This window comes from Rutidosis leptorrhynchoides, chromosome 6, assembly GCF_046630445.1.
Source record: "Rutidosis leptorrhynchoides isolate AG116_Rl617_1_P2 chromosome 6, CSIRO_AGI_Rlap_v1, whole genome shotgun sequence".
Lineage (NCBI taxonomy): Eukaryota > Viridiplantae > Streptophyta > Magnoliopsida > Asterales > Asteraceae > Rutidosis > Rutidosis leptorrhynchoides.
This window is the reverse complement of record NC_092338.1, coordinates 3,896,234-3,968,322: the sequence shown is the minus strand read 5'-3', so window position 1 is coordinate 3,968,322 and position 72,089 is coordinate 3,896,234. Positions and strand designations below refer to the sequence as shown.

Here is a 72,089-nt window from a genome sequence, read left to right as displayed (position 1 = left end):
GGAGTAGAGAAACGATGAGTTACGCCATACTTCTTCAACACCTTTTCAAGAAGGTTGTTGGCAAAATGTGTTCCTCGATCGGATATGAGCGCCTTTGGGATTCCAAAGCGTGAGAAGAGATTTTTCAAGAAGTTCACCACCACCCTAACATCATTCGTAGGTAAAGCTTTCGCTTCAGCCCACTTAGATACATAGTCAATGGCTACTAGGATGTACTTGCACTTATGGGAACTTGGAAATGGTCCCATGAAATCGATTCCCCAAATATCAAAGATTTCACAAACTTGGATGCCGGTTTGAGGCATCTCATCCTTTTTCGTGATGTTACCCATTCGTTGGCATGCATTACAAGTCCGAACGAAATTATGGGCATCTTTAAAGATCGTGGGCCAATAAAAGCCCGAGTCAGGGATTTTTCTTGCGGTGTGGTTTGGTCCGAAATGACCGCTGGTGGGCCCTTGATGGCAATGCTCAAGAATTTGTTGAGCCTTTTTTTCGTACACACAACGGCGAATCATTTGATCTGCACCAACACGAATTAGGTCGGGGTGTTCCCAGAAATAGGACTTCAAATCCGCAAAGAATTTCTTCTTTTGTTGATAAGAAAGTCCTTTTTGAAGAATGCCTGAAGCAAGATAGTTTGCAAAATGGGTAAACCATGGGATTTCAGATTCCTTGTCAACCCTCATTAGAGATTCGTCAGGAAATGTGTCCTTGATAATTGTATCATCGAGTTTTTCTAATTCGGGATTTTCAAGTCGGGATAAATGGTCGGCGGCTAGATTCTCGGCTCTTTTCTTGTCACGTATCTCAATGTTAAACTTTTGAAGTAAAAGAACCCAACGTATGAGACGATGCTTTGCATCTAGTTTCGAGAATAAGTACCTAAGGGCCGAATGGTCCGTGTAAAAAATGGTTTTGGACAACACCAAATATGACCGAAATTTATCAAACGCATAAACAACCGCCAGGAGCTCCTTTTCCGTGGTGGTATAATTAATTTGAACTCCCGTTAGCGTTTTGCTCGCGTAATAAATTGGACAAAAATGATTATCGGGTCGTTGTCCTAAGACAGCACCTAAGGCATAGTCGCTCGCGTCACACATTAACTCAAAAGGCATACTCCAATCCGGATATACGATAATGGGAGCTTGTGTGAGTTTTGACTTTAGAATGGAGAATGCATTCTCGCAATTGGAATCGAAGTCAAATGGAGCATCTTTTTCAAGAAATTTGGTCATTGGGAGGGCGATTTTAGAAAAATCTTTGATAAATCATCTGTAGAATCCCGCGTGAATAAGAAAGCTTCTAATGGCCTTGACATTCGTCAGTATAGGTAGCTTAGAGATAACTTCAATTTTAGCTTTATCTACCTCTATTCCCGCACGAGATATCTTGTGACCAAGTACAATGCCCTCCTTCACCATGAAGTGGCATTTTTCCCAATTTAGGACCAAGTTTGCTTTCTCACATCGGATAAGCATACGTTCAAGGTTAAAAAGACACGATTCAGAGGAGTCTCCAAACATGGAAAAGTCGTCCATGAAGACTTCCATACAATCCTCTACCATATCATCAAAAATTGCCATCATGCACCTTTGAAAGGTTCCGGGTGCATTGCATAAACCAAATGGCATGCGGCGATAGGTAAAGGTCCCGAAAGGACAAGTGAATGTGGTCTTTTCTTGGTCGTTGGGATCATTTGGAATTTGGAAGTAACCGGAGAAACCATCTAGAAATCAATAATATCCTTTCCCCCGCTAATCATTCAATCATTTGATCAATAAAAGGCAACGGGAAATGATCCTTTCTAGTGGCATCATTGAGACGTCTGTAATCAATACAGACTCTCCAGCCGGTAACCGTTCTAGTTGGAACGAATTCGTCCTTTTCATTTACAATAACGGTTGTACCCCCTTTTTGGGTACTACTTGTACCGGACTAACCCAAGGACTGTCGGAGATGGGGCAGATTAACCCGGCGTCAAGAAGCTTGACTACCTCCTTTTAACAACCTCTTTCATGTTGGGATTTAGTCTACGTTGTCTTTGTACTACTGGTTTGAAGTCATTCTCAAGGAGAATTTTATGTGTACAATAAGACGGGTTTATCCCTGGAATGTCGGTCGTTTTCCAGGCTATAGCCTTTTTATGGGTTTTCAAAACAGAGATTAACCTTTCCTTCTCATTACCGGAAAGATGTGAAGCAATAATTACCGGTAATTGAGATGTACCTTCGAGATAAACATACTCCAAGTGTTTGGGTAGCTCCTTAAGCTCTAGTACGGGTGGTTCTTCCAAGGAATTCTTTATTCAGATTCTATCTTTATTTTCGATATCTTCAAATGATTCCTCTTCCTTGGGAATTTCTTCTTTTATGGTCTCATCATCCGTGACCACCTTCATCAACTCATCAAAAGCCTCATCAATATTGAAATATTCACTTTCACTTACCGGGGCAAACCCCGAGGTATCAATTTCAAGTAGCTCCTGCAATTCATCCTCAACATAAAGATTTATAACATCAATTTGAAAACAAGAGTCATCGGTGGAAGTGGGTCTTTTCATGGCTTTGTCAATATGACAAATTATTCTCTCGTTTCCCACACCTAGACTTAATTGTTCTTTTTGGACATTAATGATAGCATATGCGGTGTTAAGGAAAGGAAGTCCTAAAATGATAGGAACTTTTGTGTCCTCTTACATTTCTAGAATAACAAAGTCGACGGGAAAGACAAGTGAGCCAACTTTTACAAGAATATCCTCGGTTATACCTATGGGAGTATCAAATGATTGATTTGCTAATCGAATACCCATCCGTGTTGGTTTCAAGTCTCCTAAGGGTCTCCGGGTTAGTGGTTAAACCACTTCTGGTAGTTATAGCATTTACATGCTCATTCCTTGTTTGATTGTTACTGGGATTCACTTGAGTATTTGAGGGGAGAGCACCAGGTGGTCTCTCTGATAGTAACTGTGAGATCCTTCCAACAACCCTTTCTAAATTCTGAATCGTAGCTTGTTGATTTCGAATTTGCTGAGTTTGAAGTTCCTCAGTTTGCTCGTGCTTAACCATAAAATCTCTCAAAAGATCTTCTAAACCGGATTTCTTCTCAGGTTATGGTTGTATATGAAATGTCCCGTTCATATTGATTATAAACGTTCCATATTAATTGATTTTGTTGCGAGGTTTTGACCTCTATATGCGACGTTTTTCAAAGACTGCATTCATTTTTAAAACAACCATAACCTTTATTTTATCAATAAAGGTTTTAAAAACATTACGTAGATTATGAAATAATGATAATCTAAAATATACTGTTTACACACGACTATTATATAATGGTTTACAATAGAAATATATTACATCGACATATGTTTCTTGAATGCAGTTTTTACACAATATCATACAAACATGGACTCCAAATCTTGTCCTTATTTTAGTATGCAACAGCGGAAGCTCTTAGTATTCACCTGAGAATAAACATGCTTTAAACGTCAACAAAATTGTTGGTGAGTTATAGGTTTAACCTATATATATCAAATCGTAACAATAGACCACAAGATTTCATATTTTAATACACATCCCATACATAGAGATAAAAATTATTCATATGGTGAACACCTGGTAACTGACATTAACAAGATGCATATATAAGAATATCCCCATCATTCCGGGACACCCTTCGGATATGATATAAATTTTGAAGTACTAAAGCATCCGGTACTTTGGATGGGGTTTGTTAGGCCCAATAGATCTATCTTTAGGATTCGTGTCAATTAGGGTGTCTGTTCCCTAATTCTTAGATTACCAAACTTAATAAAAAGGGGCATATTCGATTTTGATAATTCAACCATAGAATGTAGTTTCACGTACTTGTGTCTATTTTGTAAATCATTTATAAAACCTGCATGTATTCTCATCCCAAAAATATTAGATTTTAAAAGTGGGACTATAACTCACTTTCACAGCTATTTCCTTCCTCGGAAATAAGACTTGGCCACGGATCGATTCACGAACCTATACAAATATGTACATATATATCAAAGTATGATCAAAATATAATTACAACCATTTTATTATGTTTTAAAGATTTGAGTGTATTAAGTCAGCTGTCCTCGTTAGTAACCTACAACTAGTTGTCCACAGTTAGATGTACAGAAATAAATCGATATATATTATCTTGAATCAATCCACTACCCAGTGTATACACGTCTCAGGATAGATCACAACTCAAAGTATATATATTTTTGGAATCAACCTCAACCTTGTATAGCTAACTCCAACATTACTGCATATAGAGTGTCTATGGTTGTTCCAAATAATATATATACATGGGTCGATATGATATGTCAAAACATTTGCATACGTGTCTATGGTATACTAAGATTACATAATATATTAGAATACATGTATAATACAATATAAGTTAGTTAGGATATGATTTGTATAGATTTGTTAAACATTTTCCGTAGCTAAAAAGGATCAAAAATATCCAATCTTGTTTTACCCATAACTTCTTCATTTTAAATCCGTTTTGAGTAAATCAAATTGCTATGGTTTCATATTGAACTCTAATTTAAGAATCCAAACAGAAAAATTATAGGTTTATAGTCATAAATTTAATTACATGTCAATTACTAAAGAGGTAGTCATTTCCGTCGAAAGAACGACATCTTGATGACCATTTTGAAAAACATACTTTCACTTTGAGTTTAACCAAGATTTTTGGATATAGTTTCATGTTCATATGAAAAATCATTTTCCCAGAAGAACAACTTTTAAATCAAGGTTTATCATAGTTTTTAATTATCCAAACCAAAACATCCCCTCGGTTTCACTACGACGGCGTATATTCGATTTTATGATGTTCATCGTGTTTCCAGGTTTTAAATCATTAAGTTAGCATATCATATAGATATAGAACATGTGTTTAGTTGATTTTAAAAGTCAAGTTAGAAGGATTAACTTTTGTTTGCGAACAAGTTTAGAATTAACTAAACTATGTTTTAGTGATTACAAGTTTAAACCTTCGAATAAGATAGCTTTATATGTATGAATCGAATGATGTTATGAACATCATTACTACCTCAAGTTTTCTGGATAAAACTACTGGAAATGAGAAAAATGGATCTAGCTTCAAAGGATCCTTGGATGGCTTGAAAGTTCTTGAAGCAGAATCATGACACGAAAACAGTTCATGTAAGATTTTCACTCGAAATAAGATTGTTATAGTTGTAGAAATTGAATCAAAGTTTGAATATGAATATTACCTTGAATTAGAAAGATAACCTACTGTAAATAACAAAGGTTCCTTGATCTTAGATGATTACTTGGAATGGATTAGAAAGCTTGGAAGTAGACTTGCAAACTTGGAAGTATTCTTGATTTTTATGAAACTATACTTATGGAATTTATGAAGAACACTTAGAACTTGAAGATGGAACTTGAGAGAGATCAATTAGATGAAGAAAATTGAAGAATGAAAGTGTTTGTAGGTGTTTTTGGTTGTTGGTATATGGATTAGATATAAAGGATATGTAATTTTGTTTTCATGTAAATAAGTCATGAATGATTACTAATATTTTTGTAATTTTATGAGATATTTCATGCTAGTTGCCAAATAATGGTTCCTACATGTGTTAGGTGACTCACATGGGCTGCTAAGAGCTGATCATTGGAGTGTATATACCAATAGTACATACATCTAAAAGCTGTGTATTGTACAAGTACGAATACGGGTGCATACGAGTAGAATTGTTGATGAAACTGAACGAGGATGTAATTGTAAGCATTTTTGTTAAGTATAAGTACTTTGATATGTGTCTTGAAGTCTTTCAAAAGTGTAATAATACATATCAAAACACAACATGTATATACATTCTAATGGATTCGTTAAGTCTTCGTTAGTCGTTACATGTAAGTGTTGTTTTGAAACCTTTAAGTTAACGATCTCAATTAATGTTGTTAACCCAATATTTATTATATCAAATGAGATGTTAAATTATTATATTATCATGATATTATGATGTATGAATATTTCTTAATATGATACATACATTAAAATATCGTTACAACGATAATCGTTACATATAAGTCTCGTTTCGTAATTCTTGAGTTAGTAGTCTTATTTTTACATATGTAGTTCATTGTTAACACACTTAATGATATATTTAAATATCATTTTATCATGTTAAATATAGTGTATCAATATCTTAATATGATACATATGTATTTAGTAGACGTTATCATAACGATAATCGTTAGATATATCATTTCTAGTTTCTTAACTTAGTAATCTCATTTCTTATGTATATCACACATTGTTAATATACTTAGTGAGATACTTACTCATCATAATCTCATGTCAACCATATATATATGTCTATATATACCACAACATGTAGTTTTCACAATTTTGTAACGTTCGTGAATCGCCGGTCAACTTGGGTGATCAATTGTCTATATGAAACGTATTTTATTTAATCAAGTCTTAACAAGTTTGATTTCTTAACATGTTGGAAACATTTAGTCATGTAAATATCAATCTCAATTAATATATATAAACATGGAAAAGTTCGAGTCACTACAGTATAAGTGTTTGTGGTTGTGGTTGATTGTGTTGGAAATTATTTTGGTAATTTTGTGGAGGTTGATTATGATTGTTTAGATGATTGTAACCTGGTGGTGCATTTCTTTGATTTTGATTTTAGAAATTCCGGTTATTTTGGTAACCTGAATTTCCTCCGTGGTAATTGTTGTTTGAACTTGAAGGTCCCCCTATTTGATAACTGTTGACAGGAGGATATTTCTGGTTCAATGCTGCAACCGCCGGAAAGTCGTCAAAATTCATTTCACCTTTACGCAAGTAACCTAAAAAATTTGCTTGCTCTTCCATTTTCGTTTGGTCGCAATCTCGAGTGAGATGGGGACCTTGGCACAATTCACACTCTACCCTGATAGCGTGCATTTCTTTGGTTACCTTCTCAATTTGCCTTGCTTAATTTACCAATTGAACTTTTAATGCAGTGATTTCATCGTTGCTTTCGACATTAGCAACCGTTGATAATCTAAAGAACTCCATCTCTTGATGCCAATTGTGAGAATGGGCTGCTATATCGACAATTATTGTGTGAGCTTCTTCGGGCATTTTTTTCATGATTGATCCTCCTGCTGCAACATCTATATCCTTTCGGGTAGCCACATTGACTCCTTTATAGAATATCTGGACCTTTTGGAATGTATTCAATCCGTGTTGAGGACATAACCTAAGCATTTTATTGAATCGGGTCCAACCTTCATAAAGAGTCTCATTTGACTTTTGCTTGAAGTGATTTATATCACTTTGCAATTTTGCTGCTTTTGAAGCAGGGAAGAATTCTGACAAAAACTTGTCCATCATGTCATTCCAATCTTCAATATAACCTTCCGGTAATGAGTCTAGCCAATTTCTTGCATCATCCTTTAGTGACCATGGAAAGATTTTTAAACATGCAACTTCATCGATAACATCTTTGATTTTGAAAAGCTTGCAAATGCTTACAAACTTACGAAGATGCTCGTTAGCATCCTCATTTGGGGCTCCGCCGAATTGGCATGTATTAGTCACCATGTGGAGAAATTGGCCCTTTATTTCAAAACCATCAGTCATCGTAGGTTGAATAATTGCGTGGCCCTGACCTATTCTTGTTGCCTTCATTATTGCATCCATCGTTTGATTTGTAGCAGTCATCTCTTCCTCTTTTTTAATAACTGGCTCGATGATTGGTTGAACAATTGGTTTAGAGTTAGAATCTAATGAAAGTGATTCTAAATCCTGAGCAAGAGATTCTACTTCTTAAGCTCTTAAGCGTTCGTGAAGTTCTCTTTCAGGTTCAGGATATGAAGGAATTAAATTAGAGTTGGAAGAACGTAGATTCATGCACTAATACCTATCCTGCAATCACAACACCACAAACAAACCAATGGCAAAAACACAAGCTTACAATAAAAAGTAACTTTTCTAGGAATTGAATTCCTACAAAAGGATCGAATAATTCAAAGTTTATTAAAATCTTTTAACAAAACCGCTTCCCAGACAGCGGCGCCAAAAAGTTGATGTGTCAAGACGTAACCTTTAAAATGTAGACAGTACGCTTAATAATTAACACATAATACAGGCCACTAAAATCCGATCATGCAGTAACTAGCAAGTAAATTGACCAGTTCGATCCACAGGGAGAAGTTTGTTTTAAGGACTTTAACAACGATTAATTATTCTAAAAAGGGGGTTTGTGTTTGAAATTGTATTTTCGTTTAACGAAACAGTAAATAAATATAATGAATAACAAGAATGAGAATGCGGTGTTTACTTTTATGCTTGATAAATGACAGGGATTGTTCTTTTATAATTAAAACCGTTATGTGATAGTTATAATAGAGCAGTTTATATCAATTTCACAATTTCTATAAACTTAAGAGCTATGTTGAATCAACAAGATTCTTTCGTGGTTGAATTCACATAAAACCTAGTTTACTAAGATCACTCTAAGTAAACTACATGATTGTATATCCTAAATATCGTTCAATTAACATCCTATACTCACATATAGGTGGCTAGATCACTAGGTGTTGAAGTATAAGCTATGTTCTTTGATAACCTCACATAAACCAAGTCATAACTTACATAATTGAACTAGGATACAAGGATGATTACAACAATGGATCTTTTGAAAGAACATGGTGATTTAGATTGATTAACTAACTAGATCCAACCCGGTTAAACTCACGTGAAACCTAAATTACAACAATCACTTGAGGTAATTTCATAACTATATTGCTTTGGAACTTGTTCAATTACCGAATTAAACACATAACAAAATCACTTAAGTTTATGCATTTAATCGTCTAGATTACTAAGTGTATTGAAGTATAGATTGCTTTCCTAGTTAACTCACATTAATAGGTTTGCAATCTATATAATTGAAGTAATGAACTAAGCAAGCATAACAATGGTTCTTGTAATTGGACTAGATGATTTAATCAATCAAACATATATATAACTAGCATAACATCAAAGTATAGAACAATCCCAAGCCATAAATCTTACATTGAAGCAAACACACAAGGCTTTTAGCCAAACATAATCATAGTAGAACTAATGAAACAGTAAATACAAGTTGAATTCATGTTTAAAAGATATAGAACAATAATACCAATAGTGATGAATGATCCTAGCTTAATCTTGATGTTGAAAGAGTGGAGATTGACTTGCAGCCTTCCTTGAACCTTGAAAATCGTATTAGAACTGAGGGAAAACGTAGTAGTAAAGGTCCCTGAAGTATTTAACCAAAGGCTCCATTAAATAGGCTTAAAAGTTAGGTATTTTGGCCAGAAACTGACCAGATGCGCCGCATCTCTTTGGGATGCGCCGCATGTAACACCGGCCTTTTTTTTTTAATACACAGCGGAAGACTTTAATAATAAATACAATATAAGTCACGTCATTACATTAATCCGTGCAATTACGTTTAAGTTTACACAACGGTGTTACGTTATTACAAAACATTATTTATACAAAAGTCCACATCAGAGTTGGGTTGTCAAACATGTCTTCTGCAACAGCTCCCATCCCGACTAGCAGTACCTAAACCTGCAAGGGGAGAATATGTGGGGAATTAGCGCACCGCTAAGTGAATGGAATCTATCTAACAGATATAGCTTAAGCCACACACAAGCTATATACTAACAACAACACTTACTAACTAACAACTAGCATACAATAAGACAATACGAGGATCGGCGGCTTGTATGAGCACAGGACTCACAGCTGATCGGGCCTGAGTCTACCGATAGTCCCTGCTACTCAATTCACGGTATAGTTATCCAGGTGCAGGGGATGCATCGTTCACACTATACTCCACAATCAGTAGCCTATGGACCCAACCTCCCCTAGGCACGGTTGACCTCATACGGACTCTAACCTCTCCTAGGCACGGTCTCGAGTCCACAGTCTCCCTAGGCCCGACTAGTGCCATTCACACAGTGTACACATAATTCACATACAACATCAGGCAAATGATATTATTCTATCATAGCAATTCCTACCCTATGCATGGTAAAAGTGTCAACCACAGTAGCATGATATGCTACTTAAACTCTATCCATAGATAGACCCACTCACCGAATACCAGCAACTAGCTCAGATAATCAATCACTGAGCGGCTTCCTTATCCTTATCACCTGAACATAAGGCAATTCAAGTTCGTTTCTGTCCGTTAACACAAAACAACACAGTACAGAAAATCAGTCACAAAAAAACGCCGCTAAAAGTCCACCTAACACTTATGCACTTTCAAAATTTACATCCTGAACACCAAAATACAAACGGGCAGCATAATGGCTAAAAATCAACACTTAGTAAAATATTCTGTCCTGGACACTCAGTCGGTCGACTGACACTGACAGTCGGTCGACTGTCGACACAACCAGTCAACTGACCTTCCCAATCGGTCGATTCATTTGGTATTACTTCAATCGGCCGAAGGTAAATCTCAGTCGGTCGGTTCACTCAACAATCGGTCGGTTCAACCCTCAGTCGGTTGACTGTCGACCGACAGTCGGCCGACTGTGTTCATCTCCCTCAGAAACTGAACAAAGGCTACGGACTTCACGATGAAATCCTCAAATCTCAATCAAGAGCTCGTTTTAAACACCAAAATCGACCACAACTTGTCCACTACTTGCTATAGACTCGAAACCCATAACAATTTGACCATAACAACACTTAAATCACTTGCTTTGACACAATTTCAAGCTTTTTACAAAACTCACACAAAACCATGAATTGAACACAAAAACACATGTTTCTTACCATGATAGACTCAGTAAACGATAACAAACACGATTCTAACACCAATTTGAGCTCAAGATCAATGTTTAAGGATTAGGGTTTGGTAGATGGGAGGGATGAAGGTACGGGTGTGTTTGGGAAAATTCTAAAAATGGGAAGAAGAAGAAGGCAGTACACTAGTCACTTAAGGCTACTATAAACCCCACGTCACAACACACGGGTATTTACCAGTTATCTAACAACTTAACACAACTGATAAAGCACCCTAACGAGGTCCAAATTAAATAAACAAACCTGTTATGCGACCCTTGTCACAAACTGGTCTTAACCAATTAATAAAATAACACTATTCACATAATTAAAATAAAAGCATATAAAACGCATAATAAAACTCTAAGGGTAAAATAGTCCACTTACAACTAGCCCGGGTTTCAGTCTGTTACAAATCCACCCCCTTAAGGAGATTCCGTCCTCGGAATCTGGTCTTGGTCAAACAAATGAGGGTAGCTGGTTCTCATCAACTCTTCCATTTCCCACGTAAGATTAGAACCCAAATTGTGTTTCCACTCGATCAACACCATCGGTATCTCTTTATTTCTCAACTTAGTCACCTTTCGGTCAACTACACGGTCCGGTTCTTCCACCAATTTCTTATTCAAATCGACCCTTAAATCTTCTAAAGGAAGAAGTTGCATTTCATCATCGACTTTACACTTAAGAATATAACATACGTTAAATGTATTATGAATACCGGCTAACTCTGGCAGAAAATCTAACACCACAGTCTGATCGTTCAACACTTCACTGATCGAAAACGGACCAATAAATCTTGGTGCTAACTTACCACGTTTACCGAATCTAATAACCCCTTTCCACGGCGAAACTTTTAAATACACTCGTTCACCCACATTAAAGGTTACCGGACGTCTACGCGGATCAGCATACATTTTCTGCCTATCTCTAGCGGCTTTCAACTTTTATCTCGCAATTGCAACTTTTTCAGCTGTCATTTGAACAATTTCGGGACCTGCAAACTGTTTCTCCCCGGCTTCTAACCAAAAAGTAGGAGTTCTGCAACGACGACCGTGCAACATTTCACAGGGCGGCATCCCTATACTCGAATGATATGAATTATTATTCGCGAATTCGACCAACGGCAAATGTGTATCCCACGAACCACCGTATTCTAACACACAAGCCCTTAACATATCCTCCAAAGTCTGTATCGTTCTTTCACTCTGACCGTCTGTCTGAGGATGATAAGCTGTACTTAAATTCACACGCGTACCCAAATTCTGTTGAAGACTATTCCAAAAATTCGACACAAATCTGGAATCTCTGTCTGAAACGATCAATAATGGCACACCATGTAGACTAACTATCTCTTTCATATACAATTCGGCTAACTCACTTAACGAAGTTGTTTCACGAGTAGCAAGAAAATGAGCACTTTTAGTTAGACGATCCACTATTACCCAAATCATATCATGTCTTTTCTGAGTTCGAGGTAATTTGGTCATAAAATCCATCGTTATATGTTCCCATTTCCACTCTGGAATCTGTAACTGACGTAGCGAACCATAAGGTTTCTGATGTTCTGCCTTCACTTGAGCACAAATGTGACACTTTTCGACATAACGAGCGATATCTGTTTTCATTGTCGGCCACCAATACACTGTTTTCAAATCATGATACATCTTATTACTACCCGGATGTACTGTCAATTTGGATTTGTGAGCTTCTGTCATGATTAAATCCCTCAAATCTCCAAGCTTAGGCACCCAAACACGATTGTTTAAAGTCTTTAGTCCACGTGAGTCATCAATTAAGTCCGCTTTTCGTTTGATCATTCGTTTAGATTTAATATGTTCGTCCTCCAAAGCACAGGCCTGAACGGTTCTTAAGCTGATAATCAAATCTGAAGTTATATTCAAACGAAGGAATTTCACATTTTCACTTGACTTATTACGACTTAGCGCATCTGCAACCACATTTGCCTTACCCGGATGGTATTTAATTTCACAATCATAATCTTTGATCAACGCTTGCCACCGTCTCTGACGCATATTCAATTCTTTCTGTGAGAAGATATACTGCAAACTCTTGTGATCTATACAAATAACACAATGGGTTCCATACAAATAGTGTCTCCACAGTTTCAAAGCAAACACTACTGCAGCCATTTCAAGATCATGCACTGGATAATTTTTCTCATGAACTTTCAACTGTCACGAGGCGTAAGTGATTACTTTATCTCTTTGCATTAATACACAACCCAACCCAGCAAATGACGCATCACAGTATACCACGAAGTCGTCTGAACCTTCTAGTAAAGCTAACACTGGTGCCTGACACAGTAGCTGTTTTAAAATCTGAAAAGCCTTTTCCTGTTCATCAGTCCATCGAAAGGCTACATCTTTACGAGTCAACTTAGTCAACGGACCCGCTATTTTAGAAAAATCTTTGATAAACCTGCGATAATAACCAGCCAATCCCAGAAAACTCTTAATCTTAGTCGGAGTCTTCGGAGAATTCCAATTCATTACCGCTTCTATCTTTGTCGGATCAACTTTTATACCTTCAGTACAAATCACATGACCCAAAAACTGCACTTCACGTAACCAAAATTCACACTTTGAAAATTTTGCAAATAGTTGCTCACGTTTCAACAAGTTCAAAACCTATCTCAGGTGTTCAGCATGTTCACTCTCTGTCTTCGAATACACTAGTTTATCATCTATGAACACAATCACAAACTTATCTAAGAACGGACGACACACTCTATTCATTAAATCCATGAAGACTGCTGGCGCATTCGTCAACCCAAACGGCATGACAAGAAATTCATAATGACCATACCTAGTTCTTAATGCTGTTTTTGGTATATCTGATTCAGCAACACGAACCTGATGATATCTGAATCGTAAGTCTATCTTAGAAAAGAATGAAGCACCCTGTAACTGATCGAACAAATCATCTATTCGAGGTAACAGATACTTATTCTTCACTGTTCTTTTGTTCAATTCACGATAATCAATACACATGCGCATTGACCCATCTTTCTTTTTAACAAACAATACCGGAGCACCCCAAGGTGAAGAACTCGGTCGGATAAACCCACGATCTAATAACTCTTGAATGTGTGACATCATTTCACGGATTTCAGACGGCGCTAATCGGTATGGAGCTTTTGCAACTGGTGTTGTTCCAGGAACCAACTCAATCTTATATTCGACTTCCCTTACGGGCGGCAGACCTGGTAACTCATCTGGGAACACTTCGGAAAATTCTGATACTACCGGAATATTAGCCACTGCTTTCTTTTCTTTCTACGCATTAATCACATATGTAAGAAATGATTCACAACCCTTTGCCAATGACTTTTTTGCTTTCATCATGGTTATCAATGGAAAATTATACCCGCCCCACTCCCCTCGGGCCACAACACGGGTTCCATCGGTCGGACGAAAGGTAATCATTTTCCTATCACACTTAATATTAGCCCTAAGCGAGCTCAGCCAATCCATTCCTAATACTACATCAAAGCTAGGAATAGGTAACACTAAACAAGTCACTGGGAAAGACTTCCCTTCGATCTCTATACAAACTCCAGACACATATGTTGTGACGGGTGTGGTCTTACCATCGGCTACTTCTACACTAACCGGTTCGGGTAACACAGTATCTGGTAATTTCAACTTAGCACAGAAATCTAGGGATATAAAACACCTATTGGCACCACAATCAAACAATACACGAGCTGGTATTGAGTTAATTAGAAACATACCGGTGATCACTTCGTCGGTTGCCACAACATTCTCAACCGACATCTGAAAAGCTCTAGCCTCTACTGTCAGAGGGTTCTTCCTCTTTTGCCCACTCGAGGCAGTTGACCCTACGGCTGATGCTGAACGCGCTCCTGACCCTGGCCCGAAACTACCATTCTTTGACGGACAACTAACTGCACGATGCCCTGGTTTGTGACAAGTCCAGCACACACTATTCGGATACAGACATGCTGAAGACTCATGCCCAACAACACCACACTTGAAGCATCTTCGTGTAGCCTCAGAACACTGACCAGTGTGAGAAGATCGATACGTGTGACACCAATTCCCTTTACCTGATCCAGATCCAGAACTACTCTTACCACTTTTACCCCTCGATTTAAACTCACTAGACTTCTTGGATTTAGATCCTGATTAACCAGATACTTTCCCACCTTGTTGTAACACATTACCAAACATTCAGTTTCTGGCTGCCTGAACATCACTTTCTACCATCTTAGCCATCACAACCGCTTGAGACAACGACGTAGCCGTTCTAACAAAAGTTCAGTACTCTGGCAAAATGATATTAACAAAATGCTGTATACGAGACACTTCGTCTGGCACCCACTGTTGTACAAACCTCAGTTTATCCATATACTTCTCTACTACCTCGTCGATCGTCATTTGAGGTGTCATCTTCATTTCAAGAAACTCAGTCTTGATTCGGTTCATATCAAACGGATTACAATACTGTTCACACACCTTCCCATGAAACTACTCCCATGTGATCATACTCACTTATTCTTTCGGTATACTGGATATCAAAGAATCCCACCAAATCATAGCCCTACCTTTCAACAGTCGACTAGCATATGTTACTTTCAGCTCGGGTTCACACTGGCACTCTTCAAATACCCTTTCAATTTCTCACAACCAATTGAGAGTCACAGTTGGATCAGTACTTCCAGAGAACTCGGAGGGTTTGCAATCACGGAAGTTCTTATAAGTACACCTTTTGGGTGGTTGCATGTAATGTTGTTGAAACATTTGCATTTGATACGGGTTCATCATCATGGGATTTTGGTAAGTAAAAGTGTTTTATGGTGGCATATAGTATTGGTTAGGTATTTGATTCTGAAACTGGTTTTGGTGCACATTAGGTATCGTTTGGGATTGCGCGGTTGGGAATCCAGGTGGTGTATCATCATTTCCAGAATGCCTTGCCAACTCAAGCTCATTAATTTTGTCTTCAGCCTCTTTTAGCTTGCTTTTTAATTGAAGGATGTAACTATTCTGATCATCATCAGACTCAACACCCTCTTCTGGTGCTCTGAATGTTCTGGGGTTGGATGGTCCAGTTGCATTTCTATCAGCCATACCTGTGCTACAAAACAGCTTACACAAAAGCTTAGTGGATATCAGTTAATTCAAGCACAACTATCACACACATATCCTATTTTCACTTAGCCCTCACTCCCGCAGACATGTTTGACTTGCCTCAAGGTTTGAGAACAAAATACGCGCACGTACTTGCTGCCAAACCATGCTCTGATACCAAATTGTAACACCGGCCTTTTTTTTTAATACACAGCGGAAGACTTTAATAATAAATACAATATAAGTCACGTCATTACATTAATCCGTGCAATTACGTTTAAGTTTACACAACGGTGTTACGTTATTACAAAACATTATTTATACAAAAGTCCACATCAGAGTTGGGTTGTCAAACATGTCTTATGCAACAGCTCCCATCCCGACTAGCAGTACCTAAACCTGCAAGGAGAGAATATGTAGGGGATTAGCGCACCGCTAAGTGAATGGAATCTATCTAACAGATATAGCTTAAGCCACACACAAGCTATATACTAACAACAACACTTGCTAACTACCAACTAGCATACAATAAGACAATACGAGGATCGGTGGCTTGTACGAGCACACAACTCCCAGCTGATCGGGCCTGAGTCTACCGATAGTCCCTGCTACTCAATTCACAATATAGTTATCCAGGTGTAGGGGATGCATCGTTCACACTATACTCCACAATCAGTTGCCTATGGACCCAACCTCCCCTAGGCACGGTTGACCTCATACGGACTCTAACCTCTCCTAGGCACGGTCTCGAGTCCACAGTCTCCCTAGGCCCGACTAGTGCCATTCACACAATGTACACATAATTCACATACAACATCAGGCAAATGATATTATTCTATCATAGCAATTCCTACACTATGCATGGTAAAAGAGTCAACCACAGTAGCATGATATGCTACTTAAACTCTATCCATAGATAGACCCACTCACCGAATACCAGCAACAAGCTCAGATAATCTATCACTGAGCGGATTCCTTATCCTTATCACCTGAACATAAGGCAATTCAAGTTCGTTTCTGTCCGTTAACACAAAACAACACAGTACAGAAAATCAGTCACAAAAAAACGCCGCTAAAAGTCCACCTAACACTTATGCACTTTCAAAATTTACATCCTGAACACGAAAATACAAACGGGCAGCATAATGGCTAAAAATCAACACTTAGTAAAATATTCTGCCCTGGACACTCAGTCGGTCGACTGACACTGACAGTCGGTCGACTGTCGACACAACCGGTCGACTGACCTTCCCAATCGGTCGATTCATTTGGTATTACCTCAATCGGCCGAAGGTAAATCTCAGTCAGTCGGTTCACTCAAAAATCGGTCGGTTCAACCCTCAGTCGGTCGACTGTCGACCGACAGTCGGCCGACTGTGTTCATCTTCCTCAGAAACTGAACAAAGGTTACGGACTTCACGATGAAATCCTCAAATCTCGATCTAGAGCTCGTTTTAAACGCCAAAATCGACCACAACTTGTTCACTACTTGCTATAGACTCAAAACCCACAACAATTTGACCATAACAACACTTAAATCACTTGCTTTGACACAATTTCAAGCTATTTACAAAACTCACACAAAACCATGAATTGAACACAAAAACACATGTTCTTACCTTGATGGACTCAGTAAATGATAACAAACACGATTCTAACACTAATTTGAGCTCAAGATCAATGTTTAAGGATTAGGGTTTGGTAGATGGGAGGGATGAAGGTACGGGTGTGTTTGGGAAAATTCTAAAAATGGGAAGAAGAAGGCAGTACACTAGTCACTTAAGGCTACTATAAACCCCACCTCACAACACACGGGTATTTACCAGTTATCTAACAACTTAACACAACTGATAAAGCACCCTAACGAGGTCCAAATTAAATAAACAAACCTGTTCTGTGACCCTTGTCACAAACTGGTCTTATCCAATTAATAAAATAACACTATTCACATAATTAAAATAAAAGCATATAAAACGCATAATAAAACCCTAAGGGCAAAATAGTCCACTTACAACTAGCCCGGGTTTCAGTCTGTTACACCGCATCTCTTTACGTTCAGTAGATTCCAGCTCAATTCTGCACTCAGAACTGTCGGCAGGGAAGCATATGCGCCACATCTGGGACAGATGCGCCGCATCTGGCTTGGATGCGCCGCATCCCTCTCAGATGCGCCGCATCTGAGGCTATTTTTTGGTCCAGAAGTCTTTATGCTCCGCATCTGAAACTGTTGGGAGTTATTTGGTGCAGAGATGCGCCGCATCTAAGAGAGATGCGCTGCATTTGGACCTATTTCAGTGGTTTCGGGCTGTTTTATGCGTTCAATCTTCGTTTTAACCCTGTTTTTGCTATTGGTCTTCATTTATTCATTCACAATGGACTTTTACAAATATACACGAATTACAATACATACGTACAACAATTACATACAAATGGAACAACTTTGGATCAAAATAACGGCAATAAACATGTATGATTTTGGCGTTATCACAAACTTTATCATTTCGTGTATAGTTGAAGGGATTATACCAAATTTTGATAGCGCAAAGCGTCCCAACAGCATGTTATAATGCGAAGCAGACCTCGTGACGTATAAATCTAACCATGCTTGGCGCGTTAACTTTGCATCTATTTTGTCGACGAGCACTATTTTGAGCGGTAATTGCCCAACCGGCCATGCGGACTCTCCTGCAAAGCCAGATAGCGAAACTGCACTAGGTATTAGTTCTGCCTTAATACTTTCTGGCAGCTTGCGAAATATTGTTCATATATGATGTCAACGCTACTTCCTGTGTCTACATGCACTTTCATGATTGTAATTCTAGTATTTGTGATTTTGCATGACATGATTACAGGTGAATCAATCATGTCATAACTTTGCATTGACGGAAACGTTACTGGCGCAAATTGCCATTTTTCAAGTGTTTCCGCATCTTTTCTTTTATGAGCTTTCTTTCTCTTGTGGACCGTGCCTGCTACGTTTGTTTCTTGTGTTTGCTGTTTATTTACACAGATTAGCTCATTTCTGCGCAAACTTAGCTGCGTCAATTGCTTTCGCTTTAGTTTTGCAAATCTTTTAGGTTTTGAATCATTTTTAAACTTGTTGTTTTGCCGATGTTGAGGCTTTAACAATTTTGCAGTTTGCCTATCAACCGTGTTATCATTCAACCATTTCATTTTTCTTTTCAAATCAAAAATCAAATACTCTAGGTGTATGGACCTGCAAATCATTTAACAAGAACACGATTATAGTTGAATTCACAATTAAATCATTCGATTACGCGAAATATATTTATCGAATTCAATTTTAATTCATTTCCCACGGATGGCGCCAATTCATCAATCTTAAATTAGATGTTTAAGGATCTAATTTAGGTATTGAATGCAATGAGGGGTGGATGGTGGTGTTGATAATGTTTTTGGGACCTTATGATTGTCTTTCACTTAGGTTCAAGTGATCAATCACCATGTCCCGGTCTAGATTGCATTACGTTGGCTCGATTATGATTGATACTTGGGCATAGTCACAAGTGAATCACAAAGACCAGAGCAATTGTACAGAATCAGCAACCTAAAATGAGAGACTAAGCTCCCTATTTGTAGGTTTAGGATATCCGCGGAATCAATGTTCGCGCAGAGGTAGCGGATCCGCAATGTTTATGCGGGACATCTTCGCAATCTTAATTTATGCGCGGATAAGTAATGTCATAGCACAGTATGCAGTTACTTGTTTATCTGCGCGGTTCTGTTTGCACTTGTACTTGAGTTGCCTTTCGTACTTGAAATATACTTATATATGCCTATATATATGATCGCCTGCTGCTGCTGAGACACATTCCTGAGCACCTCCATGGCCTCTGTGACCTTTGCTTTTAAAGCATCAGGGGACTCCAACAAGTGAAGAACCTCATTCTAATCCATTTCCAACAGTAATCATTTTACCTTCGCTGCTGCTTCAGGCTCTACCTGTTTCACTAGAGGGTATAGATTTTCTCCCAACATCTAAAATATATCCATTCATTACCAACCAAGATGCACAGAAAATGTCAGTTTTAAATTATTGTATATTAAACTAAATAAACGTTGACCGTTCTTTGCTCAGTGGTAGAAGCATTTGCAAGTGCAGAAGCCAAAGCACTAATAGAGATTGGTTGAGAGATTCCAGTAGTAGTATCGTGCAATGGCATGCCTTCACTCATGTCATATGAAACATGAACCATGCCTCCACCTCCAATACCACTCATGGAAACATCAGGTGCATTACGCCCATGGGTATCGGTACATCCTCACCCGTGGCATCATCTATTATCGTAAAAATTAAAAGTTAGACATGAAGATAAAACAAAGTGTTCACATGTAATTAGAGTAGTTTAGATGAATTGGAGCAAAATTTAATTACAACATACCTGCTGCTGCATAAAGGGAACTAGAAGTTGGTTTTGCTGACATGGACCAGCAGGACGTCTGCCACCAGGGCGTTATCCTTGTTGAACCATTGGCATAAAAAAATTAGGCATTGGCGCCCCACCAAGCCTCATGCCAGGTACAAGTTGTTGCTAATACCCAAATCCGGGCTATCCACCATAAAAATTATATATCATTCAGTAGGAGCTTCATAAAAATTGGGCATTTGACCATTTGTAACGAAACAAAATCAATTCAACCCATTCATATTTAAGGATCAGAAAAAATACATTGCACTCTTAGATTGCTACACATTATAAAATCTACTTTTATATGTAATTTGATGATTCAAAGCAACCTTGGAGTATATGGAGTGTACAACCACTTATGAAGCTTACACAATACAAATTAAAGTAGTTGGGGTTACCTGAGGAGGAATGAATGTAGGCTTTTGACCATAAAATATTTTTGGCCTAGACCTGGACCACCAGGTAGGTACATTGGCATGCGAGGTGCCACAGTTGGCCCCATAGTGATTGGACGCATCTGTTAGAATTGTGCCTGCAACTTTGCCCTTCTATCTTCCTTGCATTGTGTAAGTGCAACATAAAGAGGCTTGCTAGAAACCATCTTTCCGTTCATCTCAAAAAGCTATCAGAACATAAATATAATTTGCATTTCACACTAATGTCCAAAAATGTCAATTGAAAAAATTATGATAAATGTTTACTTATTGCTCTAGAAGCTTCCTCCAGTGTTGAAAATGCAACAAAGCCAGATCCCTTACGTGCTCCATTAGGGTCTCGCATAACCTGTTATAACTATGATGAGTAAATCATATTTCAAAAAATACAATAAATATTAAATGGTAGAGAACCGGGATATGTAATCTCTAAGTTTAATAAGATGTTTTAGACCCACAAACCTTGTATGAAGTTATAGTACCATATGAAACAAACAACTTCTTTAGGCTGCCATCATCAACAATATCATCAAAAAAAATTATGTACAGGTTTAGCCCTTGTGACTTGTCAACAGTCTCCTTCATAGTCTGCTCAAATCGCTGTTTCAATTCCAGTTCTCTCTCATGTTTTTTCTGGGCTATACCAACATACCATTCTCTATCATCAAACTTCTGACCGTTAAGAGCATCGACTGCTTTTGCAGCATCTTCAGAATTCTCAAAGTTAACAAATCCAAAACCTTTCGAGTTTCCATCAGCATCCCTCATCACAACAACACTTGTGACAGTTCCATATTCACTGAAAACCTTGTTCAATTCTTCATCTGTGGTCGATTCTGAAAGGTTTTTGACATAAATTTTAGTAAATTTTGTTCTATTCACAACTATTTCTCTTTCTTGTTTGTGAAAGAAGGGTCCTACAAATACTTGTTTGTCATTCAGAAGCATGCCATTGAGATTCTCAATAGCTTTCTGTGCAGCTTCATCACTGTCATACTAAAAAAATCCGTAGCCCTTTTACTGACCAGTTCCATCAGTAGCTATCTTGCAAGAAAGGATGTTTCTTAATGTCGAGAATGAGTTTGTAGTGCCTTCTAGTCAATTGCCTTATGATATCAGCTAAAAAGTCACGTTTTCACCCTGGTATTAAGGCCCAAAAACAGGAAAGATTCAAAATTTGTTGACAAAATACCCACTTCGTTGGTTAGAATTGAAGAACAAGTAATTACGAAGACGGTGCAAAAAGAATCAAGATAATCAAAAGTATTATATATACCGACCACAAAAGTCTCCAACATATATTTAATCAGAAGCAACTGAATATGAGACAACGCAGTGGATTGAACTGTTGAATGATTATGATTTTGAGATTCGATACCACTCGGGGAAGGCGAATGTGGTAGCCGACGCTTTGAGTAGAAAGGACAGAGAACCTATACGGGTAAAAGCTATGAATATAATTATTCGTACTAACCTTACTACTAAAATAAAGGAGGCGCAATAGGGGGTTGTAAAAGAAGGAAAGTTGAAGAATGAGATACCCAAAGGATCAGAGAAACATCTTAATATTCAGGAAGACGGAACCCGATATAGGGCTGATAGAATTTGGGTACCAAGGTTTGGAGATGTGAGAGAAATGGTACTTAAAGAAGCACATGAAACCAGATATTCAATACATCCCGGAGCGGGGAAGATGTATAAAGATCTCAAGAAACACTTTTGGTGGCCGGGTATGAAAGCCGATATTGCTAAATATGTAGGAGAATGTTTGACGTGTTCTAAGGTCAAAGCTGAACATCAGAAACCATCAGGTCTACTACAACAACCTGAAATCCCAGAATGGAAATAGGAAAACATTACCATGGATTTCATTACTAAATTGCCAAGGACTGCAAGTGGTTATGATACTATTTGGGTAATAGTTGATCGTCTCACCAAGTCAGCACACTTCCTGCCAATGAGAGAAGATAACAAAATGGAGAAGTTGGCGCGATTGTATTTGAAGGAGGTTGTCTCCAAACATGGAATACCCATCTCTATTATCTCTTATAGGGATGGTAGATTTGTTTCAAGGTTCTGGCAGACGTTGCAACAAGCATTGGGGACTCGTCTAGACATGAGTACTGCCTATCATCCACAAACTGATGGGCAGAGTGAAAGGACGATACAAACGCTTGAAGACATGCTACGAGCATGTGATATTGATTTCGGAAACAGTTGGGATCGACACCTACCGTTAGCAGAATTTTCCTACAACAACAGTTATCATTCTAGTATTGAGAGGGCGCCGTTTGAGGCACTTTATGGTAGAAAGTGCAGGTCTCTGATTTGTTAGAATGAAGTGGGGGATAGACAGATTACGGGTCCGAAGATAATACAAGAAACTACCAATAAAATCATCCAAATTCAACAACGATTGAAAACCGCCCAGAGTCGACAAAAGAGCTACGCGGACCGTAAAAGAAAAGATATAGAGTTTGAAATTGGAGAAATGGTCATGCTTAAGGTTTCACCTTGGAAAGGCGTTGTTCGATTTGGTAAACGGGGGAACTAAATCCAAAGTACATTGGACCATTCAAGATTATAGATCGTGTCGGACCAGTAGCTTACCAACTGGAGCTACCTCAACAACTCGCGGCTGTACATAACACTTTTCACGTCTCGAATTTGAAGAAATGTTTTGCTAAAGAAGATCTCACTATTCTATTGGACGAAATCCAAATCAATGAAAAACTTCAATTCATTGAAGAACCCGTCGAAATAATGGATCGTGAGGTTAAGAGACTTAAGCAAAACAAGATACCAATTATTAAGGTTCGATGGAATGCTCGTAGAGGACCCGAGTTCACCTGGGAGTGTGAAGATCGGATGAAGAAGAAATACTCGCATCTATTTCCAGAAGATTCGTCAACACCTTCAACAGCTTAAAATTTCGGGACGAAATTTATTTAACGGATAGGTACTGTAGTGACCCGAACTTTTCCATGTTTATATATATTAATTGAGATTGATATTTACATGACTAAATGTTTCCAACGTGTTAAGCAATCAAACTTGTTAAGACTTGATTAAATAAAATAAGTTTCATATAGACAATTGATCACCCAAGTTGACCGGCGATTCACGAACGTTACAAAATTGTAAAAACTACATGTTGTGGTATATATAGACATATATATATGCTTGACATAAGATTATGATGAGTAAGTATCTCACTAAATATATTAACAATGTGTGATATACATAAGTTAAGAAACTCGAAATGATATATATAACGATTATCGTTATGATAACGTCTACTAAATACATATGTATCATATTAAGATATTGATACACTATATTTAACATGATAAAATGATATTTAAATATATCATTAAGTGTGTTAACAATGAACTACATATGTAAAAACAAGACTACTAACTCAAGAATTACAAAACGAGACTTATATGTAACGATTATCGTTGTAACGATATTTTAATGTATATATAATATTAAGAGATATTCATACATCATAATATCATGATAATATAATAATTTAACATCGTTAACTTAAAGGTTTCAAAATAACACTTACATGTAACGACTAACGAAGACTTAACGACTCCATTAGAATGTATATACATGTTGTGTTTTGATATGTATTCTTACACTTTTGAAAGACTTCAAGACACATATCAAAGTACTTCTACTTAACAAAAATGCTTACAATTACATCCTCATTCAGTTTCATCAACAATTCTACTCGTATGCACCCGTATTCGTACTCGTACAATACATAGCTTTTAGATGTATGTACTATTGGTATATACACTCCAATGATCAGCTCTTAGCAGCCCATGTGAGTCACCTAACACATGTGGGAACCATCATTTAGCAACTAGCATGAAATATCTCATAAAATTATAAAAATATTAGTAATCATTCATGACTTATTTACATGAAAACAAAATTACATATCCTTTATATCTAATCCATATACCAACGACTAAAAACACCTACAAACAATTTCATTCCTCAATTTTCTTCATCTAATTGATCTCTCTCAAGTTCCATCTTCAAGTTCTAAGTGTTCTTCATAAATTCCATAAGTATAGTTTCATAAAAATCAAGAATACTTCCAAGTTTGCAAGTCTACTTCCAAGCTTTCTAATCCATTCCAAGTAATCATCTAAGATCAAGGAACCTTTGTTATTTATAGTAGGTTATCTTTCTAATTCAAGGTAATATTCATATTCAAACTTTGATTCAATTTCTACAACTATAACAATCTTATTTCGAGTGAAAATCTTACATGAACTGTTTTCGTGTCATGATTCTGCTTCAAGAACTTTCAAGCCATCCAAGGATCCTTTGAAGCTAGATCCATTTTTCTCATTTCCAGTAGTTTTATCCAGAAAACTTAAGGTAGTAATGATGTTCATAACATCATTCGATTCAGACATATAAAGCTATCTTATTCGAAGGTTTAAACTTGTAATCACTAGAACATAGTTTAGTTAATTCTAAACTTGTTCGCAAACAAAAGTTAATCCTTCTAACTTGACTTTTAAAATCAACTAAACACATGTTCTATATCTATATGATATGCTAACTTAATAATTTAAAACCTGGAAACACGATGAACACCATAAAATCGGATATACGCCGTCGTAGTGAAACCGGGGGCTGTTTTGGTTTGAATAATTAAAAACTATGATAAACATTGATTTAAAAGTTGTTCTTCTGGGAAAATGATTTTTCATATGAACATGAAACTATATCCAAAAATCTTGGTTAAACTCAAAGTGAAAGTATGTTTTTCAAAATGGTCACCAAGATGTCGTTCTTTCGACGGAAATGACTACCTCTTTAGTAATTGTCATGTAACTTAAATTTATGACTATAAACCTATACTTTTTCTGTTTGGATTCTTAAATTAGAGTTCAATAAGAAACCATAGCAATTTGATTCACTCAAAACAGATTTAAAATAAAGAAGTTATGGGTAAAACAAGATTGGATATTTTTTTATCTTTTTAGCTACGAGAAATGTTTAACAAATCTATACAAATCATATTCTAGCTAACTTATATTGTATTATACATGTATTCTAATATATTATGTAATCTTGGGATACCATAGACACGTATGCAAATGTTTTGACATATCATATCGACCCATGTATATATATTATTTGGAACAACCATAGACACTCTATATGCAGTAATGTTGGAGTTAGCTATACAGGGTTGAGGTTGATTCCAAAAATATATATACTTTGAGTTGTGATTTATCCTGAGACGTGTATACACTGGGTCGTGGATTGATTCAATATAATATATATCGATTTATTTATGTACATCTAACTGTGGACAACTAGTTGTAGGTTACTAACGAGGACAGCTGACTTAATACACTCAAATCTTTAAAACATAATAAAAATGGTTGTAATTATATTTTGATCATACTTTGATATATATGTACATATTTGTATAGGTTCGTGAATCGATCCGTGGCCAAGTCTTATTTCCGAGGAAGGAAATATCTGTGAAAGTGAGTTATAGTCCCACTTTTAAAATCTAATATTTTTGGAATGAGAATACATGCAGGTTTTATAAATGATTTAAAAAATAGACACAAGTACGTGAAACTACATTCTATGGTTGAATTATCGAAATCGAATATGCCCCTTTTTATTAAGTCTGGTAATCTAAGAATTAGGGAACAGACACCCTAATTGACGCGAATCCTGAAGATAGATCTATTGGGCCTAACAAACCCCATCCAAAGTACTGGATGCTTTAGTACTTCGAAATTTATATCGTATCCGAAGGGTGTCCCGGAATGATGGGGATATTCTTATATATGCATCTTGTTAATGTCGGTTACCAGGTGTTCACCATATGAATGATTTTTATCTCTATGTATGGGATGTGTATTGAAATATGAAATCTTGTGGTCTATTCTTACGATTTGATATATATAGGTTAAACTTATAACTCGCTAACATTTTTGTTGACGTTTAAAGCATGTTTATTCTCAGGTGAATACTAAGAGCTTCCGCTGTTGCATACTAAAATAAGGACAAGATTTGGAGTCCATGTTTATATGATATTGTGTAAAAACTGCATTCAAGAAACATATGTCTATGTATTATATTTCTATTGTAAACCATTATGTAATGGTCGTGTGTAAACAGCATATTTTAGATTATCATTATTTGATAATCTACGTAATGTTTTTAAAACCTTTATTGATAAAATAAAGGTTATGGTTGTTTTAAAAATGAATGCAGTCTTTGAAAAACGTCTCATATAGAGGTCCAAACCTCGCAACGAAATCAATTAATATGGAACTTTTATAATCAATATGAACGGGACATTTCAGTTGGTATCCGAGCGTTGGTCTTAGAGAACCAGAAAAATTTGCATTAGTGTGTCTTATCGAGTTTGTTAGGATGCATTAGTGAGTCTGGACTTCGACCGTGTTTTCTTTAAAAATGATTGCTTAACATTTTTGTTGAAAACTATATATTATTAGCATGTAAATATTATGTGATATATTAATCGCTTAATATGTTTGATATTGTGTGATAGATGTCTACCTCTAGCACAAATCCCATTGACACCCCTAATAATAACGAAGATTCGAATATATATTGGCAAGATTCACAAGTTCCCGAAGAACCGAAAGAAGAGGAAACGGAACTGGAAGAAGAGGAACCGGAAGAAGAGGAACCAGAAGAAGAGGAACCGGAAGAAGAAGAGGTTCCGGAGGGGGGAATAGTAGGAACCACAGAAAACCGGCCAAATAAAAGAAAATCCTCAACCAATGGACCAAAGTTAATAATGGTCAATGGTGTTTCCACTAAGGAAGCAAAATATTGGGAAAATTACCAATTTTCCAATGAATCGGATCCTGATGAGGATTCCGATGATGTTATATAAATTACCCCGACCCAATTTAATGAGGTAAAAGAAAATAATAAGGGAAAAGGCATCAAAATAGAGAAATCTGATTCCGACCCCGATGAACTTTATATGTACCGTCAACACCCGTATTTTCAATATCGTGACAATAACCCGGGAACCTCTAAACCACCAGGTTTTTCTAAACCAATATGGAAAACGACGACTCGTATTAGAGGAACATCATATATCCCTAGAAGATTAGGAAAAAGAACCAAGTCCGAAGAAGAAGAAACCAGTGATTCAAATTAGAGGGGTGTGAGCATGTGGTGTAATAAATGTATTGTAGTGTGCTTGTACTTTTATGTTCTATGTAAAAATTTCTTGTATTGTTTGTTATTACGAATCTAATCCTTGTCTATTTTACAGTATAAAAACAAAATGGACATTAAGGGTAGACAACCGAATATTTTAGAAGACCTACCAGAGGATATAATTGAGGAAATTTTGTCTAGAGTCGGTCAGAATTCATCAGCACATTTAGTTATGGCGAAATTAACTTGTCAAACATTTGAAAGACTTTCCAGAAATGCCTTAGTTTATAAAAGGCTTTCCTTTGATAGGTGGGGTATATCACATTGGGGAGACTTTAAGTTACGCCGTGTTTTCTTTAAAGCGTTAAATGCGGGGAACCCAAATGCAATTTTACGCTACGGGTTAAGAACCTATTTTGACTCAACATATCCCAACATAGGATTTCGTGAATTAGAAAGAGCTTCTAACATGCAACATAAAGAAGCATGTTATGCTTACGGGTTAGTGATGTTCGCTTCTTACCAAAGTGAGAAAAAGAACATCGGATTGCAGCTTTTAAATAAAACTTTCCCACAAGTGACGGATTCAGTAGTTGGGGTGAGAAACAAGGTTTTTAAATTATTACGGGGCTGTTGGACATTACGAAACCCTCGTCCTTTTGACGACATTACAACATGCTGCCTAGGTAATGGTCATAACAGTTAGTTTCCACAAGACCAAGGATGGGAAGTCGTCTTAGTAAAACCAGAATGCATGACTTGTTTCTGGACTTATGAATTACGTGTCTTTATTTCCTTTGCTGAACAACTTACGTATTAACTAGATTTATCTTCAAAACTATCCTGTATCATAGTGTACTATATTTCATGTTATATGTAATATAGCGAAGTTGTAAGTTTGAAGAATATTTGTATGTAATATATTATTATAATCAGTTTTTCATATGGAATTGTAGTAGTTGAATTGTATATTAGCTACTAAGTATGAACTTAACGGGTAGGTAGTACCCGAATTTAAACTTATAAAACGCTAATATGAAGAAAAAGCTTTTATAAATGAGTTCATATTATGCTACAAGATACTATTGACTACTCTTAATATTCTGTATGATTAAATTTTTTTCATTTGACTATTTTGAAGGAAATGGCACCGACTACTCGACACACCTTGAATATGAGCGAAGAGGAATTTCGTGCCTTTCTTGCTTCAAACATAGCCGCAGTACAGGCCGCGCTACATACCAACAATAACTCTGAATCTAGCAATTACGCTAACGGTGCAAGAAATCGTGTAGGATGCTCCTACAAGGAATTCACTGCCTGCAAACCTTCAGAATTTGATGGGACCGAAGGACCAATCGGATTGAAACGGTGGACCGAGAAAGTTGAATCGGTGTTTGCCATAAGTAAGTGTGCTGAAGGAGACAAAGTGAAGTACGCTGCGCATACCTTCACAGGTATTGCGTTAACATGGTGGAATACCTATCTAGAGCAAGTGAGACAAGATGCTGCTTACGCGCTACCGTGGTCAGCATTCAAGCACTTGATGAACGAGAAGTACCGTCCCAGAACTGAGGTCAATAAGCTCAAGTCAGAACTTAGAGGGTTACGAACACAGGGATTCGATATTACTTTGTACGAAAGACGATTCACAGAATTGTGCCTATTGTGTCCGAGAGCGTTCGAAGATGAGGAAGAGAAGATTGACGCGTTTGTGAAAGGGTTACCGAAGAGAATCCAAGAAGATATAAGTTCACATGAGCCTGACTCTATACAAAAGGCATGTAGAATGGCTCACAAACTAGTGAACCAGATTGAGGGAAGAATTAAAGAACAAGCGGCCGAAGAGGCCAACATGAAGTTAGTCAAAAGAAAGTGGGAGGAAAATGGTGATAAGAGTTACCAAAACTACAACAACAACTATCCCAACAATCGTAACATCAATCGCAACTACAACAAACGGCACAACAACAACAACTACAATAATCATCCCAACAACAATAACAACCGCAACAACAACAACAATCAGAAGCAGCTATGCCAAAGGTGTGAAAAGTATCACTCGGGGTTCTGCACCAAATTTTGCAACAAGTATAAAAGAAATGGTCATAGCGCGGCGAAGTGTGAGGTTTACGGACCATGGGTTAACAGAACGAAAGGAACAAATGGTGTCGGAACGAGTAATGGCGGAGCAAGTAGTGTCGGAGGAAGTTATGCCAATGTAGTTTGTTATAAATGTGGAAAACTGGGCCACATTATTAGAAATTGCCCGAACCAGGAGAACACGAATGGATAAGGCCGCGGAAGAGTTTTCAATATTAATGCGGCAGAGGCACAGGAAGACCCGGAGCTTGTTACGGGTACGTTTTTTATTGACAATAAATCTGCTTACGTTTTATTTGATTCGGGTGCAGATAGAAGCTATATGAGTAGAGATTTTTGTGCTAAATTAAGTTGTCCATTGACGCCGTTGGATAGTAAATTTTTACTCGAATTAGCAAACGGTAAATTAATTTCAGTAGATTATATATGCCGGAATCGAGAAATTAAACTGGGTAGTGAAATATTTAAGATTGATTTGATACTAGTAGAGTTAGGGAGTTTTGATGTAATAGTTGGCATGGACTGGCTGAAGGAGATGAAATCAGAGATCGTATGTTACAAAAATGCAATTCGCATTGTACGAGAAGAAGGAGAACTGTGACGATCGCTCCAAATCCATATGGACAATACGTCATTCATTGATTTCATTGCGAGGTATTTGACCTCTATATGATACGTTTTGTAAACATTGCATTCTTTTGAAAAGGCACACCATAAATGCATATTTAAATCAAAGGTTTTCGACATCTGATGATTTCTACATATAGACAATCATCGTAATATAATAGTTTACAATGATACTTCCGTTGACAATGCAGTCAAAATAAGATACATGGTGATGATTTGGTGAATGCAACGTTTCCTTGAAAAGTATGTCATGTAAGACTCCATGCACATAGCTTGTCTAACATATAAGCAAACAGCGGAAGACTTCTAGGAAACCTGAGAATAAACATGCTAACAAGTGTCAATACAAAGGTTGGTGAGTTCATAGTTTTAGTGTTTCGTATAATCTGTATATAAAAGTGGATCACAAGATTTCAGTTTTTCATCCAGAAACGTTATCAAAATATTCTACGAAATTGAGCACCCTGGTAACTAAACTTAACGTATATATAATTTATACCCTTTGTATATTCATATTAATAATACACGCAAACCAACGTGTACGCTTCTCAAATAGCATACGTCCGTTAAAAGGCAAGTGCTCTAGCTCGGACGGGGATATCAAGCCCTATGGATCCATATACTACTACTCGGGCCCACCAGTTATTATAACCGGCAGTTACTAGTTACCAAAGCTAAGGGATTTTCGGTTCAAACTCAGTGTAGAATTTAGTATGTACTTGTATCCATTGTGTTTAAAATAAATTGCATATATTCTCAGTCCAAAAATATATATTGCAAAAGCAATTAAAAAGGGATCAATGAAACTCACCTTAGCAGCATATAAAGTCGTTCACCAAAATGTGACTGAAACTCGGATTATCAAATAATCGTAGATCTCAACGTATCAATATTGAGATTCAGTATTGTAGGAAAGTACGTAGACGCAACAGAGATGATAAACACTAGGTTTGTCTTGCGAATAATACCCATGAATATTACCCATAACTTCCATAGTTATAACCCATAATTTCCTTAGCTCTATCCCGTTTGAAAACCCATTTTGAAAGTGACACGTTCATGACCTCGTCGTAGTATTTTATGTATAAATAATAATAATACTAATACTATACTACTAATAATGATAAGATTAATAATAATATTAATCTTAATATTAATATTAATAATAATAATAATAATAATAATAATAATAATAATAATAATAATAAAATAATAATAATAATAATAATAATAATATATAATTTAAATATATACTGAGTAAAATGATTGAAGAAAAATAACTGAACGAAATCGAGTTTTTATAGTATGTGGCCTGCTACAGTACCTCATGCGATCGCATGAGTTTTCAGTGTTTTTGCCATGCGATCGCATGGCCGTCTTATCCGTTTTTGTTTGCTAGGTCGTCGACATCAAATAGTGTGTTACTGTAGCAATAGTAGTACTGTAGCAAATCACTGTAGCACTGTAGCAAAATACGGTTCCCTGTAGCAAATAGTGTTTTACTGTAGCAAATAGTGTTTTAATGTAGCAAATAGTGTTTTACCGTAGCAAAGTCATTTTACTGTAGCAAATAGTGTTTTACTGTAGGAAAGTCATTTTTACTTGTACATATATATATATATATATATATATATATATATATATATATATACATACATATAATTGTTCATGAATCGTCGAGAACAACCGAAAGGTATTTGAATATATGAAAGTAGTTCAAAAATTTTGAGATTCAGTTTTACAGACTTTGCTTATCGCGTCAGAAATGTTGATCATACAAAGATTAAGTTTAAATTTGATCAGAAATTTCCGGGTCATCACAAGAACCCTTAATGGTGTACGGAGAAAAGGGCAACACGAAGCTACATCTTATTAGTAATTTGAAGGCACAAAAACTAATAAGAAAATGTTGCTATGATGTTCTAGCACACGTCGAGAAAGTACAAACTGAAGAAAAGAGCATCAATGATGTTCCCGTCGCAAAAGAATTTCCCGATGTATTTCCGAAAGAATTACCGGGACTACCTCCACATCGATCTGTTGAATTTCAAATAGATCTTGTACCAGGAGCTTCACCAATAGCTCGTGCTCCTTGCAGACTCGCACCCAGCGAGATGAAAGAATTGTAAAGCCAACCGTAAGAACTATTAGAATGTGGTTTCATTCGACCAAGCACATCACCATGGGGAGCTCCTGTTTTGTTTGTCAAGAAGAAGGATGGTACATTTAGGTTGTGTATTGACTACAGAGAGTTGAATAAACTTACCATCAAAAACCGTTCTCCACTGCCGAGAATTGACGACTTATTTGATCAACTACAAGGCTCGTCAGTTTATTCGAAAATCAATTTACGTTCTGGATATCATCAAATGCGAGTAAAGGAGGATGATATTCCAAAAACTGCTTTTAGGACGCGTTATGGTCATTACGAGTTTATGGTTATGCTGTTTGGATTGACTAACGCACCAGCTGTGTTCATGGACCTTATGAACCGAGTGTGTGGGCCATATCTTGACAAGTTTGTCATTGTTTTCATCGATGACATACTTATTTACTCAAAGAATGATTAAGAGCACGAAAAACATTTGAGAAAAGTGCTAGAAGTATTGAGGAAAGAAAAAATGTACGCTAAGTTTTTAAAGTGTGCATTTTGGTTGGAAGAAGTTCAATTCCTCGGTCACATAGTGAACAAAGAAGGTATCCAGGTGGACCCGACAAAGATCAAGACCGTTGAATAGTGGGAAACCCCAAAAACTCCGAAGCATATACGTTAATTTTTAGGATTGGCTGGTTGCTACAGAAGATTCATCCAAGATTTCTCCAAAATAGCAAAACCCTTGACTGCATTAACACATAAAGGGAAGAAATTTGAATGGAAGGATGAACAAGAGAAGGCGTTTCAGTTATTGAAGAAAAAGCTAACTACGGCACCTATATTGTCATTGCCTGAAGGGAATGATGATTTTGTGATTTATTGTGACGCATCAAAGCAAGGTCTCGGTTGTGTATTAATGCAACGAACGAAGGTGATTGCTTATGCGTCTAGACAATTGAAGATACACGAGCAAAATTATACAACTCACGATTTGGAATTGGGTGCTGTTGTTTTTCCATTAAAGATTTAGAGGCATTATTTATATGGAGTCAAAAGTATTATATATACCGACCACAAAAGTCTCCAACATATATTTAATCAGAAGCAACTGAATATGAGACAACGCAGGTGGATTGAACTGTTGAATGATTATGATTTTGAGATTCGATACCACCCGGGGAAGGCGAATGTGGTAGCCGACGCTTTGAGTAGAAAGGACAGAGAACCTATACGGGTAAAAGCTATGAATATAATTATTCGTACTAACCTTACTACTCAAATAAAGGAGGCGCAACAGGGAGTTGTAAAAGAAGGAAAGTTGAAGAATGAGATACCCAAAGGATCAGAGAAACATCTTAATATTCGGGAAGACGGAACCCGATATAGGGCTGATAGAATTTGGGTACCAAGGTTTGGAGATGTGAGAGCAATGGTACTTAAAGAAGCACATAAAACCAGATATTCAATACATCCCGGAGCGGAGAAGATGTATAAAGATCTCAAGAAACACTTTTGGTGGCCGGGTATGAAAGCTGTATTGCTAAATATGTAGGAGAATGTTTGACGTGTTCTAAGGTCAAAGCTGAACATCAGAAACCATCAGGTCTACTACAACAACCTGAAATCCCAGAATGGAAATGGGAAAACATTACCATGGATTTCATTACTAAATTGCCAAGGACTGCAAGTGGTTATGATACTATTTGGGTAATAGTTGATCGTCTCACTAAGTCAGCACACTTCCTGCCAATGAGAGAAGATGACAAAATGGAGAAGTTGGCGCGATTGTATTTGAAGGAGGTTGTCTCCAGACATGGAATACCCGTCTCTATTATCTCTGATAGGGATGGTAGATTTGTTTCAAGGTTCTGGCAGACGTTCCAACAAGCATTGGGGACTCGTCTAGACATGAGTACTGCCTATCATCCACAAACTGATGGGCAGAGTGAAAGGACGATACAAACGCTTGAAGACATGCTACGAGCATGTGATATTGATTTCGGAAACAGTTGGGATCGACACCTACCGTTAGCAGAATTTTCCTACAACAACAGTTATCATTCTAGTATTGAGATGGCGCCGTTTGAGGCACTTTATGGTAGAAAGTGCAGGTCACCGATTTGTTGGAATGAAGTGGGGGATAGACAGATTACAGGTCCAGAGATAATACAAGAAACTACCAATAAAATCATCCAAATTCAACAACGATTGAAAACCGCCCAGAGTCGACAAAAGAGCTACGCGGACAGTAAAAGAAAAGATATTGAAAGGACCCGTTCATATACATTATAAACGATTCACAATAGTTGATTACATCGTGAGGTATTTGACCTCTATATGATACATTTTACAAACATTGCATTCGTTTTTAAAAGACAAACTTTCTTTACAACGAAAGTTGACGGCATGCACACTATTTCATAATACATCCAACTATAATTGGCTTAATAATAATCTTGATGAACTCAATGACTCGAATGCAACGTCTTTCAAAATATGCCATGAATGACTCCAAGTAATATCCTTAAAATGAGCTAATGCACAGCGGAAGATTTCTTTAATACCTGAGAATAAACATGCTTTAAAGTGTCAACCAAAAGGTTGGTGAGTTCACAGGTTTATCATAACAATCATTTCAATATATTAATAGACCACAAGATTTCCGTTTATAAATATATGTACAATCGCAAGTGTATAAAAGTATTCTATAAGTTGTAGGCACCCGGTAACAAGCCTTAACGTTCATGTTTTACCCTCTGAAGTACACCAGATCAGGTGTGTTTAAAATAACCTCGAAGTACTAAAGCATCCCATAGTCAGGATGGGGTTTGTCAGGCCCAATAGATCTATCTTTAGGATTCGCGCCTACCGTACATAGACAAGTAGTTTAATGTTACCAAGCTAAGGGTATATTTCTGGTTTAAACCCACGTAGAATTAGTTTTAGTACTTGTGCCTATTTCGTAAAACATTTATAAAAACAGCGCATGTATTCTCAGTCCCAAAAATATATATAAAAGGGAGCAAATGAAACTCACAATACTGTATTTCGTAGTAAAAATACATATAACGTCATTTAATAAGTGCAAGGTTGGCCTCGGATTCACGAACGTATCAATATTGAGATTCAATATTGCAGGAAAGTACGTAGACGCAACGGAGATGATAAACACTAGATTGACCTCACGAGCATACCCATGAACCATACCCATCACCTCCATAGCTATAACCCATAATTTTCTTAGCTTCGACTCATTCAAAAAAACTATTTTTAAATCACTCGGACAGCACTCCGTCGTAATATTTTATGTATACTAATAATATCTTGAAATAATACAGAGTAATATATATATATATATATATATATATATATATATATATATATATATATATATATATATATATATATATATATATATATATATATATATATCAATTGAGAGAGTTTAGAGAAATATATTTTCAAGTTTCTATGAAATAATGAAACCTATTGAATTCTATTTATAATAGATTTTTGAATTATAAAAGTGAATTATTAAAGTATGAATTATTAAAGTGAATTATTAAAGTATGAATTATTAAAGTATGAATTATTAAAGTGAATTATTAAAGTATGAATTATTAAAGTGAATTATTAAAGTATGAATTATTAAAGTGAATTATTAAAGTATGAATTATTAAAGTGAATTATTAAAGTATGAATTATTAAAGTTAAAGTATAGTAAAAGTATAAAAAACTATGTATGTATAATACGCGTATAAATATATATAATATTAATTTAAATCGTTATATATATTTAATGAAATAAAATATAAATATCGTTATATTTATTATACTGGTTAAGTAATGAGTTGTCAAAAGTGATTCTAGATATTTATAAAAGTTATATACGTTTTAATAATAAAGTTCTTTTTAAACTGAAAACGTCTTTGTACGTTTGAAAATAGATTAATAGAATATTATGGAAACCAATTCTCCACTAACTTTTGTCTAACTTTCGTAAATGACACTTTTTGTTTTTATTTATAAATAGCTTTACAAATTATTCTGAATATCGTTAAGAGGAATAGATTTTCTCAAATCATAGTGGACCTCTCAACAGAGACTTGTAATCATAATTCAATGTTTCTGATAATTCAATCATTTAATATATTTTTTTTTCGTCGAAAATCATATTGAAACAAATACGTTCGTGTAAAGTATTATACGTTTAATACTTTATTAATATTCTCAAGTTATAATATATATATACATATACATATCTATTTATATATAACGGTTCGTGAATCGTCGGAATTTGGTCGAGGTTATAATGAATGTATGAACACAGTTTAAAATTCTTGAGATTTAACTTAACAAACTTTGCTTATCGTGTCTGAATAATATAAAGATTAAAGTTTAAATTTGGTCGCAAATTTCCGGGTCGTCACAGTACCTACCCGTTAAAGAAATTTCGTCCCCGAAATTTGATAGAGGTCGTCATGACTAACAATGAGAATGTTATTATAACGATTATAGAGTTTTATCATGTTCAAGAAGAATGGATAAAATAATTCGATTACTCGAAGCGTATGAGTGAAGTTATCGTAAATGAATGAAATAAGATAATAGTGATTCGTCGTATCTTTTGACGTCATCACGATTGATCTCCGAAAAGAAAATCTTTGTAATCTATATTGGATTTGATTATTCGGCGATTAAGGAAATTATGATCCTCTTCGAATTAATGCGATAATCTATTTTGATTTCTCTGTCGGATATTTCACTATAAATCCACCTCATTTGTTTTCTTACAACTCACACCTTCTCAACTCATATTTTAAAGTATTTGTCAATATGCTTCATCCAGTGCTGATTCTTGATATACTCCTCACTTTCATATCTGTCGCTCTTCTTTTTCATCTGCCTCCGGAAGAATCTATTTACTTCTACTATACTCTTGGTTTTATAGTGTTTTTAGTTCTTCTGTGTCTTTATATTGCTATATGCATTGATATATACGGTTTGTGATTTCTGGGTTGTTGTTGGGTTTTATATCTTCCCTTATATTTCAAAGTCCTTGCTTCTTCTATAATCATTGTCATCCACAGTTAATGCTCTCTTCTATTTGCTATGATTTATACTCCCATTTCTAGTTCGGAGCTTTGTCCTTCCGTCTCTTCTTCTTGCGATTAAGCACCGGTTGTAATGGTCCAGAATTCGCAGATATAAATTTCGGAATGAACATTGTTAATGTTCTAGGAAGGAAATTGTAATGACACGATCTTGACTTGTCAAATTACCAGAATACCTCGGAAAAGGCCGAATCATCAAGAAATATTTTCTTGATATTTAGAGATCAAAGAGAATACAAGAGTCGTGTAACATAGCACATGATGACGTTATGATCTGTGAATCATCATGTTTCATTTAGAAACTCAGCATGAATTACTGTAATATAATCACGTTGATCAAGTGTCATTATATTATACTAACTCATGCTTCAGCTCCCAACACTTCTTCAAGAATATTTCTATTTTAAACTCGAATGTTTCAGAATTTAGAAACTAAAATAGTTTCTTTTATGATATAATACAGATAGCACGAAGAGGTAAATGATTTCAGATAAGAATAATTATAAAAATATCTTCAGAAGTATGGATGATATTTATAATGAAAGATACGATGATATCTTAGAATGTCTAATATCAGAGGATGATGAAGGATATTGTCCGCAAGGGTTTAGAGTCAGGAGCAAGGTATTCATTAATGACTTCAGCAAGTACTGAATCATTTGGATTCTTTGAAGGCAGGTTCAGCCTTTGTGATTTGTCCACAGCCTCATTCATACTTTGCTCAATCCGTTTTCCAGTTCCAAAGCTTCTCTTTTTCTGAGCTTTGCCAATATACTATCCTTTATCATCCAACTTTTTACTGTTAAGGTCGTTTACAGTTTTTGCTGCTTCATCAGCATTTTTCAAAATTTCGAGAACTGGTTCGCAGTTTAGGGTGTTTTTCAGAAATTTCTCATTCAAAGAATGTAAGTCTTGGAGGTAGACGTTGTGTGTATATGTAATTGTTGATGTAGACATGCTGCGAGGTTTCAAAATACTGATTGCTGATTCTCAATAATTGGTATGGCAATTCTTGTTATAAGGTACGAATGAGTATATGATAAGGTTTCGATAATTATAATAATTTTTTTTTTGAAAGTCAAAGATCAATGAAGTTGTTGGTAAGTTTATTGCTAATGTGGTGAATATAAACGATTCCCCGGTAATGTTGGCGAAAGGGCAACGTATCTATCGAGGTTATAATAAGACTGTTTTGATTGAGAAGTCGAAGATGACTTGCTGGAGCTGTGACAAAACTGTCTATTTTGAAACGGAATTGAAAAGTTATTTTAGCTAGTAAATGCCAAAGGGTCTAACACGGATACGTGTCGAACTATGACTTGGGTTTTGAGAGTTTTTCAGGTGTATAACTGTGGGTAACATGTGGTTGGATCATCATCTCGATTGTTCCTTAGTTGAAGTGTCTTCAGGAATTTCGAAGGGTTTGAGCACATATTGTAATCGTTAATACATATGATGTTCTAACACAGTTTTGAAGTCAAAGTATAGCTTTGAAAGATATAGGAATCTAAGAGTGATGATACTGGTTATATTTCGAATTGAATTATGCGATTTCAAAATCAGAATATGTAATTGAATTTGAATGAGTATGATTGTTTTGATTTATATGAAAGAATGGATATTGTTGTGAAAGTAGGGAGTATAGTTGATGATTGCTGAATCAGTTTCGAAAAATGTAATATATTAATTGTGAATTTATATATCTCTCGGGTATTACCTACCCGTTAAAAAAATTTTCACAATTAATATTTTGTACAAAAGAAGTTTATTACAGTCTTTATGAAAATATATGTGTATATTTTCTTTAGATGTAATATAGATTTAATGAGTTAATATTAAATTAAACTCATTTGTTTTATGGTTGGAACTAGAATTGAGTAATCCCTAAAACTTTATAAATTGCATAAGTATTTCTTCAATAATATTGAAATTATGAATCATTACTTTGTTATTTGTTGGTTTTCGTGAAATTCTTGTGAACTTCGCAAGGTACGAATGATGTTATTTGAAAAGTTTCGAGTACATCGATGATGAAAGCGTAAAATCAAACATATATTCGAATAATACACTTGATTTATTATAAATAGGATTTTTTATTGAATTGAGACAGAGATTGTAATTAACGATGGTTAAGTTGCGGACGAAGGACGTACATCATTGCATATTTGTAATATGAATTAACTGAGTAGTTAAGATTCACACATAATAGCTTAGTACGGGAAGATTTATTATGGTTTAAAAATTTATACATATAAAATATACATATAAATCTTTCGATTGGTAATGAGTTAATACTTCATAACTCGTTGATACAATATATTTGTTGTTGATTCGTAATGATGTCCACAATGATTCTTGAACTGACAGAGTTTGTGATGTTACAAGTGCTGTTGATTCTGACGATACTGACGGCACTGACTGTGTTGATGATTGATGTGCGAAAAGTGGTATATGAATTATCGTATGGAAAATACCGGTTTTAGAGATTGCTACACACTAACGGGCAGTGTACCCGATCGTGTAGTAGTATAGAAACTGGTTTAGTTCCGTGTATCGTTCCAAGGACAGTTATATCAGTCAAATTAGAATTAGAAACTATATTATGATTAACTAAGTGAATTAAAGTAAAAGTACAAGTTTTATGTTTTGTGGCTGTTTTAACGATTTAGCCAAATCAAAGAAGGTTAAATGTAAAAAAACAATATTTTTGTCTTTTAAGTTTATGAAATGATAATAAGTGCAAATAAAGCAAGTAAGATAGTTTTGAATTAAATCAAAGAGATGAAATGTTTATCTAGATATTTTACCCTCGGTATTGGATGTAAATTAGATATTAAGCCCTGATTGAATAATTATGTGTGTAGTTATCTAATAGGTTCACTAAGAGTTCTCTCGGATAAACACGCAAATACAATAACAAGATCAAGGGTTCCCTTTTCACTATAGTTTTTGTATTTGTAATCAAATAACTATAAGTATGCTAATCACCTAAATCGACTCGCCAAGAGTTCTCTTTAGCAAGTACTCAAACTAGAATTACTAAGCGAGGGTTCCCTATAACTTAGACCTTTTCGTTTGTGACTAGTTGATCAACAAGATCAAAGACTTGAATAACAATTGTCTTTGCGTTCGCTCTACACAATTCATTCCTATTTTGTTTAACCGTTTTAATCTAGTTTACCCCCTTGGTCCGGTTTAGCATACAATCAATCTAAGACAAGTTGATTGTAAATCAATATGATACATCAACAAGAGTTCTCTTTATCAACAACATATCAATTAACTAGATACAAATGGTTTTAACAACAATAAGCATGGTTCTCAATTCAAGCTTCAATCTATCACGCATAATACATTCAATCAATAAGATTACATCCAATACCTTGGTTATTAATCTAGACAAACATTATAGAAACTAGCCAACAATCATGGTAACAGACAACAATACAATCAAATTATTAACTGAAATCATTGCTGAGAACAAGTAAATAACCTACAAGAACAAGAGTTCTTGGATGAAGAAGATGTTGATGGATGATGCCTTGATGTTGAGCCTCTTCAAAGAGGTTGGAATTCTCCAAATAGCTCCTGAAAATCGCCTCTAAAACTCTCTGGTGCGTAACTCCCATGAAACAGTCCCAAAAATGAACCTTTAAAGTGGAGAAATTAGGTAAAAAGCAGAAAAGTCGGGTACACCTACTACGGGACGTCGTCCTAAAAGGCAGGACGGCGTCCCGGTATAAAGGGCAAGACGGCGTCCCGGTTCCCTTAGACGGCGTCCCAATTCAAAGGCCAGGACGGCGTCCCGAATAACTAGACGACGTCCTGGTGGGCTTTTAGGCACTGTTTCGTTTTCTTTTTAATTTTAGTTCATTTGGACGAACCCTAACATATCGGAAGCCTTGTTTTATCATTTTAGAGTGCTATCTTGACCCTAACTCGTATCGGGATCGACCAATGTCATAAATCACCAAAATTCTTTGCAAATCATTCTTCCGATACAAATTCGCGCATCTTGTCTTATCACTTGTAGATCACCTTCATTATCTTCGATTATAGAGCGTTTTAAGTGATATTGCGATAGATATATATGATGTTATGGAGCAATATCAAAACACCCCACACTTAAACCTTGCTTGTCCTCAAGCAATTCTTTCTTTACAACGTAGAACAATATCAAACATAATCACACAATATAGATTACAAACATTACATGAATCACTCGAAGCATACGAAACACACACGTTGATATGAAACACAACTCACACTATATGAAACACACGCTTTAAGTAACACACTCACGCTATATACACTATGGAAACACACGCTTTAAGTATAGTACACTTTTATTGAAATCACACGCACGCTTTATACACAATGGAAACACACACACATTTTTGGTAGATTAGAGCCAAGTATCCGAAAAATTTGATCCTAGGGAAATCAGGACCTTGATGAAAACGTTTTATGGTTTTGAAAATATCATGCTAGTTTTTAATACTAGATACGTTTTCCGATTTTGTCGGATTTTTGAATTTTGAAAAAAAATGAGTGCGGGTTTCCCGCTATTGGTCAAGCCAATCCCTCCCACGGTACCTAACATCATGAGATGTCGGTAGAAAATAATGTGCTTAGGAGGATACACATTACGTCCGGATATCATTGATAATCATGAGGTAATTATCTAATCCGTTAAGTCAATCATAAAGATTGAAGTTCATCAGGCTTAAAAGCTGATATATTACCTTTCCGGAGGTTATCCACTGGGAATCTGATCAATCACTGACAATTTGTGTATCATGGTGCGCTTCCCATTTGGCTAGCAAATCTCCCTCATTGAAATAAGCTTTGACTACTAGTTTCCCTGTTTGATGTTGAGGCCTGGTAGATTTCCAGTCGATTTTAGCAATGACTTTTCAGGATTTTTCGTCACCCTACAACTGGTCTGGACTACAACTTCTGAAATAAATCAGCAAGTGTGTCGTTCGGGAGACTTGACTCCCTTTAGGATAGAATGGATACATCCTGTATGGTCATATAAGTGGTCGGACGCAACATTGTCCTTGTTAGGAGAAACAATGAGGATCGCCCTTAGGGTTTTTTGATCTGGCGCGAGATCCGGTTTCCGACCACGCTATACAATCACCGCTCTCTCACGGTTTACACTCGTTTTTGGTACAAGTGACCTACAAGTTAGCTTACTAAACTAGTAGGATTTTCACTCAAGTAATTGAATGATGGAGCAACTTCAAAGACTATTAATAATTTAAAATGTAAACCAACATTTATTTTCTAGATTTTAAGACCATAATGTGTATAACGTGGTTTTTGGGCTTTTAATCGTTTTTAAGGCTTACATGAAAGGAATAAAATTTTATAATAAACGCCTTAATTTTTGTGAAACGAGTTCCCGATAAATTATGAGTTCCCGATAAATTTCTATTCCCCACCCCACACTTGAGATCATGCAAGGCCCTCATTTCATGAAATCACAAAAAGGATTAAATTTAGAGGGCAAAGTGATAGGGTGATTGTAGAAATTTTCAATTTTTAACCTGTAAATCGTGAAATATGTAGACGGATGCCGCTGAACTTACTGCCAGCATAAGAGCATCGTCCATTCCGCTATTATCATCATACACATATCATAATATCAAATGTCGCTCAACTTAATGCCAGTCTTTGAAGTTCAATCATGCTGCACAAATAAACAAACCACACAAAGCATATAAAAATAACGGTGTTTTTACAACCACATCCGTTTATCAAACCACACCATTAGTACATTATTACAAACCGAAAATATCTCAAAACACATCACACAAATTAAATTGTCTCAAAACAAAGTACAAAATGATCCAATAGGCACGCAGGCCTAGTTATCAAACGGCCAAAAATAATTACCCGAACCATCTCTGTACGGGCGTCCCTGTGGATATTGCTGCTCAAATCTGTTCCGAGCATCCTGCAACGCAGCGGTATTATCATAAATCGGGTGAGGCGGAGGTGGGTTTTGAGGATCCGTGTAATATTGGGGTGTCAGACGTGTCGTCCCATAGTACTGCTCGGGGTTGGAATAAAACAACTCTGAGTTATGGTTATTCCAATAAATACCATAACTCATCCATCCCTGATCGTGCACTTGAGCAATCTGTCGTTGCTCCATTCGCTGCTGACTATCCCACATTCGATCGTTGTGCATCCTTTGTTCGTTCGGGCTTAACCTCATGTTATTAACACTACCAACCAAACTGTCCCAACTTGATTGGGACGGATGCCACGGAGCCTGTTCACCAACATTAGTTTGTGCCTCCATTTCTGCCTCCTCTTCCTGTTGCTGCTCTTGCTGAACACCACTGCCACTTGCGCCACCTGCACCAACTGCCACAAAAGGCACCAAATGCCCATTTCTATCTTTCATAATGATTTCAGCATTAATATAAAAAACCTTTTTAATGGTTTCATTACGCTCGTGTACTCCTGTAATCTACTGAAATCAATGTTAAAATGTCGGGCAATTCGGGTGATGTAGTGGCCTCCCAGAAGTGGCTTCCGTAGCCGTGTCTCAGTCGCAATGGCAAGGAAATAATTACCGATTAGCCCAGGAATGTCGGTATAGGAACCCCGCTTGATTTGATCCATAATCCACAAATCTAATGTTTTCACCTTCTCATTACCCTCAATCCTCGCATTAAACGTGCATGCGATGAGTCGATGAAGCAGCCTATCATCCCGGGCTGCGATTTCGTTGTACCTGTGCTTGCTTGATCTAAAATGTGCAGGCGCAATATTTGGCTTACAAATTCTGCGCCAATAAGAGGTGTCATCAAAAACATGCCGGCCAACGTAATCAGAAGCCCGCAAGTATTCACCTAACTGTGTGTCGGTGAGTTCCTCAAAAATACCCAGAATTCGACAAAGTTGAAAACTGCTCAAACCCCTGTCTTGGCCTCCTAGACGAAACCGTAGAAACTCAGTTGACAAATAATCACTTACATTGCTAAACCGCATAGTAGAGTAGAATTCTTTAAGAAGCACCGGGTAGATTGGTTCATTGATGCTAAAAACATGTTCCCAGGCGTGGGCTACTACTCTACCGTAAGGAATGGCGAGTAAATTAGTAACATGTCGGCGCATGCCCGCCTCCTCCAATGGCCCCCAGAAAAAATACCAAGTGGCATTAATCGGCCTACGGTTTATTCTCTCAAAAGTTTCGGTGTAGTCTTCGTCATTCTGTACCTGTGTTAACCAAACTCGAGGATCGTTTAGATCCTCCTCCGCTTCTTCTCCGGAAGACGATGATGAATGATGTTGTTGTTGTGGTGGTGGTGGTTGTCGTGGAGGAGCCAAACCTGCTGTCCTTCCTCTTTTTGCCGGTCCTCCTCTGCTTGATTGTCCCTGCAAAACATTATACACCAAACCAAAAGAACATAGAAACCGTTGTGTTAATGTTAGCTAAAAACATAACCGAGTAGCAGGAGAACTTCATCATTCAATTCCTAGTTCAAAAGCATTATGATTCATTTACACCAAAAGTGCATGTTCACAAGTTTATACCAGAGTCAACCAAAGTCAACTTGAATTCATTAACACACTTTCAAAAACGAAAATCACAACTTAACAAAGTAGCACAAACTTAGGACCTAAAGGATTCAAGTATGTTGTGTCATAGGTCATAGCATTTAACCTTGCATACTAATCATATTCATCACAAATCATAGTGCAATTTTCACAAATTTTTTTTTATCTCAAATGACCATCTTAACACATACATTATGGCATTCCATTCTCTTATTTGATTCAACATGACCTTACAAATAAAAAACAAGCATGCATATTTCATAAATTCATTATAATTCATCATATGCTTAGAAATTTACTAATATTCAAAAAAAATGACCCGGCCAAATTGACATCAACATCACCAACACAATCAAATACTTCACAAGAATCATAAACATCATACAATAACTCATCATCACAAATTAAGTACCCTAAATTCGGATTTAAAATCTTCAAACCCTAGTATCATGAATAAACCCCTAAGAACAATTAATCTTTGCAAAATAAACACACAAGGGCAATTTAAACATCTAAGGTATGTTAATCTTAACAATAATCATGCAAATCAAACACCCCACACTTATCCTTCACCAATTTATAGATATAGACATACAATTCAAGTAATTGATAAAGAAAAGTGTAAAAATGGAGTATCCATACCAAAAAGTTCATGATTTGAAGCTTGAATTTGAAGAAGAAATCGAGAAATTAAGGTAGAAATTAGGGTATTTGGAGAGTGGTTCGTGTTAGGGCAGAGAAAAATAGAGAAGAGTGTGTTTTGTGGATAAGAAATGAGTGGGATATGGTTTAAAACGCGTATTTTTTTCTGACTCAGTGGTTCGAGACGGCGTCTCGGGATACAAGACGGCGTCTTGATCTTTAGAGTGGGACGGCGTCTAGGTCAGGAGGACGGCGTCCCGGTTTGTATAATGGGACGGCGTCTAGGTCAGGAGGACGGTGTCCCGGTTTGTATAATGGGACGGCGTCTAGCTTATTGGGACGACGTCCTGTAATACTAAAACTCACTGACCTGATTTTCTGAGTCGTTTGTGTTTCGGGGTCATACGTTAATCATTTTGTACCAAACAAAAATTTATAGCACACACAATACAAACCTAATTACAAATGTGAACCATTTTTTTACGAGTCGTTCACCAAACTCGTCCCCGTTTTGATTTAGGCGTTTTTCTTGAAGTTGAGGCTAACCTCATCCTCAATTTCCAGGGGACCATCAACGTAGTGTTTGACCCGGTGGCCATTCACTTTAAAAATATCACCTTTCCCGTTCTCCATTTCGACTGTACCATAAGGGTACACCTTTCTAACAACAAACGGTCCCGTCCATCGGGACTTAAGCTTTCCGGGTGATAACTTGAAACGGGAATTATAAACAAGGACACGATCGCCTTCCATGAATTCCTTTGGACGTTTCAATCTTTTGTCGTGCCATTGTTTGGTTTTTTTCTTGTAAATTAGAGAGTTGTCATAGGCTTCAAGCCTCAACTCGTCTAATTCATTTAGTTGGGTCAAACGTAACCGACCCGCTTCTTGGTAATCCAAATTGCATGCCCTTAGTGCCCAATGTGCTTTATGTTCAATCTCCAACGGGAGATGGCATGCTTTTCCGTATACCATACGGAAAGGAGTTGTTCCAATCGGTGTTTTGTAGGCCGTGCGAAAAGTCCACAATGCATCGTTTAACTTGGTTGACCACTCTTTGGGATTGGCACCAACGGTCTTTTCAAGTATGCGTTTTAATGACCGGTTGGTGTTTTCTACTTGCCCACTCGTTTGGGGATGATAAGATGTCAAAATTTTATGGATTACTCCATATCTTTTCAACACCTTTTCCAATTGCTTATTGCAAAAGTGGGTGCCCCGGTCACTTATAAGAGCTTTTGGTGTGCCGAACCTAGAGAAAAGTTCCATCAAAAAGTTTACCACTACTCGGCCATCATTTGTTGGTAGAGGTTTTGCCTCCGCCCATTTAGAAACATAATCTATGGCGACAAGTATGTAGAGGTAAGAATGAGATTTTGGAAAGGGGCCCATAAAGTCAATTCCCCAAACATCGAACACCTCGCATACTTGGATGCTTTGTTGAGGCATTTCATCCCGTTTAGTTATTTGACCGGCCCGTTGGCACGCGTCACAAGCTTTACAAACAGCGTAGGCATCTTTGAATATTGTAGGCCAATAGAAACCGGCCTCATAAACTTTCTTCCCCGTGATTTGAGGACCAAAGTGCCCACCTGTTGGACCAAGGTGACAGTCAAGCAGAATTTCGGTGCATTCCTTCCCCGAAACACACCGACGGATTATCCCATCAGGACACTGTTTAAAGAGATATGGGTGTTCCCAAAAATAGTATTTTAAGTCACTAAAGAATTTCTTTCTTTTCTGGTGTGACACACCGGTTTCTAGGAATCCACCCGCAAGATAGTTGGCAATGTCTACAAACCATGGATCATTAATTTTCTCAACTCTCATGAGATTTTCATCAGGAAAATTATCTTGGATAACGGTCTCATGTAGAACCCCAAGATTCGGGTTCTCAAGTCGAGAAAGGTGATCGGCAGCTAGGTTTTCGGCACCCTTTTTATCTTTTATATCGATGTCGAATTCTTGCAAAAGCAAGACCCAACGTATTAAACGGGGTTTAGCATCTTGCTTAGAAAGCAAGTACTTTAATGTCAAGTGGTCTGTGTAGACAACCGTCTTTGCTAGCACCAAATAGGATCGGAATTTGTCAAAAGAAAAGACGATTGCAAGGAGTTCCTTCTCGGTGGTAGTGTAATTAAGTTGGGCTCCTTGCAGTGTCTTACTAGCATAGTAAATGGGCTTGAAATGTTTTTCTATTCTTTACCCCAAGACGGCACCAATAGCAAAGTCACTGGCGTCACACATAAGTTCGAATGGTATTGACCAATTCGGCGATATGAGAATCGGTGACTGCGTGAGCTTTGCTTTAAGAAGATTAAAGGCGGTAAGACACTCGTCCGTAAAGAAAAATGGAGCGTCCTTCTCAAGAAGTTTGTTCATGGGGGTTGCAATTTTGGAAAAATCTTTAATGAACCGCCGGTAAAAACCGGCATGCCCCAGAAAACTTCTAACACCTTTCACATTCGTTGGTGGTGGTAATTTGGCTATTACTTCCACTTTAGCCCGATCCACCTCAAGACCTGCACAAGAAATTTTATGACCCAATACAATTCCCTTTTTTACCATAAAATGGCATTTTTCCCAGTTTAGTACAAGATTTGATTCTTCACACCTAATCAACATACGCTCAAGATTTTTAAGACATGAGTCAAAAGAATCACCGAAGACTGAGAAGTCATCCATGAATACTTCCATAAAATCTTCAATCATGTCATGAAAAATAGCCACCATACATCTTTGGAAGGTAGCAGGAGCATTGCATAAGTCAAAAGGCATACGCCGATAGGAGAAAGTACCATAAGGACATGTAAAGGTCGTTTTCTCTTGGTCCTCGGGTGCTATAGGGATTTGGAAATATCCCGAGAAACCGTCAAGAAAACAATAAAAATTCTTTCCTGCTAATCTTTCCAACATTTGATCAATGTAAGGAAGGGGAAAATGGTCTTTTCGGGTAGCATCATTTAATTTCCTGTAGTCAATGCATACCCTCCAACCCGTGATAGTCCTGGTAGAAATTAATTGGTCGTTTTCATTTGTGACAACGGTCATGCCACCCTTTTTGGGCACGCATTGGACCGGACTCACCCAAGGACTATCCGAAATTGGATAAATAAGACCCGCATCTAGGAGTTTTACAATCTCCTTCTTAACAACTTCTTGCATATTGGGGTTGAGTCGCCTTTGTCTTTGTACACACGGCTTATAGTTATCTTCCATTAATATCTTATGTGTACAATAAGAGGGACTTATACCCTTGATGTCATGAATTTTCCATGCTAGAGCCGTTTTATGGGCTTTTAACATGGAAACAAGCTTCGATTTCTCACTTACAGAGAGTTCGGATGAAATGATCACCGGGAGAGCAGAACCTTCTTGTAGGTAAGCATATTCCAAGTGACTTGGAAGTGGCTTTAGTTCCAAAACGGGAGGTTCTTCAATCGATGTTTTACATCGGTATTCATTCCCTAAATCCAACTTTCTGTACTCTTCATCATTTGGCTCATACCCGTTAGCCATCAAAGTGGTCAACATCTCCACTTCTTCCACCATTGTTTCATCATCACCTTCCGCAAAAATGCATTCTCCTGTACCTTTCAATTCTGGAAATTCCTGCAATAACTCCGAATACGTGTTTACGGTTTGCAAATAATAACATTGATCATCAGTAGACTCGGGGTATTGCAAGGCATGGTCAACGGAAAAGGTAACCTTCATATCCTCAATACTAAGGGTCAATTTCTGCCCATGAACATCTATCATAGCTCTAGCGGTATTGAGGAAAGGTCGACCTAATATAAGAGGCACACGTGTGTCCTCCTCCATGTCTAGAATTACAAAATCAGCCGGAAATACTAGGGTACCTACTTTTACTAACATATTCTCTAAAATTCCACGAGGGAATTTAACAGAGCGGTCTGCTAGTTGGATTGCCATTCGAGTTGGTTTCAGTTCCCCGGGGTTTAGCTTAACATATAATGAATAAGGCATTAAATTTATGCTAGCCCCTAAATCCGCTAATGCTTTAATGCATTCCAAATCTCCCAGGAGACATGGTATGGTAAAACTTCCAGGATCAGCTAACTTTTTCGGTATTTTGTTCATCAAAATTGCTGAACAATTAGCATTCATGGTGACGGATGAAAGTTCCTCCATTTTCTTCCGATTAGTAAGTAAGTCTTTTAAAAACTTAGCATACTTGGGCATACCTGAGATTACATCAATGAAAGGCATGTTTATGTTAATTTGTTTAAACATATCTAGGAATTTTGACCTTTCGGCCTCTAGCCTCTCTTGTTGTTGTTTTCTTGGGTATGGGAGCGGTGGTTGATATGGTTTCACTACGGGTTTTTCCCGTTCTTCCTTTTCAACCACTTTTCCCGGCTCCTTAACCGGTTCATCATTTTGGTTCAATGGAACCCTGAAATCAGAATTTTCGGGCATTTTTGGAGCATCGTATGCTAGACCACTCCGTGTGGTGATAACATTTGCGTGCTCGTTTCGTGGGTTTTTACTGGTATCGCCCGGTAAACTACCTGGTTTCCTCTCGCTCAGTAAATTGGCTAAACCACTCATTTGTTTTTCTAAATTTTGAATTGATGCTTGTTGGTTTCTAAATTGATGTTCGTTTTTCTCGTTGGTTTGGTTTATATTTGTGACAAGCTGAGTTTGTGATGTAATTAACTTTTCCAACATACTCTCTAAATTTGACTTTTTCTCTTCCTGTTGGGGTTTTTGGTAAAAACCCGGAGTTTGTTGTTGGAACCCACTACTTGACCCTTGTTGAAAATTGGAAGTTTGACCTTGAGGGTTGTAGGGGTTGTTAAAGTTCCGGTTAAATTGGGCTCTTCCCTGAAACTGGTTATTATTTCTTTGGCTTATGAAAGCCAATTCTTCTTTTTGAGCCATGGTTAACCCGGCATCACAATCTTTTCCTAAGTGGAGACCTCCACAGAATTCACAACCTACTTTCATACTATGGATTTCCTTGGTGATTTTGTCCATGTTTCGGACAACACCATCTATTTTTACACCTAGGGAGCTTAAGTCATCATAAGCACCGGCGCTTTGGACTTGAGCATTTCGAGTAATTGGGCGTTCTTGATGCCACTCATGAGAATAATCGGCTAGTTTCTCGATTATCTCATAGGCCTCTTGCTCGGTTTTGTCCATAAGAGAACCACCGGCCGCTTGGTCAATTGAAATTCGGGTTGCTACATCACAACCTTTGTAAAAGATTTGGACCTTTTGAAAGGTATCCAAACCATGGTTTGGACAACCTCTTAGCATTTTGGAAAATCGATTCCATGCTTCGTACAGGGTTTCCATCGGCTTTTGACAGAATTGGGTAATTTCGTGTTGGAGTCTCGCGGACTTGGATGCTGGAAAATATTTCTTAAGAAATTTTTCCAACATACCATCCCACGTTTCTATCGTAGCCTCGGCCAATGAATCTAACCAACTTCGTGCTTCCCCTTGGAGTGTCCAAGGGAAAAGTCTTAATAATATGGCCTGGTCAGTTTCTGGTTTAAGTTTAAATAGAAGACATATCTCTTGAAAGAGACGAATATGTTCGTTTGCATCTTCATTCGGACCACCACCAAATTGACACCTGTTATTAATCATTTGAAGAATAGGTCCTTTTATTTCAAAAGTTACCTCACCAGTAGGTGGAGTAATAGCACTACCTTGTCCGGTCCGGGTTGCTTTCATCTTTGCTGCCATTGATTGTCGTGGTACCAACGGTCTTTCTCCTTCCATTTCAAAATTTGGGGGTTGAACGGGTTTACCAAAGTCTGAATATCGAGGCTTGGTCGTACTTGATTCTGAATCAAAGGTTTCTTGCTTTGATGAAGATTCAAAAATTTCAAGTACTTCTTTTGAAATCCTACCAAGCTTTCTATCAGGTTCTGTAAACGGTGTAAGTAATGGAGATTCTGAACTTCGGGTATGTGGCATATGCGACCTATAAACTGTCAATCACACAACTAACAAAAATTATTAAACATACCGATTCTATAAGTTTAACAATCAAAGATTATTAAAAATTTAAAATAATTAAGAAACTACTTAATCACAAATCAGTTAATAATTCTATTTTGACACAAAACTGTCCCCGGCAGCGGCGCCAAAAACTTGATGTGCGAAAAGTGGTATATGAATTATCGTATGGAAAATACCGGTTTTAGAGATTGCTACACACTAACGGGCAGTGTACCCGATCGTGTAGTAGTATAGAAACTGGTTTAGTTCCGTGTATCGTTCCAAGGACAGTTATATCAGTCAAATTAGAATTAGAAACTATATTATGATTAACTAAGTGAATTAAAGTAAAAGTACAAGTTTTATGTTTTGTGGCTGTTTTAACGATTTAGCCAAATCAAAGAAGGTTAAATGTAAAAAAACAATATTTTTGTCTTTTAAGTTTATGAAATGATAATAAGTGCAAATAAAGCAAGTAAGATAGTTTTGAATTAAATCAAAGAGATGAAATGTTTATCTAGATATTTTACCCTCGGTATTGGATGTAAATTAGATATTAAGCCCTGATTGAATAATTATGTGTGTAGTTATCTAATAGGTTCACTAAGAGTTCTCTCGGATAAACACGCAAATACAATAACAAGATCAAGGGTTCCCTTTTCACTATAGTTTTTGTATTTGTAATCAAATAACTATAAGTATGCTAATCACCTAAATCGACTCGCCAAGAGTTCTCTTTAGCAAGTACTCAAACTAGAATTACTAAACGAGGGTTCCCTATAACTTAGACCTTTTCGTTTGTGACTAGTTGATCAACAAGATCAAAGACTTGAATAACAATTGTCTTTGCGTTCGCTCTACACAATTCATTCCTATTTTGTTTAACCGTTTTAATCTAGTTTACCCCCTTGGTCCGGTTTAGCATACAATCAATCTAAGACAAGTTGATTGTAAATCAATATGATACATCAACAAGAGTTCTCTTTATCAACAACATATCAATTAACTAGATACAAATGGTTTTAACAACAATAAGCATGGTTCTCAATTCAAGCTTCAATCTATCACGCATAATACATTCAATCAATAAGATTACATCCAATACCTTGGTTATTAATCTAGACAAACATTATAGAAACTAGCCAACAATCATGGTAACAGACAACAATACAATCAAATTATTAACTGAAATCATTGCTGAGAACAAGTAAATAACCTACAAGAACAAGAGTTCTTGGATGAAGAAGATGTTGATGGATGATGCCTTGATGTTGAGCCTCTTCAAAGAGGTTGGAATTCTCCAAATAGCTCCTGAAAATCGCCTCTAAAACTCTCTGGTGCGTAACTCCCATGAAACAGTCCCAAAAATGAACCTTTAAAGTGGAGAAATTAGGTAAAAAGCAGAAAAGTCGGGTACACCTACTACGGGACGTCGTCCTAAAAGGCAGGACGGTGTCCCGGTATAAAGGGCAAGACGGCGTCCCGGTTCCCTTAGACGGCGTCCCAATTCAAAGGCCAGGACGGCGTCCCGAATAACTAGACGGCGTCCTGGTGGGCTTTTAGGCACTGTTTCGTTTTCTTTTTAATTTTAGTTCATTTGGACGAACCCTAACATATCGGAAGCCTTGTTTTATCATTTTAGAGTGCTATCTTGACCCTAACTCGTATCGAGATCGACCAATGTCATAAATCACCAAAATTCTTTGCAAATCATTCTTCCGATACAAATTCGCGCATCTTGTCTTATCACTTGTAGATCACCTTCATTATCTTCGATTATAGAGCGTTTTAAGTGATATTGCGATAGATATATATGATGTTATGGAGCAATATCAATGATGCTACGGTCCTGTTGATGCTGTTGGTAAAACAATTCTAGCTTGTAAATCGTACACCATTTTCGATCAAAGTTTCTACTCTACCATCTCCGTTCACTCATCCGATTTACGGTCAGAATTAAATAATCTCTAAGATTTTGGAGATTACATAACTGCCGCAGAGATATCTCTTCAATGAAGTTTATGAATTAATACTTCATCGTTTGTTGTTGTTGATATTCCTGGATATTTACAGGGCGTATGACGTTGATGTTTGAGATACATATTGTGATGTTGCGGTGTGGGATGTGGATGTTGTTGTTGGTGGTGGTGATGGTACTGTTGGTGTTGCTGATGGTGGTACTGTTTATGCTGCTGCTGCTGCTGCTGCTGCTGCTGGTGTTTGTAACCTTTGCACCATATTCTCCAAAGCCACTACCCGAGCGCGAAGCTCGTTGACTTCTTCTATTACACCGGGGTGATTGTCGGTTCGGACGAGCAGATAAATAAAATCTAGAATTTGGTGTAGTATGTAATCGTGACGAGATACTCTAGAAATAAGAGAGAAAATGGTGTTTCGGATAGGTTCGCCGGTAAGTGCTTCAGGTTCTTCGCCAAGAGGGCAATGTGGTGAATGGAAGGGATCACCTTCTTCTTGTCTCCAATGATTAAGGAGGCTACGAACCCATCCCCAATTCATCCAGAATAGATGATGACTAATTGGTTGATCCATTCCGGTCACACTGCTTTCGGAACTTGAGTGGGATTCCATTTCGGAATCCGAGGGACTTGAACTAATGACGAATTCCATTTCGTACGATTGAATAAAGAATTTTTCGATATGAAATGATTTTCCGGCCATCGGGTGGTATTCTAATTATATAGAGCAAAAGGTTTCGTAGATTACGGAGGAATTTACGGAATATGTCAGGCAAAGTTTACAGTAACAGATACGCTAAGATATGAATTAACAGATACGCTAATATATGAATTTTGTCTATACACTATTCATGCAATCAATGCAATAAGATGTGTCTAGACTAAGAATGATAAGCAGTTAATTTCCGACAAGAATGATGAGCAAAACTTTTGAAATGCAGACACGGTCGAAGTCCAGACTCACTAATGCATCCTAACGACTATCAGTTAGACACACTAATGCAGACCTGGTTCGCAAAGACCACCGCTCTGATACCAACTGAAAGGACCCGTTCATATACATTATAAACGATTCACAATAGTTGATTACATCGCGAGGTATTTGACCTCTATATGATACATTTTACAAACATTGCATTCGTTTTTAAAAGACAAACTTTCTTTACAACGAAAGTTGACGGCATGCACACCATTTCATAATACATCCAACTATAATTGGCTTAATAATAATCTTGATGAACTCAATGACTCGAATGCAACGTCTTTCAAAATATGCCATGAATGACTCCAAGTAATATCCTTAAAATGAGCTAATGCACAACGGAAGATTTCTTTAATACCTGAGAATAAACATGCTTTAAAGTGTCAACCAAAAGGTTGGTGAGTTCACAGGTTTATCATAACAATCATTTCAATATATTAATAGACCACAAGATTTCCGTTTATAAATATATGTACACTCGCAAGTGTATAAAAGTATTCTATAAGTTGTAGGCACCCGGTAACAAGCCTTAACGTTCATGTTTTACCCTCTGAAGTACACCAGATCAGGTGTGTTTAAAATAACCTCGAAGTACTAAAGCATCCCATAGTCAGGATGGGGTTTGTCAGGCCCAATAGATCTATCTTTAGGATTCGCGCCTACCGTACATAGACAAGTAGTTTAATGTTACCAAGCTAAGGGTATATTTCTGGTTTAAACCCACGTAGAATTAGTTTTAGTACTTGTGCCTATTTCGTAAAACATTTATAAAAACAGCGCATGTATTCTCAGTCCCAAAAATATATATAAAAGGGAGCAAATGAAACTCACAATACTGTATTTCGTAGTAAAAATACATATAACGTCATTTAATAAGTGCAAGGTTGGCCTCGGATTCACGAACGTATCAATATTGAGATTCAATATTGCAGGAAAGTACGTAGACGCAACGGAGATGATAAACACTAGATTGACCTCACGAGCATACCCATGAACCATACCCATCACCTCCATAGCTATAACCCATAATTTCCTTAGCTTTGACTCATTCAAAAAAACTATTTTGAAATCACTCGGACAGCACTCCGTCGTAATATTTTATGTATACTAATAATATCTTGAAATAATACAGAGTAAATATATATATATATATATATATATATATATATATATATATATATATATATATATATATATATCAATTGAGAGAGTTTAGAGAAATATATTTTCAAATTTCTATGAAATAATGAAACCTATTGAATTCTATTTATAATAGATTTTTGAATTATAAAAGTGAATTATTAAAGTATGAATTATTAAAGTGAATTATTAAAGTATGAATTATTAAAGTATGAATTATTAAAGTGAATTATTAAAGTATGAATTATTAAAGTGAATTATTAAAGTATGAATTATTAAAGTGAATTATTAAAGTATGAATTATTAAAGTGAATTATTAAAGTATGAATTATTAAAGTTAAAGTATAGTAAAAGTATAAAAAACTATGTATGTATAATACGCGTATAAATATATATAATATTAATTTAAATCGTTATATATATTTAATGAAATAAAATATAAATATCGTTATATTTATTATACTGGTTAAGTAATGAGTTGTCAAAAGTGATTCTAGATATTTATAAAAGTTATATACGTTTTAATAGTAAAGTTCTTTTTAAACTGAAAACGTCTTTGTACGTTTGAAAATAGATTAATAGAATATTATGGAAACCAATTCTCCACTAACTTTTGTCTAACTTTCGTAAATGACACTTTTTGTTTTTATTTATAAATAGCTTTACAAATTATTCTGAATATCGTTAAGAGGAATAGATTTTCTCAAATCATAGTGGACCTCTCAACAGAGACTTGTAATCATAATTCAATGTTTCTGATAATTCAATCATTTAATATATTTTTTTTCGTCGAAAATCATATTGAAACAAATACGTTCGTGTAAAGTATTATACGTTTAATACTTTATTAATATTCTCAAGTTATAATATATATATACATATACATATCTATTTATATATAACGGTTCGTGAATCGTCGGAATTTGGTCGAGGTTATAATGAATGTATGAACACAGTTTAAAATTCTTGAGATTTAACTTAACAAACTTTGCTTATCGTGTCTGAATAATATAAAGATTAAAGTTTAAATTTGGTCGCAAATTTCCGGGTCGTCACAGTACCTACCCGTTAAAGAAATTTCGTCCCCGAAATTTGATAGAGGTCGTCATGACTAACAATGAGAATGTTATTATAACGATTATAAAGTTTTATCATGTTCAAGAAGAATGGATAAAATAATTCGATTACTCGAAGCGTATGAGTGAAGTTATCGTAAATGAATGAAATAAGATAATAGTGATTCGTCGTATCTTTTGACGTCATCACGATTGATCTCCGAAAAGAAAATCTTTGTAATCTATATTGGATTTGATTATTCGGCGATTAAGGAAATTATGATCCTCTTCGAATTAATGCGATAATCTATTTTGATTTCTCTGTCGGATATTTCACTATAAATCCACCTCATTTGTTTTCTTACAACTCACACCTTCTCAACTCATATTTTAAAGTATTTGTCAATATGCTTCATCCAGTGCTGATTCTTGATATACTCCTCACTTTCATATCTGTCGCTCTTCTTTTTCATCTGCCTCCGGAAGAATCTATTTACTTCTACTATACTCTTGGTTTTATAGTGTTTTTAGTTCTCCCGTGTCTTTATATTGCTATATGCATTGATATATACGGTTTGTGATTTCTGGATTGTTGTTGGGTTTTATATCTTCCCTTATATTTCAAAGTCCTTGCTTCTTCTATAATCATTGTCTAGATATTTATAAAAGTTATATACGTTTTAATAATAAAGTTCTTTTTAAACTGAAAACGTCTTTGTACGTTTGAAAATAGATTAATAGAATATTATGGAAACCAATTCTCCACTAACTTTTGTCTAACTTTCGTAAATGACACTTTTTGTTTTTATTTATAAATAGCTTTACAAATTATTCTGAATATCGTTAAGAGGAATAGATTTTCTCAAATCATAGTGGACCTCTCAACAGAGACTTGTAATCATAATTCAATGTTTCTGATAATTCAATCATTTAATATATTTTTTTTTCGTCGAAAATCATATTGAAACAAATACGTTCGTGTAAAGTATTATACGTTTAATACTTTATTAATATTCTCAAGTTATAATATATATATACATATACATATCTATTTATATATAACGGTTCGTGAATCGTCGGAATTTGGTCGAGGTTATAATGAATGTATGAACACAGTTTAAAATTCTTGAGATTTAACTTAACAAACTTTGCTTATCGTGTCTGAATAATATAAAGATTAAAGTTTAAATTTGGTCGCAAATTTCCGGGTCGTCACAGATATAGAGTTTGAAATTGGAGAAATGGTCATGCTTAAGGTTTCACCTTGGAAAGGCGTTGTTCGATTTGGTAAACGGGGGAAACTAAATCCAAAGTACATTGGACCATTCAAGATTATAGATCGTGTCGGACCAGTAGCTTACCAACTGGAGCTACCTCAACAACTCGCGGCTGTACATAACACTTTCCACGTCTCAAATTTGAAGAAATGTTTTGCTAAAGAAGATCTCACTATTCCGTTGCACGAAATCCAAATCAATGAAAAACTTCAATTCATTGAAGAACCCGTCGAAATAATGGATTGTGAGGTTAAGAGACTTAAGCAAAACAAGATACCAATTATTAAGGTTCGATGGAATGTTCGTAGAGGACCCGAGTTCACCTGGGAGTGTGAAGATCAGATGAAGAAGAAATACCCGCATCTATTTCCAGAAGATTCGTCAACACCTTCAACAGCTTAAAATTTCGGGACGAAATTTATTTAACGGGTAGGTACTATAGGGACCCGAACTTTTCCATGTTTATATATATTAATTGAGATTGATATTTACATGACTAAATGTTTCCGACATGTTAAGCAATCAAACTTGTTAAGACTTGATTAAATGAAATAAGTTTCATATAGACAATTGATCACCCACGTTGACCGGCGATTCACGAACGTTACAAAATTGTAAAAACTACATGTTGTGGTATATATAGACATATATATATATGGTTGGCATAAGATTATGATGAGTAAGTATCTCACTAAATATATTAACAATGTGTGATATACATAAGAAATGAGATTACTAAGTTAAGAAACTCGAAATGATATATATAACGATTATCGTTATGATAACGTCTACTAAATACATATGTATCATATTAAGATATTGATACACTATATTTAACATGATAAAATGATATTTAAATATATCATTAAGTGTGTTAACAATGAACTACATATGTAAAAACAAGACTACTAACTCAAGAATTACGAAACGAGACTTATATGTAACGATTATCGTTGTAACGATATTTTAATGTATATATCATATTAAGAGATATTCATACATCATAATATCATGATAATATAATAATTTAACATCTCATTTGATATAATAAACATTGGGTTAACAACATTAATTGAGATCGTTAACTTAAAGGTTTCAAAACAACACTTACATGTAACGACTAACGAAGACTTAACGACTCCATTAGAATGTATATACATGTTGTGTTTTGATATGTATTCTTACACTTTTGAAAGACTTCAAGACACATATCAAAGTACTTTTACTTAACAAAAATGCTTACAATTACATCCTCGTTCAGTTTCATCAACAATTCTACTCGTATGCACCCGTATTCATACTCGTACAATACACAGCTTTTAGATGTGTGTACTATTGGTATATACACTCCAATGATCAGCTATTAGAAGCCCATGTAAGTCACCTAACACATGTGGGAACCATAATTTGGCAACTAGCATGAAATATCTCATAAAATTACAAAAATATTAGTAATCATTCATGACTTATTTACATGAAAACAAAATTACATATCCTTTATATCTAATCCATATACCAACGACCAAAAACACCTACAAACACTTTTATTCTTCAATTTTCTTCATCTAATTGATCTCTCTCAAGTTCCATCTTCAAGTTCTAAGTGTTCTTCATAAATTCCATAAGTATAGTTTCATAAAAATCAAGAATACTTCCAAGTTTGCAAGTCTACTTCCAAGCTTTCTAATCCATTCTAAGTAATCATCTAAAATCAAGGAACCTTTGTTATTTACAGTAGGTTATCTTTCTAATTCAAGGTAATATTCATATTCAAACTTTGATTCAATTTCTACAACTATAACAATCTTATTTCGAGTGAAAATCTTACTTGAACTGTTTTCGTGTCATGATTCTGCTTCAAGAACTTTCAAGCCATCCAAGGATCCTTTGAAGCTAGATCCATTTTTCTCATTTCTAGTAGTTTTATCCATAAAACTTGAGGTAGTAATGATGTTCATAACATCATTCGATTCATACATATAAAGCTATCTTATTCGAAGGTTTAAACTTGTAATCACTAGAACATAGTTTAGTTAATTCTAAACTTGTTCGCAAACAAAAGTTAATCCTTCTAACTTGACTTTTAAAATCAACTAAACACATGTTCTATATCTATATGATATGCTAACTTAATGATTTAAAACCTAGAAACACGATGAACACCATAAAATCGGATATACGCCGTCGTAATGAAACCGGGGGCTGTTTTGGTTTGGATAATTAAAAACTATGATAAACTTTGATCTAAAAGTTGTTCTTCTGGGAAAATGATTTTTCATATGAACATGAAACTATATCCAAAAATCTTGGTTAAACTCATAGTGAAAGTATGTTTTTCAAAATGGTAATCAAGATGTCGTTCTTTCAACGGAAATGACTATCTCTTTAGTAATTGAAATGTAACTTAAATTTCTAACTATAAACCTATACTTTTTCTGTTTGGATTCATAAATTAGAGTTCAATATGAAACCATAGCAATGTGATTCACTCAAAACGGATTTAAAATGAAGAAGTTATGGGTAAAACAAAATTGGATATTTTTGATCTCTTTAGCTACGGGAAATGTTTAACAAATCTACACAAATCATATCCTAGCTAACTTATATTGTATTATACATGTATTCTAATATATTATGTAATCTTGGGATACCATAGACACGTATGCAAATGTTTTGACATATCATATCGACCCATGTATATATATTATTTGGAACAACCATAGACACTCTATATGCAGTAATGTTGGAGTTAGCTATACAGGGTTGAGGTTGATTCCAAAAATATATATACTTTGAGTTGTGATTTAGCCTGAGATGTGTATACACTGGGTCGTGGATTGATTCAAGATAATATATATCGATTTATTTCTGTACATCTAACTATGGACAACTAGTTGTAGGTTACTAACGAGGACAGCTGACTTAATACACTCAAATCTTTAAAACATAATAAAAATGGTTGTAATTATATTTTGATCATACTTTGATATATATGTACATATTTGTATAGGTTCGTGAATCGATCCGTGGCCAAGTCTTATTTCTGAGGAAGGAAGTATCTGTGAAAGTGAGTTATAGTCCCACTTTTAAAATCTAATATTTTTGGGATGAGAATACATGCAGGTTTTATAAATGATTTACAAAATAGACACAAGTATGTGAAACTTCATTCTATGGTTGAATTATCGAAATCGAATATGCCCCTTTTTATTAAGTCTGGTAATCTAAGAATTAGGGAACAGACACCCTAATTGACGCGAATCCTAAAGATAGATCTATTGGGCCAAACAAACCCCATCCAAAGTACCGGGTGCTTTAGTACTTCGAAATTTATATCATATCCGAAGGGTGTCCCGGAATGATGGGGATATTCTTATATATGCATCTTGTTAATGTCGGTTACCAGGTGTTCACCATATGAATGATTTTTATCTCTATGTATGGGATGTGTATTGAAATATGAAATCTTGTGGTCTATTGTTACGATTTGATATATATAGGTTAAACTTATAACTCACCAACATTTTTGTTGACATTTAAAGCATGTTTATTCTCAGGTGAATACTAAGAGCATTCGCTGTTGCATACTAAAATAAGGACAAGATTTGGAGTCCATGTTTGTATGATATTGTGTAAAAACTGCATTCAAGAAACATATGTCGATGTAATATATTTCTATTGTAAACCATTATGTAATGGTCGTGTGTAAACAGTATATTTTAGATTATCATTATTTGATAATCTACGTAATGTTTTTAAAACCTTTATTGATAAAATAAAGGTTATGGTTGTTTTAAAAATGAATGCAGTCTTTGAAAAACGTCTCATATAGAGGTCAAAACCTCGCAACGAAATCAATTAATATGGAACGTTTATAATCAATATGAATGGGACATTTCAGTACTTCTATCCCTTATCTTTATATAATGTCTTCTATCGTTATGTTATGTGATATTGTTGCCATGATTAGCGAGTAGTTATCTTTAGTGTATGCTTTGATGTAAGTAGTTATAATGCCGAAATAATATTATGGTTTGTGTATGCTGTTGAAATGCTTTCCGATTATGCTTTAAACTCAATCGCTTTTCCAACTAATAGAACATAGTTATTGGCTCTGCTATTGGGAAATCGCGAACCCTGATTCAGAGTACACTATCTGTGTCACCCCTTGGTAAGAGAAGTCTATCGGATACAATGTAAGATCGACTAAGGCACACCGGTTGTAGTAAGTCTATCAAGCTTTAGATTCCGACCGAGGACTCTTTCGTAGTGAAACATCTGACTAGACCCTTAGTACATTGTCGGTCCCAGACCATGCTAGTGTAGTCACCAAGAATATAAACTTCGTACATGCACGCTGAAGCACAGCGGTTGTTGTAAGCTGTACCTCTGCTAAGTAAGGCCATGGAACCCGGTCAGTGTTGATTAGTACACTGCACCATAACGCGGTCTCAAGCATTGCACTCCGCTTGAGGGATTCTTAGTTAATTAAGGAACTGATTGTTTAGACACATAAAGGATTGGACCGTTAGGATAACCGAATGTGTTCATGGAAGTCAGCTTGACTTGGCCATGGTGTTCTTTATGGTTGAACTCTTTTTAAGGGCCTAACTACCTTTTAAAACCAATCATCAACGAAAGCATTAAAACACATCACGTCTCTCGGATATGGTAAACCATGTATTCTATTATGCTTAAGAAAGTTTAGACCATTGTAGAATATTAATATGTCACCCAACCGAGTCGCTCAATTGAATGAGCCGTATGAGCGTGTATGCCTGTAGTCAAACTGCACGGGCGTCAGGGGTAAGGGACGTTGTTGTCTATTCAGAATCTTCAAGCCTAACGCAGTACCCAGTGACATGTCTTATGACAGGGGCGTTTAGGACCAGTGTAATGAATACAAGGTCTCTGCCTATTCATGAGCCAGCATTCCATAATCTCGGCAGAATAACTGATGAAGTCATAGTATGCACTCACTTTAACCTTATCCGAATTACAAATTTTATCGCATTTACTTTATCTGTCTTATAAATTAGAAAATCCTAAAATTAAGTAACCACTACTCCTTCCTAACTATCTTAGACTTAAATATAGGTTCGATTCTACTGATATCTCAAAAATACGACTCTAGGTCATACTTCCCTTACTCATACTAAGGAGTAGTACGATTTAGGCCCCGCTAAATATAAATTTAAAACAGTACCTTCCCCCTGGGTGGCTGATCCTGGCGCGATGCGGCCCGACGACACCGCACGAATAAAAACCGTCCGTTTCGGCCATATCACCTTATCCAAAGTATGCTTCCTTCAAATTCCCAACAAACAAACAAAAAAATTAGTAGATATATTTTTAGAAACTAGAGAGGGTGATTGATACATAAGGTGTATAAATTGAACTAACTTGATAAAATATATTTCCAGATCCGCTTTTGCGTATGCTCGGGTCTCGATGAGAATACATAATTTTGATTCCCTTGCCATTCAGAGGAGTGAAGTTCAGTACCTCCATTGCTCTTGCAGCTGTCATCAACATAACAAATGAGGTCAGCAAGACTGGCTTTGACTTATCACTATTAAAAGAAGTTCATTGTTCCACTTCATACAAATATCGTTAAGGTGAACCAATGAAATGTTGAAACGACAATTCTAATGAACTTTCTGCATCACTACATCAAAGTTCAGACAATCACCACACACTATGCCTAGTTACATAGTTGCAACCTCAATTATGCAAAACCAGATGAGTAAATCTCTTTTACTTTAGCCAAAAGTCCATCGTTCCAGGTTTAATATTACATTCAAATAAAATGAAATGAAATGTCAAAACTAGGATTCTATTGAAATTTCAGAATCATTACATAAAGGTTCAGAAAAAACACCACACCACAATACCTAATTGCATAGTTTCTATCTCAAATACGTGAAACTAGAAAACAATTTATATAAATTTTCTAGAGTTTTGTTTAATTTTCAATAAGATTTTAAGAATATAACCTGAAGCTTCACTTATTTCCTTAATCTATAACTGGAATGAATAAATAATTTATCATTGACACAATAATATGGCAAACAAAATGTATACCGCAAAAAGCACAAAATCTTAGCAACCTATAGATAATATTGACCGAGGACCTTTAAAATTACAACATATTTAAACGATGATGCTACATCATTAACTCAGTAAAAAATTACTAACCATCTTGGGGATTGGCATAGTTGACATAACCATAACCAAGAGATCTTCGAGTTGATAAATTCGTACAAACTCGAACAAAAACCACTTGCCCTAATTGATTGAACAAGTCATACAGTTGCGAATCAGTCACATTCCACTCCAGATCCCCAACATACAATGAAGTCGGTACAAACTGTTGACCAGAACATGCACTACTCGCTACCGCAGCACCACCACTCACCTCCTGAGGTTGAGATTGAACTTGAGCCGCCATCTTACAACACTAACAGATAAACGTCTGTTTTTTTTTTTTTTTTTGGATTATTGCTTCCCTCTCCCCTTATTGATATAAATCCAGACCTACTTTGATAGAATAAACTTCAAAAATCAGATAAATTTTGATAATTAAAAAGAACAGTTGAAATCCTACGAATTTTTGATTTTTCAGTTTTTTAGAGTTTTTGTGTTATGGGAATTATAGAGATAAAGAGGAGGAGAGGGAAGGATATGAATGATAAGGATAGATTAGCCGGAGTTCCGACAAGCAAAGATAGATTGCCGCCTTAATACGGTGGAAGACGGAGGAGATAAAGAACGGTGGAGAGTGAAAGTTGCGGTTTTTTAATTAGGGCAGATATAGTCGTATACGGAGTATGGTTTAATTTAATTTATTAATTATTAATAACAACAAATAAATATAAATATTTATTTATATTTATATTTATTTATTTATTTATATTTATATTTATATTTAGGGAAAAGTACTTGAAAATGCAATGAACTTTTACCAAATTCCTATTGTATGCATTCAACTTTCAAATCTCCTATTGTATGCATTCAACTAATTTAATTGTTCTATTGTATGTATTTAACCTGTTATAACAGGTAACTTCTAGGTTACCTCAATTTCAAAATTACATCAATGGTCCCTCATGTTTGTCAGATATTGCATTATTTGTTATTTCTAGACAAAATTATATCGTTACTCCTTCTTAATTCTTGTTTACCTTCTTTCACGTTTTACCCTTGAAACAACCCCAATCCGTTAAACCAAAAACGGAGTACATTTTTTTTTATAAGTTAGGTCCCATTAATACATTACACTTCCAACTCTGTTTTAACCAAAAACATAATATCATATCGATACGTTTAACAAATTATAATGACCTTGGTACACAATTAACACATTACAAAAGCATTTGTAATAATGACTCAATCACACGAAATACGGGTTAATACTCAATAACCTAACCCGATACCAAGAGCATAATCCCGGGGACTACCAGATCCACGATCCGCTTCCGTTTATCCAAAAGCTACCCCATCGAGCCTAAGCGCTCCTACGCATCTAGTCTATCAACTAGCTAGCTGCACAATCACAATACCTGTAAAAAGGTAAACAACGAGAGGGGTAAGCTTAACGCTTAGTGAATGCAATAATTATACATATACATATATAATCTACTTAATTGCAATCACTTACACATTACCGCATACAAGCTAGCAATTCAACAACTATGCAAACATCATGCATAAACCAATATCCGCAATTCACAATAAGCTAGCAACACCAATAACATATAGTTCACAATTTAATATGCTAATACAATATTCACCCAACCATGGTTAACCAATCATACTAGGGAACGGTACTCGTAAAAGACCATCGGAGTTCATAACATCCATTAGTGTTACTTAATCACCGCGTAATCACTAATCCCACGGGTGATGTCTTGAACACCGCGACTAACTCACCCCCATGACAATGTGGCTTCTTGAACACCGCGACGATTCCACATGTCAATCAAAACAATGAGTGGTGTCTTGAACACCGCGTCAATTCCACTCCCATGACAATGTGGTGTCTTGAACACCGCGACAATTCCACATGTCAATCAAAACAATGAGTGGTGTCTTGAACACCGCGATAATTCCACTCCCATGACAATGTGGTGTCTTGAACACAGCGACAATTCCACATGTCAATCAAAACAATGAGTGGTATCTTAAACACCGCGACAATACCACTCGTTACGTAGAATGTGGTGTCTTAAACACCGCGACAATACCACATTCATACTACACAAATAAATACATTATATATGTACACGCATAATTATTCCACTCACCTTGGAATGCCCGCATAAGTCATGTACAACATGATCTTCGTCCTCAAATCCGAGCAAGTAACCACCTACATCACACATAGGTACAATATACACATAAATAGCCATTCTCTAAAAGAGAACTCGACACAAACATCCCTTAGCTGAGGGATCACACCTTGCTCGCCAAAACCCACCCGTTTAATCACCTAATGGACACAAACCAATTACCACTTCGGGTGGTAATTCAAACCAACACAACAAAGTACGATTTAACCCAAATCATACTTTACACCAATTAGAACAAACCTAGGTCTTAACACTAAATTACTACTTAGGTAGTAATCATTTCAAACGCCAATTACACCAAAACCCCACACGTGCAATATTGACCCATATTGCATTTGACCGCGTTTGAATTTTTGTTAAAATGTCATTTTAACCCAAAAACAATTCCCACGATTACTTTCATTCAAAAACGCCATTTAACACTTAACAAAAGTGTTTAACATCCATTTAATCCAAATTAGTGTCATCATCAATTTTGACCCAATTTCAATTACCCATTTTGACCAAAGTCATAAAAACGCCCAAACTAACCAATAATCACTAACACAAGTGAAAATGGCCCTAATACACCAATTAAATCAAATCACAAGTGCTAAACACTTAACTTACCCAATTTGACACATAAACCCTAATTTTGACCCATTTCAAAATTAGTCAACCAAATACACTCAAATGTGTTTCAATACTTCCATAATCACTAAACTAAGTGATTACACCCAAAATCAAAGCCTAATCATGGCCAAAACATCAATCAACCCAAAACCCGTCATGAATCAAAAATAACTAGTTTTCATAAACTCATTTCATCATCTAAATGGGTTTTACCACTAAAAAGCTCAAAACCCTAACTTGAATATCAAAACATAAAGATGAATTTCGGAGTTATAACTTACCGCTAGTATCAACTTGTAGCTAAGAACGAGGAGGACAATGTTGCCTCTTGCACCAAAGATCGAATCACAAATCTTCCTTTCCAAATTTCACTTTGAATCAAATGGGGTTTTGAAGTTTTGAGAGAAAATGAAGAAGAAAAGGAAAAAGAAATGAAGAAATGAAATGAGTGGATGAGATTAAGATCTCAAATCTGGCTCACACACGAAAAGACCAAAATGCCCTTGAACCTTATTTAAAATTACTAAAATCTGGTATCAGTTCGCCCAGAACGCCGCGTCGCGGCCCTCATCGTCACGCCGCGAGAATACGCGTGTTTTAATGCTTGTTTGTCAAGCCACCTGAAATTGAAATCAGCGAAACACCGCGCCGCGACGAGACTTGTCGCGCTGCGACCTTGGCCGTGGTCTGGTGCCTTTTATCCAAGCTACAAACATTCGCATAAAAACCCATTAAAACGCTTAAACAAATCCTTCGATCACCCGCGTACTCTATTTACATACATGTAACATGTATATACCTTCTCAATATACCTATAATCATATATGGGGAAAACGGGGTGTTACAACTCTCCCCCACTTAGATTCGATCACGTCCTCGTGATCCTAGTCACTTAACCAATCCGAACGTACACGCTATGGTTCTCAAACAATCGTTTCGATCCAACTTCTACCACATTACTCATTATCCCGAAGATCAATCCATTAATTAAATACACACTTGCACGCACTCCAAGACGTACAACACACACAACATCCGAAGTCTACAACGATCACTTAGAATACGCAGAATCACCTTGTATTCTTCTAACTCCTCTAGGCAATTCTCCTCAAAGAGTCATCTCCAACAACTAAATCGTCACCCGCGATTTATCAAAATCCACAAATCCGAGCACTAACACTTGCTCAATTTCTCACATTGGAAAAACTCAACCAATCTCACACTGAGATATCAACTCCTAGGGTACCATACCAAGTACATCGCTAGTAACAACCACATACCAAAATAAAGTCAACACCCAAACAAACTGTTTAGGAACACCACTTTCCCATCAATCGATCCGCATACGACCATCCATTACTGGATTAATCCAGGATGACAACAATACACCACGCGCTAAACAAATCATCAACACTCGCCACAGGGTTTCTCCTTCAAACCCTACAACACAACCACACAAGACAGCCCCCTAGTACTAGCATGGAAACTATTCGTGTACTAGACTCCCGTCAACGGCGAATTATCATCACAACAAATTCGCAATTCGCCACACGACCCACAAATATTCACCATCCCCGGGTGAATCCTCTTACCTATGAAAGGACCCGTTCATATACATTATAAATGATTCACAATAGTTGATTACATCGCGAGGTATTTTGACCTCTATATGATACATTTTACAAACATTGCATTCGTTTTTAAAAGACAAACTTTCTTTACAACGAAAGTTGACGGAATGCACACCATTTCATAATACATCCAACTATAATTGACATAATAATAATCTTCATGAACTCAATGACTCGAATGCAACGTCTTTCAAAATATGCAATGAATGACTCCAAGTAATATCCTTAAAATGAGCTAATGCACAGCGGAAGATTTCTTTAATACCTGAGAATAAACATGCTTTAAAGTGTCAACCAAAAGGTTGGTGAGTTCATAGGTTTATCATAATAATCATTTCAATATATTAATAGACCACAAGATTTCCGTTTATAAATATATGTACACTCGCAAGTGTATAAAAGTATTCTATAAGTTGTAGGCACCCGGTAACAAGCCTTAACGTTCATGTTTTACCCTCTGAAGTACACCAGATCAGGTGTGTTTAAAATAACCTCGAAGTACTAAAGCATCCCATAGTCAGGATGGGGTTTGTCAGGCCCAATAGATCTATCTTTAGGATTCGCGCCTACCGTACATAGACAAGTAGTTTAATGTTACCAAGCTAAGGGTATATTTCTGGTTTAAACCCACGTAGAATTAGTTTTAGTACTTGTGCCTATTTCGTAAAACATTTATAAAAACAGCGCATGTATTCTCAGTCCCAAAAATATATATAAAAGGGAGCAAATGAAACTCACCATACTGTATTTCGTAGTAAAAATACATATAACGTCATTTAACAAGTGCAAGGTTGGCCTCGGATTCACGAACCTATATTAATTATATATATTTATATGTTGGTCAATATTTGTCTAACAATTTTTGGTCAAGTCATAGTGTACCACAATCCTAATGCTCGAGACTAATATGCAAAAGTCAACAAAAGTCAACTTGACCCAAAATGGCTTCTAAAATTTATACGTGTTTATTATATAACTTAGCTATAGTCGTTTTATATATTTAAATATATTTATTAGATTTTATAATAATAAAAGTCATTTATTAATAAAAATTTATATTAACGTTTATATATGATAAAATATACTTTCATATATCTTAAGTAGTAAAATTTATAAAGTTCACTTAATATCGTAAAACTATAGTGGTAAGTATTATTAATGTAATTATATTACGCGTGGTGAAAAATATTTTTGTATCCCCTATTTATTTGATAAAATAATATTGATCATAATAATAATAAGTAAAGGTTGTATTATTTTGTAATAATAATTATTATTATTCTATAAAAAAATAACAATATTTATATTTACTAAAAATGTTATTATGATAAAATGATAATACTAACATAATAGTAATAATGATATTTTATAATAAAAATGATATTTCTATTAAAATAATAACGACGATAGTAATAATAATCATTTTAACAATAATACTAAAATTCAGTTGACTTTAACTTCAAATCCATTCATCGAAACCATTCGATATCTAAATGAAAAGTTCTTAATTTTTCGCTAGCTTTCCAATGACATGCATATCATATACCCTATCTCAGTAGCATATGTATCTAATTCAGGATTCAACAAACCTATCTAAGGACCATATCGAATGTACAAGCATGCATAATCCTATATACTCGAGCACTAGTCAGGGATACACTATTGATATATAAAAGTTAAGTTATGAGTGCTCACGTATCAATATTGAGATTCAATATTACAGGAAAGTACGTAGACGCAACGGAGATGATAAACACTAGATTGACCTCACGAGCATACCCATGAACCATACCCATCACCTCCATATTTATAACCCATAATTTCCTTAGCTTCGACTCATTCAAAAAACTATTTTGAAATCACTCGGACATCACTCCGTCGTAATATTTTATGTATACTAATAATATCTTGAAATAATATAGAGCAAATATATATATATATATATATATATATATATATATATATATATATATGTAAATCGATTGAGAGAGTTTAGAGAAATATATTTTCAAGTTTCTATGAAATAATGAAACCTATTGAATTCTATTTATAATAGATTTTTGAATTATTAAAGTGAATTATTAAAGTATGAATTATTAAAGGGAATTATTAAAGTATGAATTATTAAAGTGAATTATTAAAGTATGAATTATTAAAGTGAATTATTAAAGTATGAATTATTAAAGTGAATTATTAAAGTATGAATTATTAAAGTGAATTATTAAAGTTAAAGTAAAGTAAAAGTAAAGTAAATGTAAAGTTAAAGTATAGTAAAAATATAAAAACTATGTATGTATAATACGTGTATAAATATATATAATATTAATTTAAATCGTTATATATATTTAATGAAATAAAATATAAATATCGTTATATTTATTATACTGGTTAAGTAATGAGTTGTCAAAAGTGATTCTAGATATTTATAAAAGTTATATACGTTTTAATAATAAAGTTCTTTTTAAACTGAAAACGTTTTTGTACGTTTGAAAATAGATTAATAGAATATTATGGAAACCAATTCTCTAATAGCTTTTGTCTAACTTTCGTAAATGACACTTTTTATTTTTATTTATAAATAGCTTTACAAATTATTCCGAATATCGTTAAGAGGAATAGATTTCTCAAATCATAGTGGACCTCTCAACAGAGACTTGTAATCATAATTCAATGTTTCTGATAATTCAATCATTTAATATATATATAAATATATTTTTTTTTTAATTTCGTCGATAATCATATTGAAACAAATACATTCATATAAAGCATTATACTTTTAAATACTTTGTTGATATTTTCAATTTATAACATATACACATATACATACATATTCATATATGTTCATTTAATGGTTCGTGAATCATTGGAATTTGGTCGAGGTTT

At 35.8% G+C, this 72,089-nt stretch overlaps 1 pseudogene; it reads right to left on the bottom strand.

Moving 5' to 3' along the window:
• Positions 1 to 18,692: 18,692 nt before the first annotated feature.
• LOC139852205 (polyadenylate-binding protein 2-like) lies at positions 18,693 to 65,063 on the bottom strand (annotated as a pseudogene).
• Between the last annotated feature and the right edge of the window lie 7,026 nt (positions 65,064 to 72,089).